We start from the raw sequence: 55000 nt of genomic DNA on the forward strand, positions 1-55000 counted from the left end.
GGGAGAGGAGGAGAGGAGGAGAGAGGAGGAGGAGAGAGGAGGAGAAGAGGAGGAGGAGAGAGGAGGAGAGGAGGAGAAAGGAGAGAGGGGGAGAGGAGGAGAAGGAGAGAGGGGGAGGAGGAGAGAGGAGGAGATGAGAAGAAGAGGAGGAGAAAGGAGGAGAGGAGGAGGAGAGAGGGGGAGGAGAGGGGAGGAGGAGAGAGGAGGAGAGGGGAGGAGAGAGGAGGAGGAGAGGAGGAGGAGAAAGGAGGAGAAGAGGAGGAGGAGGAGAGGAAGAAGAAAGGAGGAGGAGAGAGGGGGAGGAGAGAAGGTGGAGGAGAGGAGGAGTAGAGGAGGAGGAGGGGGAGAAGATGGAGGCCAGGAGTCGAAGCAGACACACACTAGCTGTTACACCAGGTATCTGAAGAAGCGGTTGCCATGGTGACGGGGATGGGCAGAGCGTACCACAGTACCTGAACTGCACACACACACACACACACACACACACACACACAGCCCTGCCATCGCCACGGCGACGCAGGAGGTTACCTGTGATGTCAAACCACAAGGGGGGCGAGCTCTGCTGCAGGGAGACCACGCCCACGATCTCCGCCACCTTATCGTTCTCCATGACGGTGAAGTTGTAGAAGGACTCATCGAACAGGAGCGGCGCCGCCAGGGGGGGGGGGCGGCGGATCCACTCAATGTGGAGGCGGGCGGTGGACGACCTCTGAGGGCGCCCGTTATCTGTGGCTTTGATCTGAACGGACGACAGGAAAGAGAAATATAGAAGCAACGCTAGGCGGTTAGCGGTCTGAGGGACGATCAGACAACAGGACCAACCCGTTCACGCATGACGTCCACGGTCAGACTGTCCACAGAACATGCAAGGATCTGGGATCTGCTAAAGTGAACCTCCTCAGACCCACACATGGGTTTACTGTCCGCGACTGGACAAACTAAGGGTACGTTTACATGGCAACACTCCACAAAGATTTCTCCTTTGCATTATGAAATCATTCCCCGTTCAGACGAAGCCGCTATGATAACGATCTGCATTAACATGAGTCCGCGAGGACGGCTGAATACGCTGTAGTGGCCATGCCAGACCAGTAGCTGGCAATATAGAGCTGTAGGGAAACAGTGGCGGTAAAACACGCGCCTGCACACAAACGATTTCCGGTTTAGACAGCCTTTAAATGAGGAGAAGAAGAAGAAGAAGACGAGACGGACAACACTATTTACAAACAACAATGGTGAGTGGTCGTACAAAGACGCAGGAGTTCTTTGTCTGGACAGACAAGCTGAGCACAGTTAGCAGCACGTATGTTGTTCTGAAACCGGCCACTGTTGTTGTGGTTGTTCCTTCTTTTTCTGCAGCTGTATTGTGTCATAGAGGCTGGCAAACCAGCTTGGAGGCGCATTACCGCCACCAACTGGCCTGGAGTGGGTTAACTGGCGGTTCTTGGCTGCGCGCGCATGCAGTGACGTCATATTTTACCCTGGAACGCTCCGATTCGTGTTAACACGGAGCTGAAATGCGGAGCGTATCGATAACATTCCACCCTGGACCCTGGTATCAAAAGTTTCCGGATTCAGGCACTCTAGGCACCGTTTCCATGGTAACAGAAGGCTAATCCGCCATGAAATCTTCCCGGAGTCGACTGAATCCTACGCCGTGTAAACGGCCCCTAACAAACAAAAACTTTCCACCGCAGAGGACATTCCATAAAAATAAAAAAAAAAAGCATTTGAAAAAAACTGTTGCATCATGATGTTTCCAATATCAGAAGTATTAATAAAAAAGTCCCAGCTGGTCGTTTCCTGGTCTGAGGAGGTTCAATATGAAACATGAAAACCTTCTAAATGCACGTCATCTTTAACCGAATGTTAGAAATAAAATCCATTTTAAAAAATCTAGATGCATTTTTTCATAATGCTTTAACACATGTTTATTCATATTCTTCTTAAATTATGCAACAAATCCTGAAACGGGAACTGAGCGACGTGAACATTTATCAGCTGCTTAATCTTGTTGAGTAGCCCTGTTCTAAAGGCTGCTACTGCACATGCTCAGTAACGGCTCTGACTTCCAGTTCTCGTACCGTCAGGATGTCGTAACTCCCTGCGGCGAAGGCCTTTCGTGACGACACCACTGCCGTCTTGGGGTCGATGAAGAACTTGCCGTCCTCGTTGCCGTCGACGATGCTGTAGGACAGGTCGCCGTTGGGCCCGTCGTCGCGGTCGTAGGCGAACACGCGATAGATGGGCTCCGCCTTCTTTTTGCGCTCTCGCTCCGGCAGTTTGACCTGGTAAACCTTCTCAGGAAAGATGGGCTTGTTGTCATTTTCATCCAGGACCTGGACCAGGACCCAGACCGTGCTCTGCCGAGGACTCGGACCTCCATCTGACACCAGCACCTGCAGGGAAGAGCAGAACCGGACTGGATATGACCATGCAAAGGAGTGTTCTTCTAGTTAATGCTGCGTTTCCACTCCATAGAAGCGACCGGACTGGACCGGACTGGACTGGACTGGACCGGACTGGACTCTGGTACCAGGTTCTATTCCAGACCGGTTCCATTACAGGATACTGCCCACTTTACAGTACCTGGTCATCATAGCGACACGGTGCAGAACTTCTGTGTTGTCTGCTCAGAGTTGCTGATAAACTCGTTGGTTGCCTGTTGTACACACTCATGTACACACTCATGTACACACTCCTTGTACACACTCATGTACACACTCCTTGTACACACTCATGTACACACTCATGTACACACTCATGTACATACTCATGTACACACTCATGTACACACTCCTTGTACACACTCATGTACACACTCATGTACACACTCATGTACACACTCATGTACATACTCATGTACACACTCCTTGTACACACTAATGTACACACTCATGTACACACTCCTTGTACACACTCATGTACATACTCATGTACACATTCATGTACACACTCCTTGTACACACTCATGTACACACTGGTTGTACTGACCCTGTTTGGTCCACTCAGGGCAGACACAGGTTCCCATTCCAGGCTAATGCAGACCAGTGCAGACCCAGACCAGCTCTATTACTGAACTAAAGCACAGAGGACTGGGGGGGGGGTAAAGCCAATCTGTCCTCATCTAAATCCTGGCAGCTTCTAGATGAAAGTGTAACTACTGGAGTCAAACGCACACTGAGAATAGAATAGAATAGAATAGAATAGAATAGAATAGAATAGAATAGAATAGAATAGAATACAATAACAGAATAGAATAGAATTGAATAAACAGAATAGAATAGAATAGAATAAACAGAATAGAATAGAATAGAATAAACAGAATAAATAGAATAGAATAGAATAAACAGAATAGAATAGAATAGAATAGAATAAACAGACTAGAATAGAATAGAACAGAATAGAATAGAATAAACAGAATAGAATAGAATAAACAGAATAGAACAGAATAGAATAAACAGAATAGAATAGAATACAATAAACCGAATAGAATAGAATAGAATAGAATAAACAGACTAGAATAGAATAGAACAGAATAGAATAGAATAAACAGAATAGAATAGAATAAACAGAATAGAATAGAATAGAATAAACAGAATAGAATAAACAGAATAGAATAAAATAGAATAAACAGAATAGAAAAGAATAGAATAGAATAAACAGAATAGAATAGAATAGAATAGAATAGAATAGAATAAACAGAATAGAATAGAATAGAATAGAATAGAATAGAATAGAATAGAATAGAATAGAATAGAATAGAATGTGCATCTGTGGGTCTGACTAAATAGACCCTACCCCTAACCCTGACCCTGACCCACTGGACAGTACTTGGTCTGGTACCTGACTATGGTTTTGGTCCCATATGCCGTATGTTAAATAAATGTTTAATAGAAGGTGTTTATCCCACTGTTTGGAAAGAGGGTAAAATTATTCCCTAACCTAAAGAGGGCCGACTGGCACTGACATGGACCCACCATAGACCTGTCCCTGGTCTCCCAGTCCTCAGTCAGCTGATGGAGACAATAGTCCAGTCACAAATACTGAGCTACTGGGACAGGAACAGCTTCAAAACCAGTTCTCAACAGGCTGTAAAGGGAACCAGTCAACAGGTTCCGCCCTCACAGATGACTGGGGGGTGGGGGTACCTGATTTTAGAGCAGCATGCGATATTCTAGACCACAACCTGCTCTTTAGTAAACTAAAATGCACAAGGGAAATGCCTGGGACCGCTCTAAGGTCCTGGTCTGTGGGGTACCACAAGGGACATGCCTGGGACCACTCTAAGGTCCTGGTCTGTGGGGTACCACAAGGGACATGCCTGGGACCACTCTAAGGTCCTGGTCTGTGGGGTACCTCAGGGGACATGCCTGGGACCACTCTAAGGTCCTGGTCTGTGGGGTACCACAGGGGACATGCCTGGTACCACTCTAAGGTCATGGTCTGTGGGGTACCACAAGGGACATGCCTGGTCCCACTGTAAGGTCCATCAACCCTAATGTGCAACTGTCAGTCTGCACACACACACACACACACACACACGCACACATGCATGCATGCACATGCACACACACACACACGCACACATGCACATGTGCACACACACATACAACACGCACACACACATGCACACACGCATGCACACACACACGCACACACATGCACACGTGCGCACACACATAAAACACGCACACACACACATGCACACACGCACGCACACACACAAACACACACGCACATACACACATGCACACACACGCACGTATGCGCACTCACATACACACACACGCACACACACACACACACATACACTCATGTACACACACACTCTTACCTCTAAAACGTGCTCTGTTTGTTGTTCTCGGTCCAGTTTTCTGGAGGTCGTCGTAATTAAACCTGTGACAGAAAAAAGAAAACAATTAAAACAGGATGAATGCTAGCGTCAGCAGATGGTCATCAGATGGTCATTGGTTGGCCAATAATTGGTCAGCAGTTGGTCATTAGTTGGTCAGTAGTTGGTCATTGGTTGGTCAGTAGTTGGTCAGTAGTTGGTCATTGGTTGGTCATTAGTTGGTCAGCAGTTGGTCAGTAGTTGGTTATTAGTTGGTTAGTAGTTGGTCAGTTGGTCAGTAGTTGGTCATTAGTTGGTTAATAGTTGGTCATTAGTTGGTCAGTAATTGGTCATTAGTTGGTCATTAGTTGGCCATCAGTTGGTCAGTAGTTGGTCATTAGTTGGTCATTAGTTGGTCATTAGTTGGTCATCAGTTGGTCAGTAGTTGCTCAGTAGTTGGTCAGTAGTTGGTCATCAGTTGGTCAGTAGTTGGTCATCAGTTGGTCAGTAGTTGGTCAGTAGTTGGTCATCAGTTGGGCAGTAGTTGGTCAGTATTACCCATCATGCCTCTGGTCTACAGTACCAGTCTGACTGACTACATATGGAATAAGAAACCAGAAAAAGACACCAGAGAAGAAATGAGGTTTGTGGGGAAAGAGATGTGATAAATATTCCAAAAATAGAGGAAGAGAAGTGGGAGGAAAACTGAAAGATGCATGAGACTGAGAAGAGAAGCAGACTGAGAAGAGAAGCAGACTGAGAAGAGAACAAGACTGAGAAGAGAAGCAGACTGAGAAGAGAACAAGACTGAGAAGAGAAGCAGACTGAGAAGAGAACAAGACTGAGAAGAGAACAAGACTGAGAAGAGAAGCAGGCTGAGAAGAGAAGCAGACTGAGAAGAGAAGCAGACTGAGAAGAGAACAAGACTGAGAAGAGAAGCAGACTGAGAAGCAGACTGAGAAGAGAACAAGACTGAGAAGAGAAGCAGACTGAAAAGAGAAGCAGACTGAGAAGAGAAGCAGACTGAGAAGAGAACAAGACTGAGAAGAGAACAAGACTGAGAAGAGAACCAGACTGAGAAGAGAAGCAGACTGAGAAGAGAACAAGACTGAGAAGAGAAGCAGACTGAGAAGAGAAGCAGACTGAGAAGAGAACAAGACTGAGAAGAGAACAAGACTGAGAAGAGAAGCAGACTGAGAAGAGAACAAGACTGAGAAGAGAACAGACTGAGAAGAGACCAGACTGAGAAGAGAAGCAGACTGAGAAGAGAACAAGACTGAGAAGAGAAGCAGACTGAGAAGAGAAGCAGACTGAGAAGAGAAGCAGACTGAGAAGAGAACAAGACTGAGAAGAGAAGCAGACTGAGAAGAGAACAAGACTGAGAAGAGAACCAGACTGAGAAGAGAAGCAGACTGAGAAGAGAACAAGACTGAGAAGAGAAGCAGACTGAGAAGAGAAGCAGGACTGAGAAGAGAACAAGGACTGAGAAGAGAAGCAGACTGAGAAGAGAAGCAGGCTGAGAAGAGAACAAGACTGAGAAGAGAAGCAGACTGAGAAGAGAAGCAGACTGAGAAGAGAACAGACTGAGAAGAGAAGCAGACTGAGAAGAGAAGCAGACTGAGAAGAGAAGCAGACTGAGAAGAGAACAAGACTGAGAAGAGAACAAGACTGAGAAGAGAAGCAGACTGAGAAGAGAAGCAGACTGAGAAGAGAACAAGACTGAGAAGAGAAGCAGACTGAGAAGAGAAGCAGGCTGAGAAGAGAACAAGACTGAGAAGAGAAGCAGACTGAGAAGAGAAGCAGACTGAGAAGAGAACAAGACTGAGAAGAGAAGCAGACTGAGAAGAGAAGCAGGCTGAGAAGAGAACAAGACTGAGAAGAGAAGCAGACTGAGAAGAGAACCAGGCTGAGAAGAGAAGCAGACTGAGAAGAGAAGCAGACTGAGAAGAGAAGCAGCAGCAAGGGATTAATGGAACCTGTTATAATGTTAAAAAAAAAACCTTTGATGGTACCAGCTACAGCTAGCTGAACTGAAATGAAGCAAAGTTGGCTAATAATGGACCTGGAGATGATTAAGAGATGAGATATCTGCTAAGGTGTGGTTTACCAATGAGGAACTGGGTTATATATGTTTATAAGTGGTTTATATATGTTTCTATCTGGTTTACTGCTGGTTAATTGGTTTATATATGTTTCTATCTGGCTTATATATGTTTCTATATGGTTTATATATGTTTCTATCTGGTTTACTGCTGGTTAACTGGTTTACATATGTTTCTGTCTGGTTTATATATGTTTCTATATGGTTTATACATGTTTCTATCTGGTTTACTGCTGGTTAACTGGTTTATATATGTTTCTATATGGTTTATATATGATTCTATCTGGTTTATACATGTTTCTATCTGGTTTACTGCTGGTTAACTGGTTTATATATGTTTCTATATGGTTTATATATGTTTCTATCTGGTTTACGGCTGGTTAACTGGTTTATATATGTTTCTATCTGGTTTATATATGTTTCTATATGGTTCATACATGTTTTTATCTGGTTTACTGCTGGTTAACTGGTTTATATATGTTTCTATATGGTTTATATATGTTTCTATCTGGTTTACTGCTGGTTAACTGGTTTATATATGTTTATAAGTGATTTATATATGTTTCTATCTGGTTTACTGCTGGTTAACTGATTTATATATGTTTCTATCTGGTTTCTATATGTTTCTATATGGTTTCTATATGTTTCTATCTGGTTTACTGCTGGTTAACTGGTTTACATATGTTTCTATCTGGTTTATATATGTTTCTATATGGTTTATACATGTTTCTATCTGGTTTACTGCTGGTTAACTGGTTTATATATGTTTCTATATGGTTTATATATGTTTCTATCTGGTTTATACATGTTTCTATCTGGTTTACTGCTGGTTAACTGGTTTATATATGTTTCTATATGGTTTATATATGTTTCTATCTGGTTTACTGCTGGTTAACTGGTTTATATATGTTTCTATCTGGTTTATATATGTTTCTATATGGTTTATACATGTTTCTATCTGGTTTACTGCTGGTTAACTGGTTTCTATATGTTTCTATATGGTTTATATATGTTTCTATCTGGTTTATATATGTTTCTATATGGTTTATACATGTTTCTATCTGGTTTACTGCTGGTTAACTGGTTTATATATGTTTCTATATGGTTTCTATATATTTCTATCTGGTTTATATATGTTTCTATCTGGTTTGTATATGTTTCTATATGGTTTATACATGTTTCTATCTGGTTTACTGCTGGTTAACTGGTTTATATATGTTTCTATATGGTTTCTATATGTTTCTGTCTGGTTTATATATGTTTCTATCTGGTTTATATATGTTTCTATCTGGTTTGTATATGTTTCTATATGGTTTATACATGTTTCTATCTGGTTAACTGCTGGTTAACTGGTTTATATATGTTTCTATATGGTTTCTATATGTTTCTATCTGGTTTATACATGTTTCTATCTGGTTTACTGCTGGTTAACTGGTTTATATATGTTTCTATATGGTTTCTATATGTTTCTATATGGTTTATACATGTTTCTATCTGGTTTACTGCTGGTTAACTGGTTTATATATGTTTCTATATGGTTTCTATATGTTTCTATCTGGTTTACTGCTGGCTGCTTTGTGCATCTCCTCTCACGCTTTGCACAACTTCACACTGTTTTCACATAAGTGACGTTGTGTATGGATCACACCCCCCCCCCCCAACCTGCTATAGGGTATTTATACATCATAATGAACATGTGTTTGTGTCTGTGCTCAGTCAATGAGCCGCCCTAACCCCACCCCCAAATAAAGTGTCCAGAGTAACCTGCTGATTCACACCTCACTAATTTCTTTGAATAGGATGGTGAGGAAGATAAAATATATGAAATGACTAAAACTAAAACTAAGCATTCAGAAAAAAACAAAACAAAACATTACTAATAAAAACTAACAAACCTGCTCTAAAAACTAATTAAAACTAACTGAATAAGAGAAAAAAGTCAAAACTAAATACAACTAAACTATAATTAAAAATCCAAAACTATTATAACCTTGGTGTGTGCGTATGTGTATATGTGAGTATGTGTGTGTATTTGTATATGTGTGTGTGTATGCGTGTGCATGTGTGTATGAGTGTGTGTGTATGTGTGAGTATGTGTGTGTATGTGTGTGTGTGTGTGTGTGTGTGTAGGTGTGTATGTGTGTATGCATGTGTAGGTGTGTGTGTGTGTGTATGTGTGTGTGTGTGTGTGTGTGTGTGTGTGTGCGCGCGTGGCCCCTTTCTTCTGTTGTTTGGCCCCTTCCTTCTTTTGCGTGGCCACTTCCTTCAATTGTTTGGCCCCTTTCTTCTGTTGTTTGGTCCCTTTCTTCTGTTTTTTGGCCCCGTCCTTCTGTTGTTTGGCCCCTTCCTTCTGTTGTTTGGCCCCTTCCTTCTGTTATTTGGCCCCTTCCTTCAGTTGTTTGGCCCCTTCCTTCTGTTATTTGGCCCCTTCCTTCAGTTGTTTGGCCCCTTTCTTCTGTTGTTTGGTCCCTTCCTTGAGTTGTTCGGCCCCTTCCTTGAGTTGTTTGGCCCCTTCCTTCAGTTGTTTAGCTCCTTCCTTCTTTTGTTTTGCCCCTTCCTTCTGTTGTTTGGCCCCTTCCTTCAGTTGTTTGGCCCCTTCCTTCTGTTATTTGGCCCCTTCCTTCAGTTGTATGGCCCCTTTCTTCTGTTGTTTGGTCCCTTTCTTCAGTTGTTCGGCCCCTTCCTTCTGTTGTTCGGCCCCTTCCTTCAGTTGTTCGGCCCCTTCCTTCAGTTGTTTGGCCCCTTCCTTCTGTTGTATGGCCCCTTCCTTCTGTTGTGTAGTCCCTTCCTTCTTCTGCGTGGCCCCTTCCTTCTGTTGTGTGACCCCTTCCTTCTGTTGTATGGCCCCTTCCTTCTGTTGTGTGGCCCCTTCCTTCTGTTGTGTGGCCCCTTCCTTCTTCTGCGTGGCCCCTTCCTTCTGTTGTGTGGCCCCTTCCTTCTCCTGCGTGGCCCCTTCCTTCTGTTGTGTGGCCCCTTCCTTCTTTTGTGTGGCCCCTTCCTTCTTTTGCGTGGCCCCTTCCTTCTGTTGTGTGGCCTCTTTCTTCTTCTGCGTGGCCCCTTCCTTCTGTTGTGTGGCCCCTTCCTTCTTCTGCGTGGCCCCTTCCTTCTGTTGTGTGACCCCTTCCTTCTGTTGTGTGGCCCCTTCCTTCTGTTGTGTGGCCTCTTCCTTCTTCTGCGTGGCCCCTTCCTTCTGTTGTGTGGCCTCTTCCTTCTTCTGCGTGGCCCCTTCCTTCTGTTGTGTGGCCCCTTCCTTCTTTTGTGTGGCCCCTTCCTTCTGTTGTATGGCCCCTTCCTTCTGTTGTGTGGCCTCTTCCTTCTTCTGCGTGGCCCCTTCCTTCTGTTGTGTGGCCTCTTCCTTCTTCTGCGTGGCCCCTTCCTTCTGTTGTGTGGCCCCTTCCTTCTGTTGTGTGGCCCCTTCCTTCTTTTGTGTGGCCCCTTCCTTCTTCTGTGTGGCCCCTTCCTTCTGTTGTGTGGCCTCTTCCTTCTTCTGCGTGGCCCCTTCCTTCTGTTGTGTGGCCCCTTCCTTCTTCTGCGTGGCCCCTTCCCTCTGTTGTGTGGCCTCTTCCTTCTTCTGCGTGGCCCCTTCCTTCTGTTGTGTGGCCTCTTCCTTCTGTTGTGTGGCCTCTTCCTTCTTCTGCGTGGGCCCTTCCTTCTGTTGTGTGGCCTCTTCCTTCTTCTGCGTGGCCCCTTCCCTCTGTTGTGTGGCCCCTTCCTTCTGTTGTGTGGCCTCTTCCTTCTTCTGCGTGGCCCCTTCCTTCTGTTGTGTGGCCTCTTCCTTCTTCTGCGTGGCCCCTTCCTTCTGTTGTGTGGCCCCTTCCTTCTTTTGTGTGGCCCCTTCCTTCTTCTGCATGGCCCCTTCCTTCTGTTGTGTGGCCTCTTCCTTCTTCTGCGTGGCCCCTTCCTTCTGTTGTGTGGCCTCTTCCTTCTTCTGCGTGGCCCCTTCCTTCTGTTGTGTGGCCCCTTCCTTCTGTTGTGTGGCCCCTTCCTTCTTTTGTGTGGCCCCTTCCTTCTGTTGTGTGGCCCCTTCCTTCTGTTGTGTGGCCCCTTCCTTCTTTTGTGTGGCCCCTTCCTTCTTCTGTGTGGCCCCTTCCTTCTGTTGTGTGGCCTCTTCCTTCTTCTGCGTGGCCCCTTCCTTCTGTTGTGTGGCCCCTTCCTTCTTCTGCGTGGCCCCTTCCCTCTGTTGTGTGGCCTCTTCCTTCTTCTGCGTGGCCCCTTCCTTCTGTTGTGTGGCCTCTTCCTTCTTCTGCGTGGCCCCTTCCCTCTGTTGTGTGGCCCCTTCCTTCTGTTGTGTGGCCTCTTCCTTCTTCTGCGTGGCCCCTTCCTTCTGTTGTGTGGCCTCTTCCTTCTTCTGCGTGGCCCCTTCCTTCTGTTGTGTGGCCCCTTCCTTCTTTTGTGTGGCCCCTTCCTTCTTCTGCGTGGCCCCTTCCTTCTGTTGTGTGGCCTCTTCCTTCTTCTGCGTGGCCCCTTCCTTCTGTTGTGTGGCCTCTTCCTTCTTCTGCGTGGCCCCTTCCTTCTGTTGTGTGGCCCCTTCCTTCTGTTGTGTGGCCCCTTCCTTCTTTTGTGTGGCCCCTTCCTTCTGTTGTGTGGCCCCTTCCCTCTGTTGTGTGGCCTCTTCCTTCTTCTGCGTGGCCCCTTCCTTCTGTTGTGTGGCCTCTTCCTTCTTCTGCGTGGCCCCTTCCTTCTGTTGTGTGGCCTCTTCCTTCTTCTGCGTGGCCCCTTCCCTCTGTTGTGTGGCCCCTTCCTTCTGTTGTGTGGCCTCTTCCTTCTTCTGCGTGGCCCCTTCCTTCTGTTGTGTGGCCTCTTCCTTCTTCTGCGTGGCCCCTTCCTTCTGTTGTGTGGCCCCTTCCTTCTTTTGTGTGGCCCCTTCCTTCTTCTGCATGGCCCCTTCCTTCTGTTGTGTGGCCTCTTCCTTCTTCTGCGTGGCCCCTTCCTTCTGTTGTGTGGCCTCTTCCTTCTTCTGCGTGGCCCCTTCCTTCTGTTGTGTGGCCCCTTCCTTCTGTTGTGTGGCCCCTTCCTTCTTTTGTGTGGCCCCTTCCTTCTGTTGTGTGGCCCCTTCCTTCTTCTGCGTGGCCCCTTCCTTCTTTTGTGTGACCCCTTCCTTCTGTTGTATGGCCCCTTCCTTCTGTTGTGTGGCCCCTTCCTTCTTTTGTGTGGCCCCTTCCTTCTGTTGTGTGGCCTCTTTCTTCTTCTGCGTGGCCCCTTCCTTCTGTTGTGTGGCCTCTTCCTTCTTCTGCGTGGCCCCTTCCTTCTGTTGTGTGGCCTCTTCCTTCTTCTGCGTGGCCCCTTCCTTCTGTTGTGTGACCCCTTCCTTCTGTTGTATGGCCCCTTCCTTCTGTTGTGTGGCCCCTTCCTTCTTCTGCGTGGCCCCCTCCTTCTGTTGTGTGGCCCCTTCCTTCTTCTGCGTGGCCCCTTCCTTCTGTTGTGTGGCCCCTTCCTTCTTTTGTGTGGCCCCTTCCTTCTTCTGCATGGCCCCTTCCTTCTGTTGTGTGGCCTCTTCCTTCTTCTGCGTGGCCCCTTCCTTCTGTTGTGTGGCCTCTTCCTTCTTCTGCGTGGCCCCTTCCTTCTGTTGTGTGGCCCCTTCCTTCTGTTGTGTGGCCCCTTCCTTCTTTTGTGTGGCCCCTTCCTTCTTCTGCGTGGCCCCTTCCTTCTGTTGTGTGGCCTCTTCCTTCTTCTGCGTGGCCCCTTCCTTCTGTTGTGTGGCCTCTTCCTTCTTCTGCGTGGCCCCTTCCCTCTGTTGTGTGGCCCCTTCCTTCTGTTGTGTGGCCTCTTCCTTCTTCTGCGTGGCCCCTTCCTTCTGTTGTGTGGCCTCTTCCTTCTTCTGCGTGGCCCCTTCCTTCTGTTGTGTGGCCCCTTCCTTCTTTTGTGTGGCCCCTTCCTTCTTCTGCATGGCCCCTTCCTTCTGTTGTGTGGCCTCTTCCTTCTTCTGCGTGGCCCCTTCCTTCTGTTGTGTGGCCTCTTCCTTCTTCTGCGTGGCCCCTTCCCTCTGTTGTGTGGCCCCTTCCTTCTGTTGTGTGGCCCCTTCCTTCTTTTGTGTGGCCCCTTCCTTCTTCTGCGTGGCCCCTTCCCTCTGTTGTGTGGCCCCTTCCTTCTGTTGTGTGGCCCCTTCCTTCTTTTGTGTGGCCCCTTCCTTCTTCTGTGTGGCCCCTTCCTTCTGTTGTGTGGCCCCTTCCTTCTTCTGCGTGGCCCCTTCCTTCTGTTGCGTGTCCCCTTCCACATTGAAGTCAATCAAATGTGTGAGTTGTGCTTAAAAATGTGAAACCAGCAGAAACAAAAGGGCAGCGCTGATGAAATGTGGATGGTGAAAAACAATGACAACACAGATCTGAAAGTGTGTGTGTGTGTGTGTGTGTGTGTGTGTGTGTGTCTGTGTTGATTATCATATAGAGAGGTTCACTGAATCCTGTGTGATGAATGCAGGACTGAAGGCTTCTACTAGAACTACATCTGACACACAGTCTACGTGTGTGTGTGTGTGTGTGTCTTCATTAAATTCTTCTGTTTCCATAAACCTGAATCCTCATGTTGAACTGCACACACATTTCCAGGTTCATCTCATGTTCAACAGCAGAATAATGCATCATTATTTTCATCCAGTTCTGACCATTTGCACCCAGAATTCATCTGGTTTATTCAGGTTCATTCAGGCCCAAAAACTGGCAGGAAATACAGACTGCATTAACATTAAAGGTGGGGTCTGAGATATTTTTCTGGAGCATTTTGTACTATATTCCTTAAAATCCCCTTTGCAGCCTAATTACAACTAATTAATTAAATGCTCTGACACAAAAAAAAATAAAAAAATCAGTCACCTGTGGAATGGACAGGACTGAAAAAACACCATCCAATCATTTTGAGCGCCCACTGGAAATTATTGAACAGTGATATGTCTATCAAACTCAACTGCCATTGGCCCCTCCCCCCTCTGTTCGTGCCCCTCTTTCAGCATGAATCGTGCGTTCCCAGATGGAAGCGCTTGTACAGGAAGTGAAGCCAGAACTGGATATATTAGTTCTATTGAGATGGAAAGTTCACCTGTAAACTGTTTAGTCACAAACATAAACCAGTAGGAAATGGAACATTAGTCCCATAGGTCTGAACTGGGACAGTTCTGGAAGAGTTGGGGGTTTAGAGGAAACTGAAGGAGGTATCCATGGATACGCCAGCCAGAGAATCAGCTAGGGCCATAGTCAGGGTATGAGCCCCAGGAGGGGCCATACGGGACCAGAGCTGGGGACGGAGCCTCAGCCAGGGATGGAGACGGTTCAGCCGGGCTGGACCAGACCATTGACCAAGCCGGGTCCGGAGCAGAGCCTCAGCCGGTGAACTGTTGCAGTGCAGCGCTCGTGAATCCTCGGGAACAAGGAGTTCGCGTGGCACTACTCTGGAGGCGTGGCTTCAGAGGGACGTCTGAAGAAAGGGGTTTGGACTTTTGCATTGAGTATTTTCAAAATGTAGCTGCTGGAACCGTTTTTCTAAGATCTCAGACCCCACCTTTAATGCAGCTAATAATAATCATAACAAGTGTTCAGAGAACGCAAACCTCCACCAAGCACCCTGAACGGTGTGCATGTGTGGATCGACTATTTCTGTTTAAAAAATGTCCACAGAGTCCACATTCCACAGTGGATGTGGAGAATTTAGTTCCAGATTCAAGATAATGTTCTAAGCTACAGGTGGATCTAATTGGAGGCTTATCGGAGTCGTTTGGAATTTTGGATGAATTTTGGAAAATTGCTCATTGATGAAAGACAGAAAAATTGTAGATGTTGTGACCTTGCTGTGACCTTGAACTTTGGCCTACTTGGACCAAAATTTAATGGGTTGGTCCCAGGGCTTAGGCCTATCTGTGGGGAAGATTTGGGAAAGATAGGTGGAAGAGTTTTACACTGAAGATGAGAACAAACAAAAAAACAAACAAAAAAAAGGAAAGTGATCACAATACCTCCTGGTGGAGGTAATAATGAAGCTGAGCTTTGGTAGGTTTGAAACCTGACATTCCAAGCAGTCCCTGAAGTCCTGAAGAGGACACATTCACATTCAGAGGACACATTCAGAGGACACCACCGTCTGGTTCTTGGTACACTCACCGCTTCGAGGGTTGATGGTGAAGAAGTTCTGGGGGTTTCCGCTGATGATGCGGTAGTTGAGTCTGTCTCCGGCACCAGGGGCCGGTGTGGCGTCAGGGTCCTGGGCCTGGATCTGGATCACTGAAACGTCCCTAGGGGAGTTCTCCAGCACCGAGGGCCGGTAGAGCGGCTCGGAGGTCAGCGGGGCATTGTCGTTGACGTCCTCCACCTGGACGAACACCTCGATGACGGCAAACTGGGGAACCACGCCGTGGTCGCTGGCATAAACCGTCAGCCAATAGGAGTCCTTGGTCTCACGGTCCAACATGTCGGTGGTGTAGATCACCCCTGTGGAACCACAAAGAAGAACACCGAGTTCCATTTAGTTTGAATTACGTTAAAGGGAAAGGGGATGAGCAAAGCCCCACAAAGACCACCAGGAGTTATTTCCATCCACGACGTGAGGTGTGGAACAGCAACGAAAGAGGAAAACAGTCTGAGGATGTGACAGAACCGACACACTGGAATTGCAAAGAATCAACACACTGGAACCACAAAGAACCGACACACTGGAACCGCAAAGAACCGACACAATGGAACTGCACAGAACCGACACACTGGAACCACAAAGAACCGAAACACAGGAACCGCAAAGAACTGACACACTGGAACAGCAAAGAACCAAAATACTGGAACTGCAAAAAAAACAAAATACTGGACCTGCAAAGAACCGACACACTGGAACCGCAAAGAACCAACACACTAAAACTGCAAAGAACCGACACACTGGAACCGCAAAGAACCAAAATACTGGAACTGCAAAAAAAAACGAAATACTGGACCTGCAAAGAACCGACACACTGGAACCGCAAAGAACCGACACACTGAAACCGCAAAGAACCGACACACTGTAACCGCACAGAACCAACACACTGGAACTGCACAGAACCGACACACTGGAACCACAAAGAACCAAAACACAGGAACCACAAAGAACTGACACACTGGAACCGTAACGAACCGACAAACTGGAACCGCAAAGAACTGACACACCAGAACTGCAAAGAACCGACACACCGGAACTGCACAGAACTGACACACTGGAACCGCAAAGAACTGACACACTGGAACCCCAAAGAGCCAAAATACTGGAACTGCCAAAAAAAAAACCAAAATACTGGAACTGCAAAGAACTGACACACTGGAACCGCAAAAAAAAAAAAAGACACACTGGAACTGCAAAGAACCGACACACTGGAACCGCAAAGAACCGACACACTTTGGGACTACCACAGTGTAGAAGAGCTGCTGTCAAAGCTCCATCTGTTCACACAGGGATCCAGATTATAACTCCATCTTAGCTTGGATCCATACGACAGAACAACGGTATCCATGACAGAACAACGACCGGTTCAAGCATCGGATCAGGGTATTTTTTGCTGCATTTCCACTACGTGGTACCGGCTCGACTCGACTCGACTCAGCGTTTTTGCGTTTCCATTCCAAAAAAGGACCTGGAATCTGGTACCTGGTACTAGTTTTTTGGTACCACCTCCGCTGAGGTTCCAGGACTGGGGACCAGATACTAAAGGTGACACTGTGTAAACACTGCAGACCACTGATTGGTCAGAGTGGTGTGTGTGCCCCGCCCTTTTCCAGTAAATCTGTCAGTAGGTGAATCCACATGATGACAGTCTGTAAAACTACACATACACAGAACCCCCACCCCCCACCCCCATGAAGCCCCTCCTGACTGTTAATAAAACACTTGGTTCCTTACACACACACAAACACACACACACACACACAATGAATCTAACCACATTCTGTTTCATAGCTGTTTGTGTGTGTGTGTGTGTGTGGGGGGGGGGGCATCAAGGCCAGATACAATCTGTTAAACATATGAGCCAATCCCATGATACTTTGCTGGTGGGATGGTTAGTGTAAACTCCAGTGACCTCTGACCTCTGTGTGTGTGTGTGTGTGTGTGTGTGTGTGTGTGTGTGTGTGTGTGTGTGTGTGTGTGAAAGGACAACAGATGGACAGAACAGCTGATGCATTTTATCAAAGAGAGTTCTGCTGTTTTTGAATGAACTAGTATATATACTGTGAATGTTGTATATATTGTATATGTTGCATTGTATATATTGTATATATTGTGTTGTGTATATTGTATATGTTGTGTTTATTTCATATGTTGTGTATATTGTATATGTTGTATTGTGTATATTGTATATGTTGTATTGTGTATATTGTATATGTTGTGTATATTGTATATGTTGTGTTGTGTGTATTGTGAGGAGGGGAAGGAGTGACAGTCTGCACTGACGTCCAATCAGATTCTCCACAGCACAAAAAAACAAAACAAAATTAAAGCCGCAAGCGGCATCTAAAGGCCCTCGCCAAGGGCACGTCCAGTGGAAGTATGCACATCATTGAGCAGGTGGCGCTCTAGCACCAAATTTCAGTGTCTTCTGATAAATGGGTGTCGGCCTGGGAGATTGACAACTGATTCAAATTTGAGGGAAATCATTGCTTGTATGTCCGAACTAAGGAAATTTTTGTATAAGTAAATCTGTAGGGGGCGCTATGCAGCTAAAATTAAATTTCTTCAATTGAATGGGTGTAGGCCTGCAAGATGTACCACTGAGTCAAATTTGAGCCAAATCGGTGTTCATATGTCCGAGGTGATGAAATTTTCGTGAAGGTGAATTTGTAGGGGGTGCTAGTGAGCGAAATGGCAATTTCTTTTGATAAATGGGTGTAGGCCTGGGAGATTGACAACTGATTCAAATTTGAGCCAAACTGGTGTTCGTATGTCTGAAGTGAAGTAATTTTCGTAAAGGTAAAATTGTAGCGGGCGCTACAGCTCCAAATTTCAAATTTTTCTGATAAATGGGTGTAGGCCTGAGAGATAGATGTCTGAGTCAAATTTGAGCCAAATTGGTGTTCGTATGTCCGAACTGAAGCAATTTTAATAATAAAAAAAAAAAAAACTTGTAGGGGGTGCTGTAGTGTGAAATTTCAGTTTCTTTTGACAAGTAGGTGTAGGCCTGGGAGACAGATGTCTGAGTCAAATTTGAGCCAAATCGGTGTTCATATCTCCAAACTGATGTCATTTTTGTAAATGTACATTTGTAGGAGGCGCTCTAGAGCGAAACTTCAAATTCTTTTAATAAATGAGTGTAGGCCTGGGAGATGGACGTCTGAGTGTAATTTGAGCCAAATCGGTGTTCGTATGTCTGAGCTGAAGCAATTTTTGTAATGGTAAATTCGCAAAGAAACTTTGCAAAGTTTGCGACGTTGTCACACAAAAATGGTGACACTAATCCAAAAAATTCGGCTAACTTTTGATGCCCCACTTCTCTAGATACTGTACACCGATTTTGAGCTCATCTGGCCAAACGGCCAAGGAGGAGATAGTTAAAATACGACGTCAGCGAAAGCGCTGACTCAGCATTTTGGAAATTTCAATCCAATATGGCCAACTTCCAGTTGGTTAAGGGGCGTGGCCACAATAATATTTTTTGTTTGTCTCCTCATGATGAATCTGTGTACCGATTTTCGTGGCTCTACGACAAACTTTATTTTGGACGTGCTCCCATTGACGTAATGCATTTCCACTTTTCAAGGGGGCGCTGCAGCAACATTTCTTTACCGACATCTACGAAACCTATATGTAAATTCAATTTTGCACATTTCTGAATTTTGTGCAAAATTTGGTGAGTTTTCATAAATGTTCAGGGGGTCAAAATTGAGCTCAAAGCGCAGGAGAAAGAAAAATAAAAAAAAATAATAATAATTAAAGCTGCAAGCAGCATTGGGCGGGACCTCGCACCAGGCGATCCGCCTCCCCCGCGATCCACCACCCGTGACTGTCGACGCCTCAGCTCCACTCACACCTCTCCGTCCCCATACCAGTTCCCACCCTTTAGTGTCTGTCCTCCTTACATCTGTACAGAACACCAGCGACCCTCTGCTGAAACCACCATCACCTTTAAAATGAGACTTTTATTTTGGAAACCCTACTGTGTGTATGTGCATTTGTTTTTAATGTGAGAGAAAGAATCCGTTTGAAAAATTAATTGAAATTGTATGAATAAGTGAGTATAAAACTGATGATTTACCACATTTAAGGCTTTTATTTTGGAAAAACCCTATTGTGTGAGGATGTGTGTCTGTGAGAAAGAGTACTTTTGAATGAAGAAACATTGTACAAACAGTTGAGTGTTTGGTCATAAAAATGAAAAGAAGTTATGTAACAGACATTTTGTATTATTCTTAATTTTGGTTTTATTTTGAAAAAATGTACTCCGTGTACTTTTGAATGTGTGCAAAATTTCCAATATCCACAATACAATGCAGTAAAACCTGTTTTAAAATAAAATTAAAAAAAAGAAATTTTTTGGATTACCTGGGACTTGAACCAGGGTCCTTCGGCTCCATAGGCAGCTACATGAACCACTGAACTACAGAGAGTCACGTGAAAATGTGCACCAGCAAGACTTTTATAGGGATTTTGCCATTTGGAAAAGTGAAACTAAACATAGTCTTCAAAAAATCGCTATAATTCCATAACCGTAGGTCGTATCTGAAAAATTCTTTCACTTTTGGATTCTGCAGACTCGTGGGAATTCAATGAGGTATAAATTTTATGTCAAAACTCTGAAATGAATAAGCAGTAATTGCAGAAACGTAGAGTAACTTTCAAAGGCAGATTGCCAACTTCCTGTTGGAGTTAGCTCATGAGTGTCAGTGTATGATTTGTCGGGCTCAATCAGACCAACATTTTGGCATTTGTTTCATGTTTCTGTGACATTCCTACTGGCTGCTAGGGCAGATTTTGTGTGTTTTTTAGTACATAGGTGGCGCTACAAAGTCCATTTTGGCACCCAAGGGGTTAATTTTTGATATTGTATGAAAGTGTTCACCAGCCATGACATACATGGCAAATTTGGTGAGTTTTGGAGCATGTTAAGGGGGTCAAATGGCAGTCTAAATTGGAAAAAGTATGAAAATAAAAGAATTGTTATAAATCAACAACCATACATCCTATCTCAAAAATTTTTGCATGTGAGCATTGTGCTGAGTCCCACAAACGTGTAGATATGTCACATGTAAGGAAAAACTGCAAAGTGAAAAATGAGTTCCAAACATCACAACTTTGCGGGCTTGTAAAAAAAAAACTAAGACAGTTCCGGAAAAAGTGAGAGATCACTTTTTTGAGGAGGTTTCACTCTATCTTTTGATGCTATTTAGAAGTCAATATGACAAACGGTGTCATCGGAGTTAGTTTTAGAAATTTTATTTTGAAAGGCATATTGTGAACTTCCTGCTGGAGTTAGGTCATAAGTGTCAGTGGATGATTTGTAGTGCTTCATCCAACAAGAATTTTGGCACTGGTTTCATGTCTGTACGACATTCGTAGTGGCCACTAGGGCTTTTCCCATTTTTTTCACATAGGTGGCGCTAGAGAGGCCATTTTGGCACCTATGGGGTTAATTTTTACATTTTATCAAATTTTTCGCCAGGCCTGACATGTGTGCCAAATTTGGTGAGTTTTTGAGCATGTTTAGGGGGGCAAATTCCAGTTTAAAGCGTCACGGAAAAATAATAATAATAATAATAATAATAATAATATAAAAACGAACGAAAAACAATAGGGCCTTGCTTGCAGGCAAGGCCTCTCACTGTGTGAGAGGGCCTTACCTTTCGGCTCGGTCCCTAATTAAAGCTGCAAGCAGCATTGGGCGGGACCTCGCACCGGGCAATCCGCCTCCCCCGCGATCCGCCACCCGTGACTGTCGACGCCTCAGCTCCACTCACACCTGTCCGTCCCCATACCAGTTCCCATCCTTTAGTGTCTGTCCTCCTTACATCTGTACAGAACACCAGCGACCCTCTGCTGAAACCACCATCACCTTTAAAATGAGACTTTTATTTTGGAAACCCTACTGTGTGTATGTGCATTTGTTTTTAATGTGAGAGAAAGAATCCGTTTGAAAAATTAATTGAAATTGTATGAATAAGTGAGTATAAAAGTGATGATTTACCACATTTAAGGCTTTTATTTGGAAAAACCCTATTGTGTGAGGATGTGTGTCTGTGAGAAAGAGTACTTTTGAATGAAGAAACATTGTACAAACAGTTGAGTGTTTGGTCATAAAAATGAAAAGAAGTTATGTAATAGACATTTTGTATTATTCTTAATTTTGGTTTTATTTTGAAAAAATGTACTCCGTGTACTTTTGAATGTGTGCAAAATTTCCAATATCCACAATACAATGCAGTAAAACCTGTTTTAAAATAAAATAAAAAAAAAAAAAAATTTTTGGATTACCTGGGACTTGAACCAGGGTCCTTCGGCTCCATAGGCAGCTACATGAACCACTGCACTACAGAGAAACATGTGAAAATGTGCACCAGCAAGACTTTTATAGGGATTTTGCCATTTGGAAAAGTTAATTTGGCCATTTGGCCATTTGGGTCAAATGGCAGTCTAAAGTGGAAAAAGTATGAAAATAAAAGAATTGTTATAAATCAACAACCGTACATCCTATCTCAAAAATTTTTGCATGTGAGCATTGTGCTGAGTCCCATGAACGACCATCACCTTTAAATGAGACTTTTATTTTGGAAACCCTACTGTGTGTATGTGCATTTGTTTAGTATGTGAGGGAAAAAATCAGTTAGAAAAATGAATTGAAGTTGTATGAATAAGTGAGTATAAAAGTGATGATTTCTCACAGTTAAGGCTTTTATTTTGGAAAAACCCTATTGTGTGAGCATGTGTGTCTGTGAGAAAGAGTACTTTTGAATGAAGAAACATTGTACAAACAGTTGAGCGTTTGGTCATAAAAATGAAAAGAAGTTATGTAAAAGACAGTATGTATTATTTTTAATAAGGGTTTTATTTTGAAAAAAATGTACTGTGTTTACTTTGTAATGTGTGCAAAATGTCCAATATCCACAACAAAATACAGCAAAACATGTTTTAAAATGTGATGAAGGGAAGAAAAAAAAAAAAAAAAAGCTATTTCCCTTCTTGGGGTTTGAACCCAGGACTCCTGCATAACAGAACACTGCTCTAACCACTGATCTATTATCAGACACCCACCAGATGGCAGCAGTGTCCTTTATATGGGGATATTGTCATTGTGAAAAGTGAAACTACACATACTCTTCCAAAAATCGCCATTATTCCATAACCGTAGGTCGTATCTGAAAAATTCTTTCACTTTTGGATTCTGCAGACTTGTGGGAATTTAATGAGATAAAACTTTTGTGTCAAAAGTCTAAAATGAATAAGCAGTAATTGCAGAAACGTAGAGTAACTTTCAAAGGCAGATTGCCAACTTCCTGTTGGAGTTAGCTCATAAGTGTCAGTGTATGATTTGTCGGCTCAATCAGACCAACATTTTGGCATTTGTTTCATGTTTCTGTGACATTCCTACTGGCCGCTAGGGAAGATTTTGTGTGTTTTTTAGTACATAGGTGGCGCTACAGAGTCCATTTTGGCACCCAAGGGGTTAATTTTGATATGGTATGAAAGTGTTCAGCAGCCATGACATACATGGCAAATTTGGTGAGTTTTGGAGCATGTTAAGGGGGTCAAATGGCAGTCTAAAGTGGAAAAAGAATGAAAAGAAAAAAAATTGTTATAAATCAATAACTGTACATGCTATCTTAAAAATTTTTGCATGTGAGTATTGTGGTGAGTACCGTGAACGCGTAGATATGTCACATGTGGGGAAAAACTCCAAAGTGAAAAATGAGTTTCAAACATCGCAACTTTGCAGCCCTGTAAAAGAAAAACTAAGACAGGTCTGGAAAAAGTGTGAGATCAGTTTTTTGATGAGGGTTCACTCTATCTTTTGGGGCTATTTAGAAGTCAATACGACAAATGGTGTCATCGGAGTTAGTTTTAGAAATTTTATTTTGAAAGGCATATTGCGAACTTCCTGTTGGAGTTAGGTCATAAGTGTCAGTGCATGATTTGTAGCGCTTTATCCAACAAAAATTTTGGCACTGGTTTCATGTCTGTACAACATTCCTACTGGCCAATAGGGCAGTTGCCATTTTTTTCACATAAGTGGCGCTAGAGAGGCCATTTTGGCACCTATGGGGTTAATTTTTTCATTTTATCAAATTTTTCGCCAGGCCTGACATGTGTGCCAAATTTGGTGAGTTTTCGTGCATGTTCAGGGGGTCAAAATCCAGGTCAAAGTGGTGTGTGAATAATAATAATATAAAAACGAACAAATAACAATAGGGCCTTGCTTGCAGGCAAGGCCTCTCACTGTGTGAGAGGGCCTTACCTTTCGGCTCGGTCCCTAATAATAATCTGAGCAAGAACAATACAGCCGTTTCTATGGCAACCACGTATTTGCCCTTTTTTGAAAGTTCTCGAGGTCCCCCACATGTGTGTGGGGTCAGATGTCACGTGTCGTGCACTTACACCCACGTGACTGACCCCGAGTGGGCGTGTCCCATTGACTCCCCTTCATTCTGAGCAGGTGTAAATATGCGATTTGTGCACATGTCATATACATCGTCGGAAAGGTCTCAGTGCCGTGAATGTGAAAATGTGTGAGAGTGGCGACAGTGGCGAAAGGTGACCGCGTCACTGGCGATTTTGTCCCCATGCGCCCACTGCAGACTCAATAGGCCCTGCGCCGGCTTTACTCGGCTCGGGCCTAATAATCTGAGCAAGAACAATATAGCTGTTTCCATGGTAACCACGTATTTGGCCTTATTTGAAAGCTCTCGAGGTCCCCCACATGTCTGTGGGGTCAGAGGTCATGTGTCGTGCACTTACACCCGTGTGACTGACCCCGACTTGGCGTGTCCCATTGACTCCCATTCATTCTGAGCAGGTGTAAATATGTGACTTGTGCACATGTCATATACATCTTCGGAAAGGTCTCAGTGCCGTGAATGTGAATGTGTGTGAGAGTGGCGATAGTGGCGAAAGGCGACCGCGTCACTAGCAATTTTGTCCCCATGCGCCCACTGCAGACTCAGTAGGCCCTGCGCCGGCTTTACTCGGCTCGGGCCTAACAAGAGCTGCTGCAGCGAAACACATGAGAAATAGAGGAGCACATCAGATCCACATCAGATCCATATAATCAGTCTGCGGTAGTAGGCCACGCCCCCTGCACATGCAGTGAGTCACTGGTAACAACACTGAATTAAAGCCGCAAGTGGCATTGAAAGGCCCTCTCCACAGGCACGTCCAGTAAAAGTATGTCCATCGTTCAGCAGGTGGCACTCTACCACCAAATTTTAACGTCTTCTGATGAAGTAAATCTGTAGGGGGCTCTATGGAGCCAATATTTAATTTCTTCCATTGAATGGGTGTAGACCTGCGAGATGTACCACTGAGTCAAATTTGAGCCAAATTGGTGTTCGTATCTCCGAACTGATGCAATTTTTGTGAAGGAAAATTTGTAGGGGGCGCTATTGAGCGAAATGATAATTTCTTTTGATAAATGGGTGTAGGCCTGGGAGATTGACGACTGATTCAAATTTTAGCCAAATCGGTGTTCGTATGTCCAAACTGAAGCAATTATCGTAAAGGTAAAGTTGTAGGGGTGCTATAGCACCAAATTTCACATTTTTCTGATAAATGGCTGTAGGTCTGGGAGATAGATGTCTAAGTCAAATTTGAGCCAAATCGGTGTTCCTATGTCCGAACTGAAGCAATTTTAATTAAAAAATTAATAAAAACTTGTAGAGGGCGCTGTAGTGCGAAATTTCAATTTCTTTTGACAGATAGGTGTAGGCCTGGGAGACAGATGTCTGAGTCAAATTTGAGCCAAATCGGTGTTTGTATCTCTGAACTGATGTCATTTTTGTAAATGTACATTTGTAGGGGGCGCTATAGTGCAAAATTTCAATTTCTTTTAATATATGGCTGTAGGCCTGGGAGATGGACGTCTGATTCAAATTTGAGCCAAATCAGTGTTTGTATGTCTGAGCTGAAGCAATTTTTGTAATGGTAAATTTCCGAAGAAACTTTGCAAAGTTTGCGACATCGTCACACAAAAACAGTGAGACCGATCCCAAAAATTCAGCTAACTTTTGATGCCCCACTTCTCTAGATACTGTACACTGATTTTCAGCTCATTTGGCCACACGGCCAAGGAGGAGATAGTTAAAATATGACGTCAGCGAAAACGCTGACATAGCATTTTGGAAATTTCCATCCAATAAGGCCGACAGGAGAAAGAAAAATAAGAAAAAAAAAAAAAAAATTAAAGCCGCAAGCGGCATCTAAAGGCCCTCACCACTGGCACGTCCAGTAGAAGTATGTCCATCGTTCAGCAGGTGGCGCTCTAGCACCAAATTTCAATGTCTTCTGATGAATGGGTGTAGGCCTGGGAGATTGACAACTGATTCAAATTTGTGGCAAATCTTTGTTTGTATGTCCAAACTAAAGAAAATTTTGTATAAGTAAATCTGTAGGGGGTGCTATGCAGCTAAAATTAAATTTCTTCCATTGAATGGGTGTAGGCCTGCGAGATGTACCACTGAGTCAAATTTGAGCCAAATCGGTGTTTGTATGTCCGAACTGAAGCAATTGTAATAAAAAAATTTAAAAAAAAAACTTGTAGGGGGCGCTGTAGTGCGAAATTTCACTTTCATTTGACAAGTAGGTGTAGGCCTGGGAGACACATGTCTGAGTCAAATTTGAGCCAAATCGGTGTTCGTATGTCTGAACTGATGTCATTTTTGTAAATGTACATTTGTAGGGGGCGCTATTATGTGAAATTTCAATTTCTTTTAATAAATGGGTGTAGGCCTGGGAGATAGACGTCTGAGTCAAATTTAAGAATAATCGGTGTTTGAATGTCTGAGCTGAAGCAATTTTTTTGATGGTAAATTTTCGAAAAAACTTCACAAAGTTTGCAACCTCGTCGCACAAAAACGGTAACACCGATTTAAAAAATTCAGCTACCTTTTGATGCCCCACTTCTCTAGATACTGTACACCAATTTTGAGCTCATTTGGCCAAATGCCCAAGGAGGAGATAGTTAAAATATGATGTCAGCGAAAACGCTGACTCCGCATTTTGGAAATTTCAATCCAATATGGCCGACTAAGGGTTGGTTTAGGGGCGTGGCCATAATAATATTTTTTGTTTGTCTCCTCATGATGAATCTGTCTACCAATTTTTGTGGCTCTACGACAAACTTTATGTTGGACGTGCTTCCATTGGCGTAATGTATTTCCACTTTTCAAGGGGGTGCTGCAGGAACATTTCTTTACCGACATCTACAAAACCTATATGTAAATTAAATTTCTCGCACTTCTGAATTTTGGGCAAAATTTGGTGAGTTTTCGTAAATGTTCAGGGGGTCAAAATTGAGCTCAAAGCGCAGGAGAAGGAAAAATAAGACAAAATTAAAGCCGCAAGCGGCATCTACAGGCCCTCGCCATGGGCACGTCCAGTAGAAGTATGCGAAATTTCAATTTCTTTTAATAAATGGCTATAGGCCTGGGAGATGGACGTCTGAGTCAAATTTGAGCCAAATCGGTGGTTGTATGTCTGAGCTGAAGCAATTTTTGTAATGGTAAATTCCCGAAGAAACTTTGCAAAGTTTGCGATGTTGTCACAAAAAAACGGTGACACTGATCCAAAGAATTCGGCTAACTTTTGATGCCCCACTTCTCTAGATACTGTACACCGATTTTGAGCTCATTTGGCCAAACAGCCAAGGAGGAGATAGTTAAAATATGACGTCAGTGAAAACGCTGACTCAGCATTTTGGAAATTTCAATCCAATATGGCCGACTTCCGGTTGGTTTAGGGGCGTGGCCACAGGAATATTTTTTGTTTGTCTCCTCATGATGAATATGTGTACCAATTTTCGTGGGTCTATGACAAACTTTACGTTGGACGTGTTCCCATTGACGTAATGTATTTCCACATTTCAAGGGGGCGCTGCCACAACATTTCTTTACCGGCATCTGTGAAACCTATATGTAAATTCAATTTTGCACATTTCTGAATTTTGGGCAAATTTCGGTGAGTTTTCGTAAATGTTTAGGGGGTCAAATTTGAGCTCAAAGCGCAGGAGAAAGAAAAATAAACATTGAATTAAAGCCGCAAGCGGCATCTAAAGACCCTCGCCAAGGGCACGTCCAGTAGAAGTATGTTCATCGTTCAGCTGGTGGCGCTCTAGCCCCAAATTTTGTGTCTTCTGATGAATGAGTGTAGGCCTGGGAGATTGACAATTGACTCAAATTTGAGAAAAATCAGTGTTCGTACGTCCCAACTGAACAAGTTCTTGTATAAATAAATCTGTAGGGGGCGCTATGGAGCTAAAATTCAATTTGTTCCATTGAATGGGTGTAGGCCTGTGAGATGTACCACTGAGTCAAATTTGAGCCAAATCGGTGTTCGTATCTCCGAACTGATGCAATTTTCGTGAAGGTAAATTTGTAGGGGGCGCTATTGCGTGAAATGGAATTTTCTTTTGATAAATGGGTGTAGGCTTGGGAGATTGACAACTGATTCAAATTTGAGTGAAATCGGTGTTCGTACGTCCGAATTGATGCAATTTTCGTGAAGGTAAATTTGTAAGGGGCGCTATTGAGCGAAATGGCAATTTCTTTTGATAAATGGGTGTAGGCCTGGGAGATACACGTCTGAGTCAAATTTGAGCCAAATTGGTGTTCGTATGTCCGAACTGAAGCAATTTTAATAAAACAAATTTAAAAAAAAAACTTGTAGGGGGCGCTGTAGTGCAAAATTTCACTTTCTTTTGACAAGTAGGTGTAGGCCTGGGAGACACATGTCTGAGTCAAATTTGAGCCAAATCGGTGTTCATATGTCCGAACTGATGTCATTTTTGTAAATGTACATTTGTAGGGGGTGCTATAGTGCAAATTTCAATTTCTTTTAATAAATGGGTGTAGGCCTGGGAGATAGATGTCTGAGTCAAATTTGAGCCAAATTGGTGTTCGTATGTCCGAACTGAAGCAATTTTCGTAATGGTAAATTCCCGAAGAAAATTTGCAAAGTTTGCGATGTCGTCACACAAAAACGGTGACACCAATCCCAAGAATTTGGCTAATTTTTGATGCCCCACTTCTCTAGATACTGTACACCGATTTTGAGCTCATTTGGCCAAATGCCCAAGGAGGAGATAGTTAAAATACGACGTCAGCGAAAACGCTGACTCAGCATTTTGGAAATTTCAATCCAATATGGTTGACTAAGGGTTGGTTTAGGGGCGTGGCCATAATAATATTTTTTGTTTGTCTCCTCATGATGAATCTGTGCACTGATTTTCGTGGCTCTACGACAAACTTTACGTTGGACATGCTCCCATTGGCGTAATGTATTTCCACTTTTCAAGGGGGCGCTGCAGCAAAATTTCTTTACCGACATCTACGAAACCTATATGTAAATTCAATTTCTCGCACTTCTGAATTTTGGGCAAAATTTGGTGAGTTTTCGTAAATGTTCAGGGGGTCAAATTTGAGCTCAAAGAGCAGGAGAAGAAAAAAAAAAATCTGAGCAAGAACAATATAGCCGTTTCCGTGGCAACCACATATTTGGCCTTATTTGAAAGCTCTTGAGCTCCCCCACATGTCTGTGGGGTCAGAGGTCATGTGTCATGCACTTACACACACGTGACTGACCCCGACTGGGCGTGTCCCATTGACTCCCATTCATTCTGAGCAGGTGTAAATATGCGATTTGTGCACATGTCATGTACATGTTCTTAAAGGTCTCAGTGCCGTGAATGTGAATATGTGTGAGAGTGGCGACAGTGGAGAAAGGCGACTGCGTCACTGGTGATTTCGTCCCCATTCGCCCACTGCAGACTCAATAGGCCCTGCGCCGGCTTTACTCGGCTCCGGCCTAAAAATGAGAACGAACCAGAGAAAATCCCCGTAAATGCAGACTTGGTGCCAAAAACCAAAACAGCATCAGTTCTGTGGAATTATTTCAGATCCACAAGGATGAAACTGAAACGTGGATAAGGCTAATGACGTTCATTTTGTCTTCTGTTTCAGTAAATATACTATTTTCTTTGTTCAGATCAGGTCTAGGTTTTCAGATGTTTCCTGCTTGACAGTTTCCACTGTGACTCCACTCGGCTCTGGTTGGCTCAACGGGCTCTGATTGGTCCATCGAGCCGACCAGCTGATAAATGACACGTTAGCAGCACGTCGGATGACGCTTCTGAGGAAGACTGGAGTCACAGTGGAAACTGTCAAGCAGGTAACATCTGAAAACTGGACCTGATCTGAACAAAGAAAATAGTATATTTACTGAAACAGAAGACAAAGTGAACGTCATTAGCCTTAACCAAGAAAGTTCTGGACATGACAGTGGTAAGGCCCTCCACCGACTGGAAAAGTTGGAAAAAGAGCAAGCCTGCCCGAAAAACCACCTAAGATTCAACATGTGATGCAGAGATGAGGACATAACACCGGCAAGCCTTAACATAAAAAGCCCTATCCCAACCAAGAACGCAGAAAACATCATTAAAAAAGCCAGGAAAGTCCTCATCAGAGAACGGACAAGGACAACGTTAAGCATGATCAACGAAATCAGCGCACAAATAAAAGACGAAATGGACAATTTCAAGCACCACCACACACTGGAGAAGAACATGGAGGAAGAAATAAATGCATCCCTGAAACGCACATATGAACAAGAATTTGGCATCACAAAGCAACATCAGATCAAAAAACTCAACAAACTAATAGAAAGAAGAAATTAAAACAGACAAGCACACTTCAAAACCAATAAAAAATGGTTGCCGAATCTAACAAAATGCACCCTCACAGAACCAGAAAAAAAGTGTCAACCAAAGGACTAAATTTTGCCATTACACCCAAAAAAATACCACATGATGAATATATACTCGCCACAGAATTAGCATGCCATAAAATCCAAGACCAGGGACAGAAAGCAGAAGTCCAGAACGCGGTAGCAGGGATCCTCAAATCGAACAACAGATGGAAAACATGTTAGGAGACAGAGACACATATGAAATACTGAAAAAGACCCCACAGAGGAAAAGGACACTAAAAACACTACTAGAAAACAATAAAATAACACGAGACACATACGACCACCTCATACCCACAGCTAATATCACCCCCCGAATATATGGAACCCCCAAAATACACAAAAAGAACACCCCTCTATGGCCAATAATAGCATCGGTTCGGTCACCTACAACCTTTCCAAAGCCATAGTGGAAATCCTCAAACCCTTCCTCGGCACAACACAACACCACTGCAAGAATTCAAAACTAGCCCCAGAACTCAACAACATGACAGTAGAAAAAGACGAAATCCTCATTTCACACAACATAATATCTCTTTTCACCAAAACCCCTGTGGACATCACATTGCACATAGTACAAGATCGCTTAAAACAAGACCGGACCCTCAAGAAACGCACAAACCTGACAGTCCACGACATCTCCACACTTCTAAATTTCGTTGCCAAATCCACCTACTTTCAGTTCAGAAACAAAATATACAGACAGACAGAAGGATTCGCCATGGGAGACCCACTATCCGCAATAATGAGCAGTTTTTTCATGGAGGACCTGGAAACTGAAGCCATCCACACAGCACCCACCCACTGCAAACCATTACTTTGGAAAAGATACGTAGACGACATCCAGGAAAAATAAAAACCGGACACACACAAGAACTTACAGACCTCTTAAACAGCACTGACCAAACTGGAAACATACAACTCACCCACGAAGAAGAAACAAACTGGACCATATCATTCCTGGACATGAACATCCACCACAGAGAAGACAGCAGTATTAAAATCACAGTCTACAGAAAACCCACACACACCGACCAGTACCTCCTCTGGACATCACAACACCAGTACCTCCTCTGGACATCACAACACCAGTACCTCCTCTGGACATCAGAACACCAGTACCTCCTCTGGACATCAGAACACCAGTTCCTCCTCTGAACATCAGAACACCCCACAGCACACGAACTCTCAGTCGTCAGAACACTATATGAATGGGCCACCGTCATAACCGACGAACACGACAGACAGGAGGAGGAAAAACATATTCAACACGCTCTTACACTGTGACAGTACCCCAAATGGGCCATCAACAAAGGCAGACAATAAGTCAAAAACAAAGAAAAGAAGAGCAAAGACAAAAAAACAAAACACACAAAAAAGACCAACGATAAACCCAAAGATTTCATAACCATACCATACATCCAGGGGATAACAGAACCAATACAGAGGGTCATGAAAAAACACCACATCAACACTGTCATCAAACCACACACAAAACTCTGTCAGTTACTCGTACACCCAAAGGACAAAATAGTAACGGACCAAAAATGTCATTTTCAAGAAACCATGCAAATCATGTAACAAAACATACATCAGGAAAACAGGACGATCTTTCAACAAAAGGAAAAACGAACACCAAAAAGAATGTGAAAAGGAGACAGTGGGGAAATTCACATGGACTCAAAAGGATTAAGCCGAACAGGAGAACTTAAAATCGACCATCACTGACCACTGCAGGAGACACACCCACATCACAGACCACTGCAGAAGACACACCCACATCACAGACCACTGCAGAAGACACACCCACATCACAGACCACTGCAGAAGACACACCCACATCATGGACAGGGATCAGGGCACAGTCAGAACTTCTGAAACAAACAAACTCAAACGTTGGATCAAGGAGGCGATAGAGATCAGGAAGTGGGCGAGCGGCACCATCACCTGGGACCAGGGGGCGTACACCCTCTGCACACCTGGGATTCCCTCCTCCACAGACCACCCAAGGCGGAGGAGGCGCAGTCGGCTCAACGGGCTCTGATTGGTCCGTTGAGCCGACCAGCTGATGAATGACACGTCAGCAGCACGTCGGATGACGCTTCTGAGGAAGACGGGAGTCACAGTGGAAACTGTCAAGCAGGAAACATCTAAAAACTAGACCTGATCTGAACACAGAAAACAGTATATTTACTGAAACATGTGGAAACAGCAGAAGGATGAAACTGATACATGTGGAAACACAACCACAGGAAACACAACCAGTGAGTTTGACCATTTCCATCTGCTCCTCTGAACCCTTTCCAGTCTAATTCCAGTCTTAATGGTCCTGGTTCCAGACTCTGAGGTGGAGCCTGCATGGCCCAAGGGCTGCTGGGTATCTGAGGCAGAGGCTTTACACAAACCACACCAACTGAGAGTCTGGTATTAATGAGGAATTAAGAGAAGATTAATGAAGGCACTGATTAGCATTAGCATTAGTGCTCATCCCAGTCAGGGCATTCACTTAGTGTGTGTGTGTTCTACAGCAGGAGGAGAGGAGGACAAGGAGAGGAGGAGGAGAGAAGGAGGAGAGGAAGGAGAGGAGGCGGAGGAGGAGGAGGAGAGGAGGAGGAGAGGAAGGAGAGGAGGAGGAAGAGGAGGAGGAGAGGAAGGAGAGGAGGAGAGGAGAAGGAGAGGAAGGAGGAGAAGGAGAGGAGGAGGAGAGCGAGGAGAGGAGGAGGAGGAAGAGGAGAGGAAGGAGAGGAGGAGAGGAAGGACGAGGAAGGAGAGGAGGAGGAGGAGAGGAGGAGGAAGGAGAGGAGGAGGAAGAGGAGGAGGAGAGAGAGAGAGAGGGAAGGAGGAGAGGAGAGGAGGAGGAAGAGGAATGAGAGGAGGAGAGGAAGGAGGAGGAGGAGGAGAAGTAGAGGAGGAGGAGATGAGGGGGAAGGAGAGGGGGAGAGGAGGAGGAGAAGAAGGAGAAGGAAGAGGAGGAGGAGAAGGAGAGAGAAGGAGGAGAAGGAGAAGAGGAGGAGAGGTGGACTGGAAAGGAGAGGGGGAGAAGGAGGAGAAGGAGAGGAAGGAGATGAGGAGAAGAAGGAGGAGGAGAAAGAGGAGAGGAGAAGAGGTGGAAAAGAAAAGGAAGGCTCCCATATCAGTGGGACCCTATAAACCTATACAGACTATTATCCAGACTATTAACCAGACTATACAAACTATTATCCAGACTATTAACCAGACTATACAAACTATTATCCAGACTATACAGACTATTATCCAGACTATTAACCAGACTATACAAACTATTATCCAGACTATACAGACTATTATCCAGACTATTAACCAGACTATACAAACTATTATCCCGACTATACAGACTATTATCCAGACTATTAACCAGACTATACAAACTATTATCCAGACTATACAGACTATTATCCAGACTATACAGACTATTATCCAGACTATACAGACTATTATCCAGACTATTAACCAGACTATACAAACTATTATCCAGACTATACAGACTATTATCCAGACTATACAGACTATTATCTAGACTATACAGACTATTATCCAGACTATACAAACTATTATCCAGACTATACAGACTATTATCCAGACTATACAGACTATTATCCAGACTATTAACCAGACTATACAAACTATTATCCAGACTATACAGACTATTATCCAGTCTATACAGACTATTATCTAGACTATACAGACTATTATCCAGACTATTACCCAGACTATACAAACTATTATCCAGACCATACAGACTATTATCCAGTCTATACAGACTATTATCCAGACTATACAAACTATTATCCAGACTATTAACCAGACTATACAAACTATTATCCAGTCTATACAGACTATTATCCAGACTATACAAGCTATTATCCAGACTATACTGACTATTCAGAGTATTATCCAGTCTATACAGACTATTATCCAGACTATACAGACTATTACCCAGTCTATACAGACTATTATCCAGACTATACAGACTATTATCCAGACTATACAGACTATTACCCAGTCTATACAGACTATTATCCAGACTATACAAACTATTATCCAGACTATACAGACTATTATCCAGTCTATACAGACTATTATCCAGACTATACAGACTATTATCCAGACTATTAACCAGACTATACAAACTATTATCCAGACTATACAGACTATTATCCAGACGATACAGAATATACAGACTATTATCCAGGCCATACAGACTATTATCCAGGCTATAAAAACTATTATCCAGACTATCCAGTCTATACAGACTATTATCCAGTCTATACAGACTATTATCCAGTCTATACAGACTATTATCCAGTCTATACAGACTATTACACCGACTATACAAACTATTATCCAGACTATACAGACTATTATCCAGTCTATACAGACTATTATCCAGAGTATACAGACTATTATCCAGTCTATACAGACTATTATCCAGACTATACAAACTATTATCCAGACTATACATAACAATTATCCAGTCTATACAGACTATTATCCAGACTATACAAACTATTATCCAGACTATAAAGACAATTATCCAGTCTATACAGACTATTATCCAGTCTATACAGACTATTATCCAGATTATACAGACTATTATCCAGGCTATACAGGCTATACAGACTATTATCCAGGCTATACACACTATACAGACTATTATCCAGTCTATACAGACTATTATCCAGACTATACAGACTATTATCCAGGCTATACAGACTATACAGACTATTATCCAGACTATACAGACTATCATCCAGTCTATACAGACTATTATCCAGGCTATACAGAGTATACAGACTATTATCCCGTCTATACAGACTATTATCCAGTCTATGCAGACTATTATCCAGACTATACAGACTATACAGACTATTATCCAGACTATACAGACTATCATCCAGTCTATACAGACTATTATCCAGGCTATACAGAGTATACAGACTATTATCCAGGCTATACAGACTATACAGACTATTGTCCAGACTATACAGACTATACAGACTATTATCCAGGGTATACAGAGTATACAGACTATTATCCAGGCTATACAGACTATACAGACTATTATCCAGTCTATACAGACTATTATCCAGACTATACAGACTATTATCCTGTCTATACAGACTATTATCCAGACTATACAAACTATTATCCAGACTATACAGACTATGCAGACTATTATCCAGTCTATCCAGACTATTATCCAGTATATACAGACCATTATCCAGACTATACAGACTATTATCCAGGCTATACAGGCTATACAGACTATTATACAGGCTATACAGACTATTATCCAGGCTATACACACTATACAGACTATTATCCAGTCTATACAGACTATTATCCAGACTATACAGACTATTATCCAGGCTATACAGACTATACAGACTATTATCCAGACTATACAGACTATCATCCAGTCTATACAGACTATTATCCAGGCTATACAGAGTATACAGACTATTATCCCGTCTATACAGACTATTATCCAGTCTATGTAGGCTATTATCCAGACTATACAGACTATACAGACTATTATCCAGATATAGAGACTATTATCCAGGCTATACAGACTATACAGACTATTATCCAGGGTATACAGAGTATACAGACTATTATCCAGTCTATACAGACTATTATCCAGGGTATACAGAGTATACAGACTATTATCCAGTCTATACATACTATTATCCAGGTTATACAGAGTATACAGACTATTATCCAGTCTATACAGACTATTATCCAGACTATACAGACTATTATCCAGGTTATACAGAGTATACAGACTATTATCCAGTCTATACAGACTATTATCCAGACTACACAGACTATTACCCAGACTATACAGACTATTATCCAGGTTATACAGAGTATACAGACTATTATCCAGTCTATACAGACTATTATCCAGACTATACAGACTATTATCCAGGTTATACAGAGTATACAGACTATTATCCAGTCTATACAGACTATTATCCAGACTACACAGACTATTACCCAGACTATACAGACTATTATCCAGGTTATACAGAGTATACAGACTATTATCCAGTCTATACAGACTATTATCCAGACTATACAGACTATTACCCAGACTATACAGACTATTATCCAGAGTACACAGACTATTATCCAGACTATACAGAGTATTATCCAGACTATACAGACTATTATCCAGACTATACAGACTATTATCCAGGCTATGCAGACTATACAGACTATTATCCAGGTTATACAGACTATTATCTAGACTATACAGACTATTATCCAGACTATACAGACTATACAGAGTATTATCCAGACTATACAGACTATTATCCAGACTATCCAGACTATTATCCAGGCTATGCAGACTATACAGACTATTATCCAGGTTATACAGACTATTATCTAGACTATACAGACTATTATCCAGACTATACAGACTATTATCCAGGCTATGCAGACTATACAGACTATTATCCAGGTTATACAGACTATTATCCAGACTATACAGACTATAGAGACTATTATCCAGGTTATACAGACTATTATCCAGACTATACAGACTATTATCCAGACTATACAGATGTCAGATGTTCATTTGAACAGCAGTCAGACCTTGGTCAGTCGGTCTGTTCTGTCTGTGCAGTCTTTGCCCAGTCTTGGTCCAGTCTGTATCTGTCCAGTCTTGGTCCAGTCTGTGCAGTCTTGGTCCAGTCTATATCTGTCCAGTCCATTCCAAACACAGTCTTTTTTTTTCTGAACCTGTGGACTCTTAGTGTCGCTCCACCCACTTAGTGTAGCCCCGCCCACACACTGACTCACACATGGTCCCTGTGCTGGTAACCCTGACAGACTGTTCACTCTGAAGGCTTTGGGTACACAGAAAAACAACTGACACAGTTCTGCACTGAATCAGACCACAGAAAGTCCAAGTCCACCTGAACACTGAAGAACCAGGAGAACAGAACGACAGGAGGAGCAGAAACAGTTCTGTTCTGTGTTCTGTTCTGTGTTCTGTGCTGTGTTCTGTTCTGTGTTCTGTTCTGTGTTCTGTGCTGTGTTCTGTTCTGTGTTCTGTTCTGTGTTCTGTGCTGTGTTCTGTTCTGTGTTCTGTGTTCTGTTCTGTGTTCTGTGCTGTGTTCTATGTTCTGTTCTGTGTTCTGTTCTAGGTTTTGTTCTATGTTCTATGTTCTGTTCTGTGTTCTATGTTCTGTTCTGTTCTTATGTCTGTTCTGTCAGAAGTGCACTGATCTGAGCAGACAGACCAGACCAGACAAAGGTCAGAGCAGGAAAAATGAGGAGGAAGAACCCAGTCCAGACCAGGTACCAGTACCAGACCCAGGTCTAGACCAGGTGGACTGAATGTGTGCAGTCACAGCAGCTGTCACTAACAAAACAGGAAACCAACCCCTGATCAAAGCACGTACATTATTATTATTATTATTATTATTATTATTATTATTATTATTATTATTATTATCATCATTATTATTATTATTATTATCATTATTATTATTATTGTGTCTATCATAAAACCCTGCCCAGTCCTTCCATGGGCGTAGAAGACACCACAAATACAAACCACAGATCAAATACCAGACAAAAGGCACAACAAATATGAACAGAACAAAGGACTGACCTATTGAAACCAACACATCTGCTGCTTTTTCCAGCCTTTACAAACAAATACTGAGAATTTAAATACATGTGAACTAAAGAACAGGTTCATCCGGTCCTCATCAGCTCCAGAACAGACCAGGATTCAAGAAGAAACATGTGATCAAACACAGAGACTGAGTTCAGCACAGAGAGGACAATAGAGAAGAACAGAGGAGTCATGTAACACTGACCCCAAACCACACAGGTACCACAGGTACAGGTACCACAGGTAAAGGTACCACAGGTACCACAGGTACAGGTACCACAGGTACAGGTTCCACAGGTACAGGTACCACAGGTACAGGTACAGGTATGGGTACCACAGGTACAGGTACCACAGGTACAGGTACCACAGGTACAGGTACAGGTATGGGTACCACAGGTACAGGTACCACAGGTACAGGTACAGGTATGGGTACCACAGGTACAGGTACCACAGGTACAGGTACCACTCAGAACACCACCAAAAAGAAGAACAATCAGCAGAATCAGAGCTGTGGATCAGTCCAGTGTTTGTCAGTCAAAGGGTTTCCAGTTCCTTAGTCTGGAACAGCTGGAAGACCAAGAAGAAGATCCAGACCCAGACCCACATCCAGTGTTTGTTTAGTCTGTTGGTTCTACATCAACAGCATGTTATGACCCTGGGTCATAATTTATCTATTTATATGTATATGTATGTGTTTTCTGTTTAGTGTGTGTGTGTTCTCCCCCGTCCTGTAGGTGTGCTGTGCCCCTTTTTGTTTCCGTTTGTTGCAGGTTTCTGATTGGTGGATCATGATTGCCCGGCCCTTTAAAGATGGCCCTGGAGCTCCCATCCTTGCTCGCTCTTGCCTCCTGTCAGCTCCCAACCCTGTGTTCGTGTGTGTGACCGTCAGTCTTCGTGCTCGTGGAAAACTCCGATTGTTTGTATTTGTAAATAGTTTTTGTTAAATCGAACCTTTTTCTGGTAGGGGAGGTCGGCTCTTTTGTTTTCCCATTTTCTCCTGTTTTTTGGTTAGATAGTTAGGTAAGTTTTCTGTAATTTATTTCTTGCATTTATTTTGGATTAGGAAAGTTAGTAAATTGTAAAAGAAGGTATTTTGTTTGTTGTTTTAGCCGCTCCCTCCCCTAACCCTTCCTTAGTTGTTAAAACAAAAATACTGATAATAAATATTGTGAATCTTAGTTTTTGACTGACGTGTGTGCTTGGGAGCTGGGAGGGGACAAAAGTTGAGCCTATTATGTTCGCCCTGGTGAACCCCTAGGCCGGGGTGTAACAAGCAGAACAGGGACATTCAAAAACAGCTGATTGTAGTTTAATGTCCAGAACAGTGACCAATCAGCACCAAAGTAGGTGTAGACATCTGTAGCCACACCCACTTTGAACTCTGCTAAACCGCACCCCCAGTTGAATGTCTGTTGTCTTCATCCAGCCGTTGAGCAGAGCATCAGGGGTGGAAGAAGTCTTCCTCACTCTGACAGACACTTCCTGTCCACTGTGGTGGTCCCAGCCCATTATGGCACTAATGATAGTGGGCGCTAATGCTAGTGGGCGCTAATGCTAGTGGGTGTTAATGCTAGTGGGCGCTAATGCTAGTGGGTGCTAATGCAAGTGGGTGCTAATGCTAGTGAGCACTAATGCTAGCAGGTACTAATGCTAGTGGGTTAATGAGGCTTCTACCTGCAGGGGGGGGCTCGGAGCCCCAGAACTACCTGGGGGTTCATTCTATCTGTGGGTGAGGGCATCGAACCCACAGGCTAACGGCTGCCTGCTGCTCATTTCGCACTAATAATCCCATGTGACTGTGACATGGACCCACCCACTATACCCCCCCCCCCCCCCTACTGCTCTTTTTGGTCTGTTCTCATCCTCCAGCCCTTTCACTGTGAATCTGACACAAATGTAGATCTAAATAATGCACTAAACCAGGGCTGTCAAACATGCGTCCCAGGGCCCAAAAGCGTGCCCCCCCCCCCCCCCCCCCCCCAAAAGGTTTCAATCCGACCCCTGGGGTGAATTTACAAAGTGTATAAATTCCACAGTCCAGGCTGTGGAACTCATTTTAGTGTGGGTTCCACATCCAGACCAATCTGATCGACAGTCGAATAAGAACAGCAGAAGAACCCACACAAAAGAACCACTGCAGATTTACTACTGGGTTTGATGGGAAAAATAGGCCTGGGTCCTGGGTCCTGGGTCCTGGACCTGTGGTTCTATGTGTGTTCTGGACCTGGTCCTGGACCTGGTCCTGGCTCCTGGGTCCAGGTCTTGGACTTACAGGTCCATATATGAGTCAGTGTTGGCTGGACCCTCCACTCTGGACACAATGCTGGTTTTGTTGCCCCCCCCCATCAGTCCGTTACAGATGAATCACAGCAGAAACAGGAGCCACAACCCCCCCCCCCCCCCCCTTTACCTCAGGTCTGTGTTCCCAGAGAGAAGTGACACTGATGAAGTGTGTGTGTGTGTGTGTGTGTGTGTGTGTGTTAATGTTAACCTTATCATCTGCAGAATGTGACTCTTTGACTTGAACACAACAACAGAAAAATAGACTCAGGTTTCCTGTCCCTGCAGCGTCGAACCAACAACCACTGCATTAATATAGACTGAAACACACACACACACACACATCCTTCATATACAGTGTGATCCCAGAAAAACTGTAAAACCACCGTCACCTGCAAACACAAACAGACAAACACAAACAAACACAAACAGACAAACACAAACAAACACAAACAGACAAACACAAACAAACAGACAAACACAAACAAACACAAACACAGACAAACACAAACAAACACAAGCAAACAGACAAACAAACACAAACAAACACAAACAAACACAAACAGACAAACACAAACAAACATAAACAAACAGACAAACAAACAAACACAAACAAACAGACAAACACAAACAAAAACAAACAGACAAACACAAACACAAACAAACAGACAAACACAAACAAAAACAAACAAACAAACACAAACAAACACAAACAAACAAACACAAACAGACAAACACAAACAAGCAAACATAAACACAAACAAACACAAACAAACATAAACACAAACAAACACAAACAAACAGACAAACACAAACAAACACAAACAGCTGTCGCAGCCGTTCCACAGTTCACATCAGTCTGTGGACTCATTGAATCCAGGTGTTTCTGTTCTAACAGGGGTCAGGGAGACCCTCATACAGAACCAGGGGTCAGGGAGTACATTCCATTCAAACCTGGCATTCATGTAGACTAACCCCCCCCCCCCCCTTTAGAACCAGAACCATCATGTAGACTAACCCCTCCCCCTTTAGAACCACAACCATCATGTAGACTGACCCCCCTCCCCTTTAGAACCAGAACCATCATGTAGACTAACCCCTCCCCCTTTAGAACCACAACCATCATGTAGACTAAACCCCCCCCCCCCCCCCCTTTAGAACCACAACCATCATGTAGACTGACCCCCCTCCCCTTTAGAACCAGAACTACTCACAGCTCTGTTCCATTTAACTGAACTGTACGAAGGAGGAAGAATGTGTGTGTGTGTTTGCATGCATGTGTGTGTGCATGTGTGCATGTGCATGTTTGTGTGTGCGCGTGCATGCATTTGCGTGCATGTGTGTGTATGTGTGTGTGCGTGCATGTGTGTGTGTGTGTGTGTGTAAGGCCCAGTATCATTCTCTTTCAGTTGTAAATGTGTGTGTGTGTGTGTGTGTGTGTGTACAGTGTGTGTGTATAATTGTGTGTGTGTGTGTGTGTGTGTAATTGTGTGTGTGTTGTTTCTCAGGTGCTTGGTGCTGATTTATGGCTGTTGCCAAGGCTCTGCTAACGAGCCCCCCCACACACACACTCTGCTCCTGTTAATCACCTCAGGAAAAGCACAGCAGGTTAACAACTGAGCATGTGCAACACAGAGCAGGGCCGTTTAACGACTGAGCATGTGCAACACAGAGCAGGGCCGTTTAACGACTGAGCATGTGCAACACAGGGCAGGGCCGTTTAACAACTGAGCATGTGCAACACAGAGCAGGGCCGTTTAATGACTGAGCATGTGCAACACAGGGCAGGGCCGTTTAACGACTGAGCATGTGCAACGCAGAGCAGGGCCGTTTAACGACTGAGCATGTGCAACACAGGGCAGGGCCGTTTAACAACTGAGCATGTGCAACACAGAGCAGGGCCGTTTAACGACTGAGCATGTGCAACGCAGAGCAGGGCCGTTTAACGACTGAGCATGTGCAACGCAGGGCAGGGCCGTTTAACAACTGAGCATGTGCAACGCAGAGCAGGACCGTTTAACGACTGAGCATGTCCAACACAGGGCAGGGCCGTTTAACGACTGAGCATGTCCAACACAGGGCAGGGCCGTTTGGTTTTGTATGTGTGTTTTACTGAGAATATTCAAACCGACCCCTTCAGACTAGCACTACAGTCCAGGGTGTTGGACTAACCCTGACCCTGAACCTAACCCCTAACCTCGACCCTGACCTGCAGTAAGCCCTTGGTGCACCCACCCTAACCTGAATTGACCCTAACCCTAACCTCCTGTGTTGACCCTAACCCTAAACTAAGCAGAACCGGCTGGTTTTCAAAGAAAGGACCGTGTCGCTGCACCTGTTAAATACTGGACTGTTGGACCAAGTGAGCATGTGCACCATATTTGAGCATGTGCACCATATTTGAGCATGTGCACCATATTTGAAGACATGCCATCCAGCAGTTATTGACACAGTGTTTTTAACATAGTCTGGACTGAACAACACACCGACGGACTGACCAACAGATGCATGGACACATCTACGAACTACTGCTAACACTTCAGTTTGGACGGCACCATAGGGCGAGGCCAAGCGTACGCCTCCAGTACCTGGTCCCATGTTCAGTTATCAAGACAGTGGTCCGACATTCGTGACAGACAGCTAAGGAGCCGACATCTAAACTTAAATGCCACAGCAACTTCAGCGAGCTGTCGTAATGAATGGATTCCATTGCAAATGAAGTCCTACAGAAAAGACAATAAAACAAAGGAACTCACCTGTCTCTTCATCGATGGCGAACCGTCCGAGCCCACTTCCATCACGAATGGAGTACTGGATTTCTCCGTCTCTGCCGTTGTCCTCGTCATTAGCAGTAACTTGAAGAAGAGTAGTTCCAATTCGTGAATTCTCTTTAACTAATCCGGTCAAGGCAAAGTGGTTGAAGTAGGGGGCGTAGAGGTTTTCATTGACATCCACCACTTCGATCTCCACAAAAGTGACGGACAGAAGCGACACCGGCCTCCCTTTGTCTTTGGCCCTCACCGTCAGATTATAAAACTGCTGGGTCTCATAGTCCAGCTCCTTCGCCAGCCGAATGGCCCCGCTGGACTTGTCTACTTCAAACCATCCGTTGTAGTCACTGGCAAGAGAGTATCGAACCTGGCCTCCTAGTCCTACATCTGGGTCCTGAGTCTCTAACCACGCCACCACAGCTCCTACTGGCAGGTCTTCCAGGGCCCTGGCCTTGTACACACTAGGGATAAAGAGTGGAGGGCAGTCGTTCACGTCCTCCAAAGAGATTTTCAATGTGGTCACTGAGAACTTCTGGCTCCTTTTCTCTGCCTTGTCTCGAGCCTCAATTTTCAGGTTAAAGCTAGGGACGAATTCCCTGTCTAATTGGCCTGCGACGTACACTATTCCATTGGTGGAATTAATGCCAAACTGGCTGGTACTGGTCAGAAGAGAGTAAACCACCTCCCCGTTAGGTCCCAGGTCTTTATCAGTGGCCTCAACTTGAATGACATCTGTACCTATGGCTGTGTTTTCAGGGATGACAATTTTATAACCACCCTCTTGTAAAAACTGGGGTGAATTATCGTTGGCATCTTCTACGTAGACTGTAAGAAGCCTCCAAGCAGTTTTCTGCGGCAGGCCGAGGTCATAGATTGTTAAGTTGAGAAGATAGCGATCTTTCTTTTCTCTATCCATTGGCAGGAAAACACTTATCAGGCCAGTCTCCATGTCAATTTTAAAACAACTGTCAGTGTTCCCATCAGAAATCGCATATACAATCTGACCATTAAATCCTGTGTCACCGTCGTAGGCGTTCACCATAAAAACACTGGAGCCAATATTTAGGTCCTCTTGCACTGCGATATCTGTGGGAAAAGCTTTGTCGAACTGAGGCATTTGCCGATTGACAGAGAACAGGTCAATAAAACCTTCCTCAATTTTGGGCTTGGAGCTAGCTTTGGACTTTTTGAGCAACTTTTCAGCTAACTTCTGGGCTACTCTCGTCTCTTTACAGTTGAAACTTTTAGGAGGTGATTTCCCGTGAACAACTGAGATGTTAACAAATATGGGATCGGAAAAGTTCTCACCATCTGTGGCAGTAATTTTCAGACTAAAGACACCATTCTTAGGAGTGGCTGTAGTGAGGGAACGTCGCAGTACGAGAACCCCCGAGTCTGGGTTGAGATCAAAGTACCCCCATTCATTACCAGAAATGATCTTATATTTGACTAACTCTAACTCATCTACATCGATTGCGGACATCGTAGTAATGGTTTCATCCACTGGAAAATCCATAGAAATCACCCCCTGACATGCAACCTTCTCAAACAACGGCTGGTTATCGTTTACATTCTCCAGGTGAATGGTCACGTTGACCTCGCTCTCGCGCCTGTAAGGCGACCCCCAGTCAGACGCTCTAACTACAAACACAAAGCTCTCTGATGACGACTCAAAGTCCAACTCTTTAGTTGTGCTGATGACTCCTGAAAACTGGTTGATTCTGAAGGGGAGCGGCTGAAGGCTGGAAACGCTGTATGTTATGTACCCGTTCTCACCTTTATCTTCGTCCACGGCAGAAACTGTTAAAACACTGGTCCCAACAGGTACAGATTCATTGATGAACACCTCGTAAGAGGGCAGCGCAAACGTTGGAGTGTTGTCATTGGCGTCGTCAATGGTGACACGCACTTTCACCTTCAGTTCACTATCGACTTCTAACACCTCAAGATTAAAAACGTCCTGGTTGACTTTGGTAAACCAGTGCTTGGTGGAGATTACACCTGTGACAGTGTTCATTTGGAAAAATGCAGAATCAGCAGAAGGCGCCAGAATATATTCCGCATCATCAGGTTCCGGCTTGATCTTAACTGCCTCTACAATCGTGCCCGGCGGTGAGATTTCATTCAGACTGACATCGTACACCTCCTTCTCAAACTTTGCGTCCACTGTTGGCCGTTTCTTGACCACAATGTGAACAATATTGACAGTGGAGAACTTCTGCGGGGTGCCGCGGTCCTTGGCCTGTAAAGTCAGGTTACAGCCATAGGGGCAGGTCTCCCAGTTCACCGACTCTGAGCCCTTTAGTGCAAACTCGCCTTCGTCGATTCTTTCTATAAAAAACTGCTCGGAAGGGTCTCCCCCAACAATGACTACCGAATCGATTTCTCCATTTAAGCCTTCGTCCAGGTCCTCCACGGTGACCATGGCGTACACTGGGTTTTTATCCAGCCACGAGGGGCTATGGGTGACCACATTCATGACGGGGGGGTGCTCGTTAACACGCTCTACATGGACAAAGAGCTTGGCGGTGCTGCTGACTCCATTGTTTCCATAGAGCTTCATGCCTCTATCGACCGCCAGGATCTCCAAGTCGTACCGGTTCTGCTCGTCCACATTCAGCTTTCCGCTCAGAGACACCACTCCACTAGTGGGGTGGACTGCGAACAGTTCCATTTTCTCCTTAAAAAAATAGTAAAACTCCCCATTGGAGCCAATATCTGCATCGGTAGCAGTAACTTGTGCTATGCTAGTCCTGAGTGGGGTGCTCTCCGTGATGGTGACGGAGTATGTTGTAGGGGAAAACAAGGGTCGCAGGTCATTCATATCCAAAACTTGGATGCTGACTTTAGTCCAGGTCTCCAGTAGGGCCTCCCCCTTGACGGAGGCTTTTACTGTCAATACGTAATTATCCTGAATCTCTCGATTCAAGATGGCCGCATTACCGCCTTTAGTCCTTATTCGCAAGAAGCAGAAATCCCCGAGGACGTACTCCTCCGCCTTAAAAAAGCCTTCGTCGTCTCCGGAGGTGATCCTGTAGCGGATCTCCCACGAGCGCTGGGCCAAGTGGATGCCCATTTTAACTTTACTGTTGGCGTAGGTGCGCGCCGCTGAGTTTTCATAAACCGTGGCGTGGTAGACGGCCTGAGTGAAGGCGAAGCGAGGTCCATGCTGAGAGGCCCCATGGGTAACCTGGCCGTGGCAGGACAGAGGCCGGAAGAGCAACGACAGCAGCAGCGGCAGCAGCAGGGCCGGGCCTAGAAGAGGGGCTCGCATGGCTGCCCACTGGCCCATGTTCACATCCATCCCATCATCACTGCATTCTGAGGAGGAAACACAGAGAGGGACCCAGGTCAGACACAAACAAACCTGTTCAGGCACAGACAACCACACAAACTAACCTGGCAGCATTTGGGTCAGGTATTTGACCAATATGTGGCCATTTTAGAAAGGGGTGGGGGGGTGGGGGGATCCAAATAAGATCAGTCCTTTCATAGATGAATCCTATCTATAGAACAGTTCTACTGCTAAAACCATTGTCCACTAACATGTGACTCTGCTGTTTCTGGTCTGTACCGATAAGGTTTCACAATGTGACAGAAAAGAAGCAGATTGGGGGGGGGGGGGGGGGGGGGGGGGGGGGGCAGGCTGACATCATCAATGTGTGGTCTGTGTCTGGACTCTGTTGATTATAAGTTTCAGTAAAACCAGAGGTGGTTTTGGAAGGAACAAAATAATTGTACATCTAGGAAGAGGAGAGGAAGATCCACAAGAAACAGCAAAGAAAAGAAGAGCAGAGGAGGAACTACAGGGACCCTGTCCTTACCCTGTCCCAACCCTGTCCTAACCCTGTCCTTACCCTGCCCTAACCTCTGTCCTAGACCTGTCATAACCCTGTCCTTACCCTGTCCTAACCTCTGTCCTAACCCTGTCCTTACCCTGCCCTAACCTCTGTCCTAGACCTGTCCTAACCTTGTCCTAACCTCTGTCCTAACCTTGTCCTTACCCTGCCCTAACCTCTGTCCTAACCCTGTCCTAACCCTGTCCTAGCCTCTGTCCTAACCCTGTCCTAACCTCTGTCCTAGACCTGTCCAAACCCTGTCCTAACCTCTGTCCTAGACCTGTCATAACCCTGTCCTTACCCTGCCCTAACCTGTCCTAACCCTGTCCTAACCCTGTCCTAACCTCTGTCCTAACCCTGTCCTTACCCTGCCCTAACCTCTGTCCTAGACCTGTCCTAACCCTGTCCTAACCTCTGTCCTAACCCTGTCCTTACCCTGCCCTAACCTCTGTCCTAACCCTGTCCTAGCCTCTGTCCTAACCCTGTCCTAACCCTGTCCTAACCTCTGTCCTAGACCTGTCCAAACCCTGTCCTAACCTCTGTCCTAGACCTGTCCTAACCCTGTCCTGACCCTGTCCTAACCTCTGTCCTAACCCTGTCCTAACCTCTGTCCTGACCCTGTCCTAACCTCTGTCCTAAGCCTGTCCTGACTCTGTCCTAACCTCTGTCCTGACCCTGTCCTAACTTTGTCCTAACCTCTGTCCTAACCCTGTCCTAACCTCTGTCCTGACCCTGTCCTAACCTCTGTCCTAAACCTGTCCTGACCCTGTCCTAACCTCTGTCCTGACCCTGTCCTAACTTTGTCCTAACCTCTGTCCTAACCCTGTCCTAACCTCTGTCCTAACCCTGTCCTAACCTCTGTCCTAACCCTGTCCTACCCCTGTCCTGACCCTGTCCTAACTTTGTCCTAACCTCTGTCCTAACCCTGTCCTAACCTCTGTCCTGACCCTGTCCTAACCTCTGTCCTAAGCCTGTCCTGACCCTGTCCTAACCCTGTCCTAACCTCTGTCCTAACCCTGTCCTGACCTCTGTCCTAACCCTGTCCTACCCCTGTCCTAACCGTGTCCTAACCCTTAGACTGCAGGAGCTGTGTTCTCAGTTCCAGAACCTTCAGAACCCTCAGAACCTTCAGAACCTTCAGAACCTAACCCCATCTGCTCTGTTCTCAGTGTGTTCTGAGTTCTCAGTGTAAACACCACAAGTATGAGCCTCTGTCGGCTTTGGGAGAACGGCCCATCCCATAATGCCACGCTGTGGTCACATGGTCCACAGAAGACAGCGTTCTGGTGACTCTGCATTTTAAACCACAGAAGAGGGTGGAGCCTGTCCCACAGCAGACGGAGAGATGGGCAGAAGAGGGTGGAGCCTGTCCCACAGCACCCACAATAACACACTTCTACATCTATTTAAGTACACACACACACACATATACACACACACACATACACACATATACACAAACACACACACACACACTTGTGTTGCTGTTCACTGGGTCATTAATGGACGTTCAGTCCAAATGCATTCACTGGTTCTGGAACACGCTAATGGTTCTGGAACACTTTAATGGTTCTGGAACACTCTAATGGTTCTGGAACACTCTCATGGTTCTGGAACACTTTAATGGTTCTGGAACACATTAATGGTTCTGGAATACTCTAATGGTTCTGGAACACTCTAATGGTTCTGGAACACTCTCATGGTTCTGGAACACTTTAATGGTTCTGGAACACATTAATGGTTCTGGAATACTCTAATGGTTCTGGAACACTCTAATGGTTCTGGAACACTTTAATGGTTCTGGAACACTCTAATGGTTCTGGAACACTCTAATGGTTCTGGAACACTTTAATGGTTCTGGAACACTCTCATGGTTCTGGAACACTCTCATGGTTCTGGAACACTCTCACGGTTCTGGAACACTCTAATGGTTCTGGAACACTCTCATGGTTCTGGAACACTCTCACGGTTCTGGAACACTCTAATGGTTCTGGAACACTTCAATGGTTCTGGAACACTCTCATGGTTCTGGAACATTCTCATGGTTCTGGAACACTTTAATGGTTCTGGAACACTCTAATGGTTCTGGAACACTCTCATGGTTCTGGAACACTTTAATGGTTCTGGAACACTCTAATGGTTCTGGAACACTTTAATGGTTCTGGAACACTCTCATGGTTCTGGAACACTCTAATGGTTCTGGAACACTCTCATGGTTCTGGAACACTCTAATGGTTCTGGAACACTTTAATGGTTCTGGAACACTCTCATGGTTCTGGAACACTCTAATGGTTCTGGAACACTCTCATGGTTCTGGAACACTTTAATGGTTCTGGAATACTCTAATGGTTCTGGAACACTCTAATGGTTCTGGAACACTTTAATGGTTCTGGAAAACTCTCATGGTTCTGGAACACTTTAATGGTTCTGGAACACATTAATGGTTCTGGAATACTCTAATGGTTCTGGAACACTCTAATGGTTCTGGAACACTTTAATGGTTCTGGAACACTCTAATGGTTCTGGAACACTCTAATGGTTCTGGAACACTCTCATGGTCCTGGAACACTTTAATGATTCTGGAACACTCTAATGGTTCTGGAACACTTTAATGGTTCTGGAACACTCTCATGGTTCTGGAACACTCTCATGGTTCTGGAACACTCTCACGGTTCTGGAACACTCTAATGGTTCTGGAACACTTTAATGGTTCTGGAACACTCTAATGGTTCTGGAACACTCTCACGGTTCTGGAACACTCTAATGGTTCTGGAACACTCTAATGGTTCTGGAACACTCTAATGGTTCTGGAACACTCTCATGGTTCTGGAACACATTAATGTTTCTGGAACACTGTAATGGTTCTGGAACACTCTTGTGGTTCTGGAACACTCTAATGGTTCTGGAACACTTTAATGGTTCTGGAACACTCTAATGGTTCTGGAACACTTTAATGGTTCTGGAACACTCTAATGGTTCTGGAACACTCTCATGGTTCTGGAACACTCTAATGGTTCTGGAACACTCTCATGGTCCTGGAACACTTTAATGGTTCTGGAACACTCTAATGGTTCTGGAACACTTTAATGGTTCTGGAACACTCTCATGGTTCTGGAACACTCTCACGGTTCTGGAACACTCTAATGGTTCTGGAACACTTCAATGGTTCTGGAACACTCTCATGGTTCTGGAACACTCTCACGGTTCTGGAACACTTTAATGGTTCTGGAACACTCTAATGGTTCTGGAACACTCTCATGGTTCTGGAACACTTTAATGGTTCTGGAAAACTCTCATGGTTCTGGAACACTCTAATGGTTCTGGAACACTCTAATGGTTCTGGAACACTTTAATGGTTCTGGAACACTCTAATGGTTGTGGAACACTCTAATGGTTCTGGAACACTCTCATGGTTCTGGAACACTCTAATGGTTCTGGAACACATTAATGTTTCTGGAACACTCTAATGGTTCTGGAACACTCTCATGGTTCTGGAACACTTTAATGGTTCTGGAACACTCTAATGGTTCTGGAACACTTTAATGGTTCTGGAACACTCTAATGGTTCTGGAACACTCTCATGGTTCTGGAACACTCTAATGGTTCTGGAACACTTTAATGGTTCTGGAACACATTAATGTTTCTGGAACACTCTAATGGTTCTGGAACACTCTCATGGTTCTGGAACACTCTAATGGTTCTGGAACACTTTAATGGTTCTGGAACACTCTAATGGTTCTGGAACACTCTAATGGTTCTGGAACACTCTCATGGTTCTGGAACACTTTAATGGTTCTGGAACACTCTAATGGTTCTGGAACATTCTAATGGTTCTGGAATACTTTAATGGTTCTGGAACACTCTCATGGTTCTGGAACACTCTAATGGTTCTGGAACACATTAATGGTTCTGGAACACTCTAATGGTTCTGGAACACTCTCATGGTTCTGGAACACTCTCATGGTTCTGGAACACTTTAATGGTTCTGGAACACTCTAATGGTTCTGGAACATTCTAATGGTTCTGGAACACTCTCATGGTTCTGGAACACATTAATGGTTCTGGAACACTCTAATGGTTCTGGAACACTCTCATGGTTCTGGAACACTCTAATGGTTCTGGAACACTCTCATGGTTCTGGAACACTTTAATGGTTCTGGAACACATTAATGGTTCTGGAACACTCTCATGGTTCTGGAACACTCTCATGGTTCTGGAACACTTTAATGGTTCTGGAACACATTAATGGTTCTGGAACACTCTAATGGTTCTGGAACGCTTTAATGGTTCTGGAACACTCTCATGGTTCTGGAACACTCTCATGGTTCTGGAACACTAATGGTTCTGGAACACTCTCATGGTTCTGGAACACTTTAATGGTTCTGGAACACTCTCATGGTTCTGGAACACATTAATGGTTCTGGAACACTCTAATGGTTCTGGAACACTCTCATGGTTCTGGAACACATTAATGGTTCGGGAACACTCTAATGGTTCTGGAACACTCTCATGGTTCTGGAACACATTAATGGTTCGGGAACACTCTAACCCTTTACACTCCTTTTGTTCTGTGTTTTTCTGACCCTCTTGTTTCTGAAGTGATAAACCTGTGTCTGCTCAAACCACCGGGGACGGCGTCGCACAAACAACCCACTGTCATCCCCCAGTGAGAGTCACTGACCGTCATCTGGAACTGCCTCTGATTAGCACAGAAGTGGACTGGAATAGACTGAGACACCAGCGCCTCTGAGACCTGAAACCAGCGCCTCTGAGGACCTGAAACCAGCACCTCTGAGGACCTGAAACCAGCATCTCTGAGGACCTGAAACCAGCGCCTCTGAGGACTTGAAACCAGCGCCTCTGAGACCTGAAACCAGCGCCTCTGAGGACCTGAAACCAGCATCTCTGAGGACCTGAAACCAGCGCCTCTGAGGACTTGAAACCAGCGTCTCTGAGGACCTGAAACCAGCGCCTCTGAGGACCTGAAACCAGCGTCTCTGAGGACTGAAACCAGCGCCTCTGAGGACCTGAAACCAGCGTCTCTGAGGACTGAAACCAGCGCCTCTGAGGCCTGAAACCAGCGCCTCTGAGGACCTGAAACCAGCGCCTCTGAGGACCTGAAACCAGCGCCTCTGAGGCCTGAAACCAGCGCCTCTGAGGACCTGAAACCAGCGTCTCTGAGGACTGAAACCAGCGCCTCTGAGACCTGAAACCAGCGCCTCTGAGGACCTGAAACCAGCGCCTCTGAGGCCCGAAACCAGCGCCTCTGAGGCCCGAAACCAGCGCCTCTGAGGCCCGAAACCAGCGCCTCTGAGGACCTGAAACCAGCGCCTCTGAGGACTGAAACCAGCGCCTCTGAGGACCTGAAACCAGCGCCTCTGAGGCCTGAAACCAGCGCCTCTGAGGACCTGAAACCAGCACCTCTGAGGACCTGAAACCAGCGCCTCTGAGGCCTGAAACCAGCACCTCTGAGGACTGAAACCAGCACCTCTGAGGCCTGAAACCAGCACCTCTGAGGCCTGAAACCAGCACCTCTGAGGACCTGAAACCAGCACCTCTGAGGCCTGAAACCAGCGCCTCTGAGGACCTGAAACCAGCACCTCTGAGGCCTGAAACCAGCGCCTCTGAGGCCTGAAACCAGCGCCTCTGAGGACCTGAAACCAGCACCTCTGAGGACCTGAAACCAGCGCCTCTGAGGCCTGAAACCAGCACCTCTGAGGACTGAAACCAGCACCTCTGAGGACTGAAACCAGCACCTCTGAGGCCTGAAACCAGCACCTCTGAGGCCTGAAACCAGCACCTCTGAGGACCTGAAACCAGCACCTCTGAGGACCTGAAACCAGCACCTCTGAGGACCTGAAACCAGCGCCTCTGAGGCCTGAAACCAGCGCCTCTGAGGACCTGAAACCAGCACCTCTGAGGACCTGAAACCAGCACCTCTGAGGACCTGAAACCAGCGCCTCTGAGGCCTGAAACCAGCGCCTCTGAGGCCTGAAACCAGCACCTCTGAGGCCTGGGCAAAGCGACGGTGCTGGCACATCCAACATCGACACCTTCCTGCTGAATGATCAGATCAGAAACATCTACCGTCGGAGCAGGGTTCAGTCATTTAAGATGACGCTGCCAAAACACTGATCTGTTGTGTTCTACTGCCAGAACAAGAGAGTAGGAAGGAGAAGAGAAAGAGGAGAGGAGGAGAGGAGGAGGAGGAGAGGAGAGGAGAGGAGAGGAGAGGAGAGGAGAGGAGAGGAGAGGAGAGGAGAGGAGAGGAGAGGAGAGGACAGGAGAGGAGAGGACAGGAGAGGACAGGAGAGGAGGAGAAGAGAGGAGAGGAGGAGGAGGAGGAGAAGAGAGGAGGAGAGGAGGAGAAGAGAGGAGAGGAGGAGGAGGAGAGGAGGAGAAGAGAGGAGGAGAGGAGAGGAGGAGAGGAGGAAGAGGACAGGAGAGGAGGAGAAGAGAGGAGGAGAGGAGGAGGAAGAGGAGAGGAGGAGGAGAGGAGGAAGAAGAGGAGATGAGGAGGAAAAAGAGACAGATTTTGTCCTCCATTCAGAGGACAGCAGCACAACAGCACCACTACCACATCATATGTGTGTGTGTGTGTGTGTGTGTTCCTGAGTACTATGGGATGCCACTAATGCTGTTACCACACTAATGCCACTGCTAGTACTTTGCTAACCCTGGGATCATGTTAATGCCATTACTACACTAATGCTACTACCATGCTAACACTGCTACAGTGCTAATCCCATTACCTGTCTAATGATGCTACCATGCTAACATCGGTGCCACGCTAACGCCGGTACCATGCTAACACCAGTACCATGCTAACACCAGTACCATGCTAACAGTGTCAGCTCCATCATGCTAGTGTGAACGCCTGGGTTGAGTCCAGGGCTCCAGTAAAAGCCCCACCCCACTGAACTGATGGTTTTAGTTTGGAACCACACACGGAAAAATATTTACTAAGTAAGCTCCAACAATTATTCATGTATTTATTTGCTCGTCGGGTTAATTAATGCCATCTACCAGGAGCTCTTGTATTTATTTGACAGACAGAAACATTATTGGTGCTTCGTCAAAGTGAATGTTCTGCTCTTGTGTGGGCGGTGGACCCACACCTTTAAGACCTGTTTGATTGTTGATTAATAATTAAAGAACATCATCAGCAGATAAGCAGTGGACCATGTGAACTAAAAAACATCACATGACCATCTGGACTAAAAAACATCACATGACCATCTGGACTAAAAAACATCACATGACCATCTGGACTAAAAAACATCACATGACCATCTGTGGGGGGAAACTCTGATCCAGGATCTGAGTCATCATTTTCACACCTAAAGAAACTGTCGAAACCAACAAGAACATGTTCTGGAGGCGTCGGCTCCACCACTGAGAACCAACAACTGACACCACTGAGAATCAACAACTGACACCACTGAGAACCAACAACTGACACCACTGAGAATCAACAACTGACACCACTGAGAACCAACAACTGACACCACTGAGGACCGACAACTGACACCACTGAGAACCGACAACTGACACCACTGAGGACCGACAACTGACACCACTGAGAACCGACAACTGACACCACTGAGGACCAAAGAACTGACACCACTGAGAACCAACAACTGACACCACTGAGGACCGACAACTGACACCACTGAGAACCAACAACTGACACCACTGAGGACCAAAGAACTGACACCACTGAGAACCAACAACTGACACCACTGAGGACCAAAGAACTGACACCACTGAGGACCAACAACTGACACCACTGAGGACCAACAACTGACACCACTGAGAACCAACAACTGACACCACTGAGGACCGACAACTGACACCATTGAGAACCAACAACTGACACCACTGAGAACCAACAACTGACACCACTGAGGACCAAAGAACTGACACCACTGAGGACCGACAACTGACACCACTGAGGACCAACAACTGACACCACTGAGAACCGACAACTGACACCACTGAGGACCAACAACTGACACCACTGAGAACCGACACTGACACCACTGAGGACCGACAACTGACACCACTGAGGACCAAAGAACTGACACCACTGAGAACCAACAACTGACACCACTGAGGACCAAAGAACTGACACCACTGAGGACCGACAACTGACACCACTGAGGACCAACAACTGACACCACTGAGAACCGACAACTGACACCACTGAGGACCGTCAACTGACACCACTGAGGACCAAAGAACTGACACCACTGAGGACCGACAACTGACACCACTGAGGACCAAAGAACTGACACCACTGAGAACCAATAAATGACACCACTGAGGACCAAAGAACTGACACCACTGAGGACCGACAACTGACACCACTGAGGACCGACAACTGACACCACTGAGGACCGACAACTGACACCACTGAGGACCAACAACCGACACCACTGAGAACCGACACTGACACCACTGAGGACCGACAACTGACACCACTGAGGACCAAAGAACTGACACCACTGAGAACCAACAACTGACACCACTGAGGACCAACAACTGACACCACTGAGAACCGACACTGACACCACTGAGGACCGACAACTGACACCACTGAGGACCAAAGAACTGACACCACTGAGGACCGACAACTGA

The 55000-nt window shown here is 45.0% G+C and overlaps 1 protein-coding gene across 1 annotated transcript; it reads right to left on the reverse strand.

Moving 5' to 3' along the window:
- Window positions 1–493: 493 nt before the first annotated feature.
- Window positions 494–45837, reverse strand: LOC115416925 (protocadherin Fat 3-like; the record flags this gene model as incomplete). The annotated part of the gene is made up of 5 exons (XM_030130795.1): window positions 42507–45837; window positions 15023–15349; window positions 4838–4899; window positions 2085–2399; window positions 494–739 (listed from the first exon to the last, which is right to left on the reverse strand). Coding segments are annotated over exons 1-5 (4269 nt in total), but the record flags the coding sequence as incomplete, so codon positions are not given.
- Between the last annotated feature and the right edge of the window lie 9163 nt (window positions 45838–55000).

This window comes from Sphaeramia orbicularis, unplaced genomic scaffold (assembly GCF_902148855.1).
Source record: "Sphaeramia orbicularis unplaced genomic scaffold, fSphaOr1.1, whole genome shotgun sequence".
NCBI lineage: Eukaryota > Metazoa > Chordata > Actinopteri > Kurtiformes > Apogonidae > Sphaeramia > Sphaeramia orbicularis.